This window comes from Setaria viridis, chromosome 2, assembly GCF_005286985.2.
Source record: "Setaria viridis chromosome 2, Setaria_viridis_v4.0, whole genome shotgun sequence".
In the NCBI taxonomy this organism is placed as follows: Eukaryota; Viridiplantae; Streptophyta; class Magnoliopsida; order Poales; family Poaceae; genus Setaria; species Setaria viridis.
This window is the reverse complement of record NC_048264.2, coordinates 39,031,363-39,102,311: the sequence shown is the minus strand read 5'-3', so window position 1 is coordinate 39,102,311 and position 70,949 is coordinate 39,031,363. Positions and strand designations below refer to the sequence as shown.

General features: G+C 43.8%; 5 protein-coding genes, 1 long non-coding RNA gene and 2 pseudogenes across 8 annotated transcripts; 6 read left to right on the top strand and 2 right to left on the bottom strand.

Annotated features, from left to right (window-relative positions):
- The first annotated feature begins 23,341 nt into the window (after positions 1-23,341).
- Positions 23,342-24,772, top strand: LOC117845111 (thioredoxin-like protein CDSP32, chloroplastic). Its single transcript, XM_034726026.2, has one exon. It carries the CDS (start codon positions 23,504-23,506, stop codon positions 24,407-24,409), a length of 906 nt encoding a protein of 301 aa, XP_034581917.1. The 5' UTR covers positions 23,342-23,503; the 3' UTR covers positions 24,410-24,772.
- A 972-nt stretch (positions 24,773-25,744) lies between these two features.
- LOC117845113 (DNA-directed RNA polymerase III subunit rpc8) lies at positions 25,745-30,178 on the bottom strand. 3 transcript variants are annotated; one of them, XM_034726027.2, is made up of 8 exons: positions 29,827-30,178; positions 29,579-29,674; positions 28,333-28,420; positions 27,852-27,915; positions 27,315-27,384; positions 27,125-27,214; positions 26,702-26,868; positions 25,745-26,225 (listed from the first exon to the last, which is right to left on the bottom strand). In XM_034726027.2, the coding sequence occupies exons 1-7, from the start codon at positions 29,935-29,937 to the stop codon at positions 26,722-26,724; spliced, it is 666 nt and encodes a 221-aa protein (XP_034581918.1). In that variant the 5' UTR covers positions 29,938-30,178; the 3' UTR covers positions 25,745-26,225; positions 26,702-26,721. The 3 variants fall into 3 exon arrangements, with proteins under 3 accessions (XP_034581918.1, XP_034581920.1, XP_034581919.1); XM_034726029.2 differs by having other exon boundaries at positions 26,702-26,741; positions 29,827-30,173; XM_034726028.2 differs by lacking the exon at positions 26,702-26,868 and having other exon boundaries at positions 29,827-30,168.
- Positions 30,179-39,415: 9,237 nt separating this feature from the next.
- Positions 39,416-39,985, top strand: LOC140221941 (uncharacterized; annotated as a pseudogene).
- A 103-nt stretch (positions 39,986-40,088) lies between these two features.
- Positions 40,089-40,692, top strand: LOC117842747 (uncharacterized; annotated as a pseudogene).
- Positions 40,693-50,564: 9,872 nt separating this feature from the next.
- Positions 50,565-59,754, top strand: LOC117843357 (serine/threonine-protein kinase STY17). The gene is made up of 15 exons (XM_034723935.2): positions 50,565-50,841; positions 52,011-52,125; positions 53,124-53,224; positions 53,475-53,529; positions 54,143-54,253; positions 55,741-55,788; positions 56,192-56,367; positions 56,436-56,543; positions 56,976-57,049; positions 57,155-57,327; positions 57,936-58,031; positions 58,793-58,873; positions 58,967-59,020; positions 59,270-59,401; positions 59,485-59,754. Exons 1-15 carry the CDS (start codon positions 50,633-50,635, stop codon positions 59,554-59,556), a joined length of 1,605 nt encoding a protein of 534 aa, XP_034579826.1. The 5' UTR covers positions 50,565-50,632; the 3' UTR covers positions 59,557-59,754.
- LOC117843359 (uncharacterized) lies at positions 50,848-51,677 on the top strand. Its single transcript, XR_004637717.1, has 2 exons — positions 50,848-51,255; positions 51,357-51,677. It is a non-coding gene; the product is annotated as an uncharacterized lncRNA (long non-coding RNA).
- Positions 59,755-60,626: 872 nt separating the features above from the next.
- Positions 60,627-62,877, top strand: LOC117843358 (probable rRNA-processing protein EBP2 homolog). Its single transcript, XM_034723936.2, has 2 exons — positions 60,627-60,785; positions 61,788-62,877. Exon 2 carries the CDS (start codon positions 61,793-61,795, stop codon positions 62,654-62,656), a length of 864 nt encoding a protein of 287 aa, XP_034579827.1. The 5' UTR covers positions 60,627-60,785; positions 61,788-61,792; the 3' UTR covers positions 62,657-62,877.
- Positions 62,878-66,918: 4,041 nt separating this feature from the next.
- LOC117843142 (auxin-induced protein 15A) lies at positions 66,919-67,741 on the bottom strand. The gene has a single exon (XM_034723703.2). It carries the CDS (start codon positions 67,603-67,605, stop codon positions 67,276-67,278), a length of 330 nt encoding a protein of 109 aa, XP_034579594.1. The 5' UTR covers positions 67,606-67,741; the 3' UTR covers positions 66,919-67,275.
- Positions 67,742-70,949: the final 3,208 nt, after the last annotated feature.

The window sequence follows — 70,949 nt, the reverse complement described above, 5'->3', positions numbered from 1 at the left end:
TATATGGCTGAACTCATATTTCAAGCAGCCCTCAATCACAGTTACTACACAAGTGACAGTAGATTTCTTTTGCCCTTCAATATCAAAAAATGTTACGTTCTTTGTGGCTTTGTGATGACATTTGCTAGCTGCTTGATGTTGTGATGATATTTTCCGGGCTCCCAAAAATATCTTTTTGCATGGTAGATACGCACATATATACTGCTGCAATGCGCACATACCCTTTGATCATACTTAAGGGGATAATTTGGACATTTAATTATGCATTTTGAAAGTATATTATGTTCTAGGATATTGAAGATACACAGTGTACCTGAAGGTTATGACATACATGTCTCGTCTTTTTCCCTTGCATTACAGGAATTTCACCCGTTCGTTCTTTTGTGATCAACATGCAATGGTAGGTGCATTAGCCAGAATATAATTCCCTTGATAGTATGTTGCCAATTTCTTGATATATTACGTTCCCCCTTTGCTCTCACGTTTTTTATTCATAAAATTATAAAACGTATTTTATCTGTATATCTATGTTATCTCACGTATACTCGTATTCAAAAATCCAAAAGTTATAATGTTATCTCTATATCAATGCTCAAGAACTCGTCAGCATCTACGTCATTGTCCGATCGTGCTCACACCTTCCCAGACGCCATTGTCTATCTGCTTGCATATCAATTATTTATGCTAAAAATCTAACCAATCTCTCTTCACGAGTATCAATATCTCTAGAACAAGCAGCATCAATGAGATAATTTGACCGTGGCAAGAAAACGCGTAGACTGCTACACGCGCCGTCAGGCAGCCGACAGAGAAGCACCTGTGGGCCCACGCTGACAGAAAAGAGGCAGTACACCGCGTCGATCTTTCCACTCCTGCTCACTCACTCGCTGCACAGCCGCCGCCATTCCCGCTCGCCCTGCGCAAATCCCCAGGCCAGCAAGCAAACCCTAGCAACAAGCCCGGTGCTCCAGTACGTCTGAGATGGCCGCCACCTCCGGATCCGATGGCCGTGCCAGCGCCGCCGCCCCCGCCGCCGGGTCCCTGGAGAGCCTGTCCAATCCCAGGTTCGCCAGCATGACGGCGGCGGACCTCGTCGTCCACCTCTTCGGCGTCCGTCGCGCGTCCGAATTTGCAGACGCAGCGCTCGTGCTCTCCGCGCGGGAGCGCAGCGCCGCCGCCGCGGAAGCCCGGATCCGCGCGGCCGAGGAGGTCGCGGGCCGCCTGCGGGAGGAGCTGGCCGCGCGCGCCCTCGAGACGGAGGCGCAGATGCGCCGGGCCACCGAGACGGAGGAGCGGCTGCGGGCCGAGATCCGCGCGCTGGAGTGCAGGGCCGACGAGGCTGAGGCGCGCGCGGGGCTCCGGCCGTCCGACGCCAGCGGGCGCGACCGCGCTCGTGGGGAGGTCGGGCCAAAGCTCGGCGCACGAGGCCCCGCGGCTGCATCCGAGGAGGGCGGCGGCGCTGGCGTGGATCCTGATGACGACATCAGCTGGCGCGACGACGTCGACCGCACAGTTGCTGCGGGTGACGACGACCGGGCAGGCGTCGAGCGCGAGGACGGGGAGATCGAGGCAGACGGCGCTGACGTGGATCCTGACGACACGCTCACGCTAAAGCAGTACTTGCAAAAGCTGAAGCTGCTGCGGGGAGGTGAGTGCTTCGCTGCAGAATCGGAATCAGTATCCAATGCCAGAGATAGCGACGCACGGGAAAATCTACTACATGCGCTTGCAGTTGTGTGCCAGGACCAGGAGAACCTACTACCACCAGCTCCACTGCTTCAAGCTATACGTCCAACTCCAGGCACTGACCTTTCGCCAATTCATGTCCTGAAAGCAAAGAACAGCGGGAAGACTGGTCATGAAGGAGGCCCGGGAGAAGATGACAAACCGCAGAGCAGTGCAATGCATTCCAAAGGAGGCGGTATAACCCTTCAACCGAGAACAAGCGTGGTGCCTACAAGAGCTACCAGCAACAAGCCACGTGAGAAAGGGATATTTTACAAGATGGTTTTCGAAGCTCTCAAGGAGAAAGAGAGGATAACCCTAGCCAAGGCAGCTGCCTCGCAGCAGCCGAACCTTAGGTGCTGGTTGTATGCTCCTCTGCCCTACGAGTCAGCGGACGCGGAGGAGGATCCTCATGGACAAGCACCACAAAAGTGATTTTTATAGGTATGCCGTATCATTTATCTTAATTCTGGGTAGAGGTGTACTGAAACTCATTATTTGCATTAGCAATATTTTTTCCTCTCCGCCTATATATATTAGAATTCAAACCATCAGCGGCGAAGCCAGAAATCTCTGTCATTGGGGCCTAAATCTTGCAATCTTATATACATATAAGAGAGATTTGCTACTTTCATCATGGGATTATAGTAGTAAAATCCATCGGGGTTGGCTGACCCAATGACTGCACGTAGCTCCGCCCCTGCAAACCATGTGGGTTTAAATTTTTATGTAATATTATATATTATTTACTGCACATATGTCATGTATGCTTGAATACATTGAACCACATATGGTATGTTTGTTTAGATAACTTAAGTTTTAAAATTCCCATTTGTCATATTGAATATATTGCATGTGCCAGGGAAGAAAATTTTGGTGAAATTTCACAGTTAAACCTCAAAATTAGATGCTGCGCTTGCTCATGCATTTTGACGGGGATTGTTTACATTTACGAGCTATTAAGTTTCTGTTTAGAATTTCTGTTTTAAACAATCCTATATTTAATTTTGATGTACTTCTACATGCAAAATATGTTCAGGAGCACTTGCTCAGATTAATTACATTGCTCCTAGCTGCTGTATAGTTGCTCAGATTTTAGCTGTTGCCCATGCAAAATAGGCCTTGATTTCACAAGGAATGTGCCAGTTTAACACAAATTTTGATAGCCATTGCATTCTTTTTCAGTTATTCTAATTCTTGAATTAATTGTGAACTGCAGCCTATGGATGCTTTGCTGGAATGTGGAAGTGGCACCCTACTGCTATTTATGCAAGCCTCCAAGGTGAAGATGTGGAGTGGCACTCTATTGGTGCATGTGCTTGTTACTCTATTTTGTTGATTTTTAGTGCACTCCTATGCTTTGAAACGTATTTGATGTTCATTTGGCACCTATGTTTTCCCCAATTTTGTAAGTACTCCTATGTGCTTTAAATATGTAATGTTTATGACTGTTTATTATTTTTCTAAACTATGGACTTGCAATATTTGGGGCTCTAGCTGCATTTAGGATGATGTTATTAGGACGCTCATTGTATTGTCTATATAATGGGTCTATAACTTGTGATATGCAGACTTCTTTCTTTGTTATACTCCATTGTGATGTATGATGGCTTAGAGATAATTTCTAGTGAAATTATGCCATTTTTTCTAAAAAAACAAATTGTTTTAAGTTGATCCGATATTTCTGAAATTTTTGATATTTCATGTTTGCCGGTGAGGTTCAATAAATTTTATTTTACCAGAACTGTAAACCCTGGATTGTAAATATTCTCCCACTACTGCAACTTGTAGGAAATCAGCAGTGCATCTGGAAATTGGCAAATTTCCTTCCAGATTCAATGTCACGTGGATCAAATGATACATAGTTTGTTGCAACTCTCCTCTTGCCTCCTTCCAACTCAGCTCTTCTCTCCACCTCACACTGCCATCACCTCCAACTCCTGGCGCCTCTGCTGCATATTTGTAGCCTTTCCTTTGGACTAGCCAGATCTGGAGCTAATTATTTGATCCTATGTTGCATATTTGTAGCGCTGCGATGGAACATGTTCATATGAATTAAAACTCGAACAAAATATTGTTCTGAAATAGGTGATCTTAACTGGTAGAAATTAATATGCAATTGTTTCCTTGCAAATTTGGTTTCTTCTTTTATAGCAAAATACCGCTTGATTCTACATGCATATGGATGACTAAACCAACTTAATATTGGAAATTTGCTTGGTTTGCTCTCTTTACCTAACTCACTAATTAATGCGTTGCTCATGTCCTTATTCAAAATTATAAATTGCAGGATTAGTAACAGACAAGGTAGATGGGTATGTGTATATGTCACCATGATACCGCTTGCTTTGTCAATCCCATTTTCCAACATCTAGCTGTTCTGTTAACTTATTAGATCTTACAACTTCGTTCTTTTCCTTTCTTTTTTATTACTATTATACTTGATTTCCAAGTGCTGAATGAAATTTGCAACTGCACTTGTAATTTTTTTTTGTTTTTCATTTGATAACGAGAAAAAGAAATTTTGACAATAATGAGAACCATATGGATGTCGACCACTCTCACTACACACAAAATAGTTATCATGATATTGGCTGACTAAATTCACTTCACTACACTATATACGGCCAATGCACTACCTTCAGCTATACATATAGGTATAGGTCACCTGTATACAGGCAGGTGGCGCAAACCCCTAGTGTGTTAGTGTTTAGTCTGGAGCTAGTGGTGCACTTTCCTGTGTTCATAGAGTAATTTCCGAATACAAACGCTTCAGCCTATTTGTGCAAACACATTAATATACATGTGCATGCACTAGTCCTTTAGGGACTAATCCAGAAAATGTGAGATAAAAGTTCTAATCCCAAGTATTGAATCAAAGTGGACAGTGATGATATGTTCATGCAATATAAAAGTGACTATTTTCATCTCCAAATTGGCACCAAGTTACAGACATCCCTTTTTTCCATATTCGTTCTGGTGTTCTTTTTTAATGTGAGCAGGAGGGGAAAGGCCTATGTTAAAAAGAAAGAAAGTTTGCAGAGAATGAGGGACTGAAAAGGGAAAAAAGGGGGAGAATTACTGTTATAAAGAGTATAGCCAATCAAAAATACGGGGGACTTCGCACAATGGATGACCAAGATGAATTCATGCTTGAACCTTGGTTTGCCCCTTGAGACTGTTGGGTCCTCATTATTAAGAATTCAGTCGGTCCTGTAGTAGTCCAGATGCTCCATTACATTAGAATAAAAACTTTCATAAAGAAAGGCAGTACGCGAAAGTTATCTCCTGAAGAAGAGCTAAGTGCACGTGAGGGTTGATGGTATATATAAGGTAGATTAACCCCAGTTGGGTCCCGGCAAGCCTTCGCAAAGTTCAAACGTAGCACAATTATATGGATCCAGAATCATACTCTTTCTTAGCAGTATAGTCCCCTTGTGTTAAGCCTATTTTTTTAAAAAATAAGCCAGAAGAAGACGTACTTTAGGCTTCTTTTGACTGGAGGATTTCCAAAGCCATTTGAAAACTGGTGAGTTCACGCCCTATCAGTCTATCAGATGTTTTATATGCCTTTGCAGAAGAGAAAAGACATGTTTCCCCTGAGTATTTCCATACATCATCCGGTGAGTCAGTGATGTGTATGCTATGAAGCAGTTGTTCCAGTGCTTGAAATGGGTGGTAAGCTTGTATTGATAGTGTTCTACTGAAACGGTCTTTCAGGTGATGTAGCTGAGATGTTTCTTTGAAGTACTGTAATATCAGCAATCTCAGAGAAGGAAAAAAAAAGTTGAGGATATGCTACTTGAAGTGTTTGTCCAGACCAAACATCTATCCAGAGATAAACAGCTGGGCCACTGCCCACCACAAGTGCCGCAAAACCTTTGTAAGTACTCAAAAGTTTCATAATACATTTCTCCAAATGAACCTTTCTTTCTTTGACCAGGCAGTTGACCATTTAATAATAATTATCCCATAGTAATTTTGCCCGAGGCAAATCAGACTTGCTGAAGAACCTGTGCAGATTCTTTAGGAGCAGAGCCTCATTATGTGTTTTGGTGTTCTTTATTTCATCCCTTTCTTGTCTGTTTTACTTGCTTAGTTTCTGCTCTTCATCAGTTACCTATGGAACAATAAGGGGGAATCTTCTCTATCTTCTGCTTAAAAAGAACAGTGATCATCAGTATGTATATAATATATCAGGGTAAATTTTCTATGAGCAGGTGGTAAAAGAAATCATGATTTCATTAAGAGTTTGGCCTGCAGTTGTTCTATTTTCAATTTTTTAATTTTAAATAAAATACTGAATTTCATCTCCATTGAATTTTTTCTGGCTCTCAGTAATTCCATAATCTAATTATTCTCAGATGTGAATCTTTTTTATGTAAATTCTCAATTGTGGGTGACTTTCTGTGAATTGTTATGGGTCTGAAATGTTCTCTTGGAATGAAATATTTCTTTTTGTGCATAGAATGTAAGACATTTAGTTTTGTCCAGATTCAAACTTTTCTATCTTTGACCAAAAAAATAGTTTATTAAATCTACCATGAAATATGTTAATGTATTTTTAAATCAACTTGGAAGTAGAGACCTTTATAGTAAAATATTCTTGATTTTGCAGATTCATATAATTTTAGTGCCCTTCTACAGCTTATGCATCACTGCATAGGAATTACATCGTAGGGTAATAATACATCAGAAGTTTTAATATTGAATGCATCTATGTTGACCTAGTGGAAATTTAGTACAAAACATTCAGCATTACTTATTGAAATTTCAAGAAATGGTAATGGACTCTTTTTTTCCAAATTGGACTATTATTTGAGTTATATATCATTAGAGTGAATTATACAATAGAAACATTCTGGAGTCAATTTTAAGGACTTTGTTCATGGCCTAAAGGGATACTAAAATTTGAGTCATGAAATGTTTATCGCCTGTAAACTTAGGTACGGTATTTTATTATCTGTCCTTGATAATTAAGTTCTTAGGTACCATATGGAGTATTGCATATATTATATGTGTGCATGCATGTGTTTCAGTAATGAAAAGTTCAGCATGTAACAGTTTAAGTAGAGACCTCTTGTGCGTCTTTCAATTCCTTGGAAATTCTTTGTACTGTTATAAAAGCTGTGCAATGTCATTTCTAATGCACGATTACATGTGCACAATACTAATGACACTTGTTTGATGTTGCTCACCATATTTTATGGCAATGAATAGGGGTTTTCTTCTGGTAGCAAATATGCAGTGACAGATCAGAAGCAGTTGTATAATATTTACACACGAATAGTGAATCCATACTTCTGTGACAAAACAAAGCAAAATGTGGGAAAGATAAACATCATCTCATCATAAGCTGTTAGCACCTGCTGAAAGTAAGCAGCTATATTTATTAGAACAAATGAACAATTAGTAGTCTCCTCTGGAATCTATCAATTTAGTTATATTGGTGATTGATGAAGCATTCACATGGATGGTGCATGACTCTCCTCTGTTTGCCATATGCATTTCAAAAGGACAAGGACATGTACTATTTCTACTATTCGAATAGCTTACTACAAATGTCGGATCCATTTTTAATTCTATATGTGTTGATGATTTCAACAGTTCATGTTTTGTTATCAGCATGATATAGGCACAGTGTGGCCTGTTACCAATTTCTTGATAACCTTTCTGCTGCTCCAATACGTTGTAAGAGAAAGAAAATCCTATTGCTATATGAGTTTACCCTCTTTGCTCTCACTTTTTAATTCATGAAAAAATATTTACATCATTATTCCCCAAAATTGAAAGTTTTGATAATCCAAAAGTTCAAATCCTGCATGAATTTTTTTGAACAGTTACCAGTCTGAGATTTCATCCAACATTTTTGTTTTTTATGTAAGAATATGTTTTTTAGTTCATCACCTTGGTATGCATTTAGAAGGTCCTCCATTGTGCCTTGTGATTAGTAGTGTACCAATTATCTGGATGACAGGTACCTGTTGAGAAATAAGATTGATTATTTTCATCTCCAAATTGGCACCAAGTTACAGTGAGACATCTCTTTTTCCCATATTTGTTTTGGTGTTATTTTTATGTGGACAGGAGGGGAAGGCCCCATATTAAAAAGGGAAAAAAAAGTTTACAAGAATGAGGCTCTGAAAAAGGAGAAAAAAAAAGAGAGCAGTTACAAAGCATATAGCCAATCAGAAAGATGAAGTGTTTAGACAGCTTCACATATTGGATAACCAAGATAATTTCATGCTTGAACCTCTCTGTGCACCTTGAGATTGTTGGGTCCTCCTTACTAAAAAAAATCCAGCCATTCCAGATGATGCATGACGTTAGAATAATAATTTTGGTAAAGAAAGGTGGTGGTAGTTGTCGCCTCAATAATATCCAAGCACGTGAGGGCTGATAGTATCAGGTAAATCTAGATGCATGTTCCTTCTTCGCAATAGACCCCTTGTGTTAAGCCTATCTTATTAGAATCCAGAATAAGCCATTTGAAAACTGATGGAGTTGGGTGGCACAGCTATAGCAGAGGAGCAAGACCTCTTTTCCCATGAGCATTTTCGAACATCCAGTGAGTCAGAAATGTGGATGCTATTAAGGAGTTGTTCCAGTGATTGATATTATGGTGGTATACTGTAATGATATCTCAGGTGCTGTAGCTGGGAGGTTTCTTTCACTGTAATGTGAACATTCTCGGGGAAATCAAACAGTTCATGATATGCTACTTGAAGTGTTTGTCCAGACCAGCTGACATCTATCCAGAGATAAACAATTTGGCCACCACTGCCCACCACAACTGGCGCAAAACCTTTGGAAGTGCTCAAAAGTTTCACAATTCATGTTTCTCAACCTGGAAGAACCTTTCTTTCTTTGGTCAGGCAGTTGACCATGGAATCGTAATTATCCCATATAGCAAAGTCCAAGCTAAGGCAAATCAGCCTCGCTGAAGAACTTGTGCAGATCCTTTAGGAGTAAAAGCCTCATAATGTGTTTTGGTGTTCTCTATTTCTTCCCCTTTTTTGTTTGTTTTACTTGCCTGATTTCTACCACTTTATCGACGATCAGTTATCAGTGGAACAATAAGACTCTTCTCTAGCTTCTGCCTAAACAGAACAGTGATCATCAAGATGTATAACATATCATATCAAGGAAATATATTTAGTTTTGCAGTTGTGCTCTTCTACAGCTTATGCATTACCGCACAGGAATTACATCACAGGGCAATATACATCAGAAGTGTTTTGTTTAGTAGAAAAAAATTACATCATAAGGAAATGTATATATTTTGACTTACTGAAAATTTATTAGAAAAAATCAACATTATCAACGAATTGATACTCAAGAAATGGTAGTGGATCTCTATTTTTGTTTTCCAAACTGAAGCATTGTTTGAGTAATTATATTATTAGGAGTGAATTGTACAATAAAACTTACTTTGCAGTCCGAATTTTATGGACTGGTGTTCATGACCTAAAGGGATACTAAATTCTGAATCATGTTTACCCCCCTATACTAAGTTGGTATTCTATTATCTTTCTTGATAATTAAGTTCTTAGGTACCCTGTACAATATTGAATATGCTATATGTGTGCGTGTGCTTTAACGATGAAGCTCAGCATGTAACAGTTTAAGTAGAGACCTCTTGCCTTTACTTGGGAATTCTTTTGTGTGTTATAAAATATGCACATGGAGCCATGGAAGGTGCATGACTCTCCTCAGTTTAGTTTAGGGATTTCAAAAGGACAAGGACATGCACTATTTCTACTATTCGAATACCTTACTGCAAGGCTGGTTTTTAATTTTTAAAGGAAATAGGAGGGGTATTCCCCTACTAGTTATATATTAACAAAACAGACAGAAAAACCAAGAGTTCAGTCATGCAAAAGAAGGAAAAGAAAGAAAGGAAAAAGGAGACACAGCAGACTATTATAGGTGTTCTAGACATTCTTCTATCAAGGGAAAATAGCTTTTCTTTGCTCTATGCATAAACAAGGCAAACTCTCATTTGACCCTTGTTTTTACTGCTTGTAGAGAGGGCTGTGTTGATATCTGAAAATGCAGTCATTTCTCACTATCCATATACTCCATGACCACAGAATCAGGATCTCCATGTAGAAAGGGACTTGTAACTGAATCAGGACTTTATTTGGAGTAAATAGAGAATTTGGAAGGGATCATATATCACCATCTAGCATCTGCAATCCCACAACACTCCAGCTGGATCTGGCAAAGTCACAGGACAGGAAAAAATAAAAAGTTATTTCTGTTGTCTGCTATTGTCAAAGCTCACAGTTATAACTAGGCAGCTCCATATATGTTCTTCCTTTGTAAGAGGTCCCTATAGTGCTTAATCTGTCTTTCATCCCAGGAGCCAGAAAAAAAAACCGAAACGGCATGTTCGGTAGTGCTGGCTGCACAACGCTGCAGCAGCCAGCGTTCAACACAGCGAGCGGCTAGCTTGCTGGGCTGCTACAGCTGTAGCCACAGTCGGCCGAAAGTAGTGCAGCCGAGCAGAGCCACCTAATTAAATGGCACTAGCACGCACTTCAGTGTGACCTGCTATCACACTTGAGTGCTTTTACAATGAGAAGTGAGTAGTGCTGCCCCAAATATAGGACTAGGAATCATCATCTTCCTCTATTAGGTAAACCATCTAGAATCCTCTGAATGAGAAGATACTGCTCAAAAGCTGTATCAGAAAGGGGTGCATGGAATATGGACTGCTAAGTGATTTATTAGCTGCTTGACTTGCTTCACCGAGATTATTATCTTCTTTGTGGTGAAGGACAACAGTTCTGGGTATTGACGCTCGTTATTAACACGCTTTTAGTGCTATTTAACTAGTGTTTCCATGCATATTCTTATACTAACCCGCCACTTGGCACCTGAAATAACCTCGTTTTTACATATGCAAGACATTTTGGAGGATATTCTGTTTTCGCAAGAAATTAGGCTAAATATGCATTTTTTGGATAAAGTCTTGAACAAGCAGTGGACCAAAGAAAGATGAAGACTAGGAGGCACAAAAAGGGCCCAGGCCGATCTGCCTGGTGCCCCTCAAGCCGATCAGCCTGAGGTCCTCTAGCCTCCACCGACGCTCATTTTTTGACAAGCAATCCTCCAAGATGACTTAAGGGCTAAGTTTGTGAACATATGGCAAGGATCGCTTCGGGATCAAGGAGGAATCAAATAAGATCAAGTGGAGATTTGAAAAGTTATTGAAGATCAATCTCATCCCGAAGCTACCGACGTGTCAGGCCCATATGCATACAAAAATAAGGTTCCAGAACATTGAAGAAAACTTGGCGACAAAGCTGAACGCGAGGGGGTAAAAGGAAGGGCTAAGCCGATCGGCCTACCCCTTTCCTTTGCCCGTTCGCCTTCCAATTTAACCCATGGGCTCTCCGGATATATAAATACCCCAAAAATTCACCGAGTCCGAGGGGGGAATCAACCAGAAGTCGATGAATAAAGGGACACACACCAAAGGGAGCTGAGGGCCGCTGCAAGTCTTTGAGATTGTCTAGGAGATGGCTTAGGCTAGACCCTAGCCGCCATGGTCGTCCCTGCGCGGCGAAGCCATGGTGGAGTTCCGGAGCTGAGCCTTGTGATCATCAAGGCCTATGTACACACGATGGTGATATCAATCTAATCTTATCTTTACTTTGATTTACTATGATGCATGCTTATTCTCATTTGACTAGCTAGCATATGTTCTTAGTAGGAATAGATGTAATCGTGGTGATTAGTCTATGTCTTGCGGATACATCTTAGTAGTGTGTAGAAAGTCGGTGTGATTACTCTTGTGTGGTGACAGCATGTGGGAGGAAAAGACCGAACGATTGCATAATGTTGAGTAGGGTCATTGAGGTAAAGCTTTGGAAAACTAGAGGCGTCAACACGCACCTCGCAAAGGCGACCATAAGAAAGTAGGCCACTTGCGAGCCGCCTTTCTGAGAGATGACTCTTTATCAAGGTGTTACATAGATTGGTTACCATTTTGGCTAGAGCTACAACAAGAAGATGATAGGCTTATGCTACTCTTGGTTGTGTTACCTCATATATACATGGATGTGATCTATTTACCCTGTCTATAATGCTTATCTCATGATTGGGTTACCTTTATATGCAATTCATGCTTCATGATAGGATTAGATCCGTTTAGCTAGATAGAGAACCCTAGTCAGTTCGATGCTGAACCACAAATTAATGAACCTTGGATGGAATACTCTAAGGGAAAAGTTACGATGATCTGTGCGCTTACGATTCATGACTTGACGTGTTAACTACCGCCAACAGGTGCTATATGTATTGATGATTTCAACATATTAGTGTTTCGGATCAACATGATATAGGCACATTGCAGCCTGTTACCAATTTGTTGACAACCTTTCTGCTGCTCCACTACGATTGTAAGAGAAAACAAAAATCCCTGTTGCTATATGAGTTTACCCCTTTGCTGTCATGTTTTTTATTCCTAAAAATGTTCTATATCATTTCCCCAAATTCAAAGTTTTGATAATCCAAAAGTTGAAATCTTGTATGAATGTTTTTTAACAGTTACCAGTCTGAGATTTCCTTCATCATTTTCCTTTTTATGTAAGGATATGTTTTTATTAGTTCTTCATCACCTTGCTGATGCTATACATTAGAAGGTCCTCCCATGTTCCTTGTGATCAGTAGTGTGCTGGTTATCCGGATGACTTGCATATATAGACAGGCAGACAGGTAGCTGCTGACAAATAAGATGATTTCTCTGCAACACAAGTCATAAGGAGTGATGTTGAATTTCAAATATGTATCATCCAGGGATAACTTCTTTGTTCTTTCTTTCAACCACATGGCAACCAATGCAAGCACGTACTCATGCCCTGATGGTTTCTAGCTAGTCTTGCAATGCAAGGACAGAATATTTCTTCTGCATTCATTAATTTCTAGCAAGGATTAATTCTTCATTTCCACAACGTTAAGTGTAGCTTGATTAATTCTTTGCTACAAGGCCAGCACTGCTGTTGTACCTGAAGGGTCAAGGATACCAAGTAACTAGAAGTTAGAGGTCGTTGTAAGTGCACAGCTTAATTTGAAAATTCTTGGCACACATCTGAAAGAAAGGTTCGGTTCACCCTGTCAGATGCAACCATGGAGACTGTTCATAATATATGATCCAAGATATTCACACACTGTTGGTGATCGAATCCAGACCCTTTTTGTTTAGCCATGTGCTAACAAATTTAAAGTGTTGATCTTTTGAAGTAGCTTTCAGTTTCTCTCTACTTGAAGTGTGAAAAATTGGAAGCGGTGTCTTTTAATCAGGACAAGAAGTAGGCACCTCTGCCACTATCTTCTTGAGCACATGCATCCAGTCACTATTTCATGCATATATCAACTCAAGTAGTTGAACCCAAAAGGATTTCTCCAGTCCAAGCAGTAAGCTATGTCATAGCTGATATATAAACAGTGGATTATATATCTGGCTTATCACCGAGATTTTTTTAGATGTTTACAAGGTACAGGGAGGTACCTGATAACAATAGAGAGACAGAAATTGTGTTGGGGCACAACAAGAGTTTGATTATCACTTGGGAAATTGTGTTTGATTATCACAACAAGTGTACACAATAATATTATCCTACCTCACTAGTACAATGTTTCTGACTTGCTAAAGATACTACAACGACACTGACAAAATGTTTCAAAAGCATCTCCCTCAGATCAATCACACCTTGATTTTATTTTCTTTTACTTATTCGGCGCTGAAAATTTGCATATCACTAATTGTTTGCATATCACAAGACATTGTCGATAAAAGAACTGCCAGAACACTGTTGCAACAATTTTTAATCAACTCCCCATCAGCGCGTTAGTGTACTGTGTACAAGATATACGGCGCCGTCCAGGGCTCCAGGCAGCAGAGAAAACCAACAACCGTGGGCCCACGCGGTCAGAAAGAAGACGACTGCGCTTTCCACTCCGTGTGTCACTGCAGCCGCCGCCGCCTTTATATCCGCTCCCCCCCTGCCCAAATCCCCAGTCCACCACCTCACTAAACCCTAGCCTACCTCCACTCCCTCCCCGCCGCCGGGCATCCCCATCCATCCAGCCGACCTCCGCAGCTCAGCTCCCATCCCCACCGCCGGTCGAGAAAGCAAGCCGCTATCCCGGAGACCAGCGCGCTAGCCGACGCCGCCGTTGTCCATTTCCGCAACATAGGGTTCCGGCCCCTCGCCGCGCGCGTCGTTCCCAGCCACTGCGTGAGAGATGGCGTCTTCCGGCTCCGATGTCTCTGACCGCGCCGCCGCCGCCACCACCGGTTCTCTGGGGTCCCTCTCCAACCCCCAGCTCGCTAACCTGCCGGCGGCGGAACTCGTGGTCCGCCTGTACAACAATCGCCGCGGGTCTGACTTCGCGGACGTGGCGGTCGTGCTCGCCGAGCGCGAGCGCAAGCTCGCCGAGGCCGAGGCCCAGATCCGCCGTGCCGGCGAGAGGGAGGCGCGGCTTCAGGCCGAGGTCCGCGCGTGGGAACGCAGGGCCACCGAGCCCGAGGCGCTCCTCCCCGCCGACGTCCGCGGGCCCGACCGCACGGCGGCCAGCGTGGGCGACCAGGAAGGAGTCGAGGCCCAGCAGGTCGGAGCGCACGTCATCAGCAGGGCCAGCGAGATGGAGGTCGCCCCACTGGACTGCACGCCCAGTGCAGTTGAGGCCGCCGCCGACTTGCCCAGGCTGAGCCCGCTGAGGACGACTGCCGCCGACGCACTCCTAGCTCCATCGCTGCAACGTGGTGAGCTTTTGCCAATACGTACTGTTGAGTTTGTGTTTCTCCTAACATATGTTTTGTGCACTTGTGTATTACATACACGTACTGTTGAGTTTGAGTCTCTCCTTACATATATGCTTTGTGCACGAATATTCTGGATTACATATGTTCTCTTTTTATTATTATGTGTATGTTTTTTTTAGTTTTTGGTTTTTTCGGGATATAATATGCTAGTGGTTATGATTGTACTATTTTGCAACCAGGTACTGTAAGTTGAGATTTTATTTTTAGTGCATGTGATTTATCATTTGTCCTTTTTGCATTTGCTTCTCTCTAATGTTGTCTCTATTGCATTTATTATGGTACTTTGTCTCTCTAATATTCTATCTAATAGCCAACGCTAGTTGTAGTTAACTAGATCGAAATTTATAGTATCTTTGCCTATGTAAATTTGTTGCACTGAAGTCTGAACTGCAAGTAGAATATGTTCAATGTTAATTGCAACTTCTGCTTCCTATGTTATTTCATGTCACATATTGGTCTTGTCTAGGAACTACTACAATAGACATGGTCCTTTTTGGTACTAGTGTATGATCCACATGTTTTATAGTTGACACCTTTCTTGTGATAGTGTACCCTTGTCACTCACCACACCACCACTAGTAGCAAAACCGAGCCGATACCTCACCTCCCCTAGCTCCCTGCCTCCGGCGGGCATCCAGCCAGTTAACCCTACCGGTCGAGAGAGCTAACTCTGTCCTGGCCACCTGTGTGCTCGCCGACGTTGCTGTCCCTTTCCACGACCTAGGGTTCAAGCCTCTCGCCATGTTGATCCCTGGCATTGCGAGAGAATGGTGTCTTCTTGTGATAGTGTACCCTAGTTTATCATCTACAATTTTAGTTGACATCTTTCTTGTGATAGTGTACCCTAGTGTATGATCTAAATTTTTTAGGTGACATCTTTCTTGTGATAGTATACCCTATTATGTGATCTACATTTTTTTAATTGACATCTTTCTTGTGATAGTGTGGCCGAGTGTATAATCTACATTTTTTAGTTGATAATGTAATAGTGCACCCTAGTGCAAAAGAAAATTTTGTCATTGTGATTTGGGCCGCTCCTTTTTTGCCGTTGTTGAAATTCAATTGCATCAGGTCCTTTTTTTGGCATTTCAGTTCTTCTAATGGGTAGTAAAACATTTATTTTGATGTCTTACTAATTCAGTGTGTACTTGGCTGCAGAATCAGAGTGCAATAAAGAAAACGAAGTTTCAGGGAACAGTGGTCATGGATATGCAACTGTGTCTCAGGGGAATGTCTGCGTCGACAAGGGGAAGGGACAGGCTAAAGAGGGCTATTTTGCTGATGCTACAAGTGTGGCGTCTGAGCACAGTGATGATGATGACTGGATAGAACACTTAACAGAGAGCCAACACTGGGAGGTGTTAAACACGTTTAAAGCTCAAGTTTCTGCTTGGGAGTCCGAATTAAATACTTCTACAGATGGTTGCATGCCCACAAGAACTGCGCATGAAGGAAAGATTGTCGATGAGTCCGAGGCTCATGTGAGAAGTGAAGCCACCGAGGCACGGCTCCAGGATGAGATAGTTGTGTGTGAGCGCAAGCTACTCGAGGCCTCCAAGACCGAAGAACGTCTTCGTGCTGAGATCATGGTGTGCAAGGAAAGGGCTAATGAGACTGAGGTACGTCTCTGGGCAGAGATCCAGACACGCGGCAGTGCCATCACAGACCTCGAGGCCTGGAAGAGCTGCGCTGAAGAGGCCCAAAGACAGACCCTCGCGGCCTCCAAGATCGTGGAACGTCTCCGTGCTGAGATGATGGAGTGCAAGGAAAGGGCCAATGAGACTGAGGTACGTCTGTGGGCAGAGATCCAGGCACGCGGCAGTGCGGTCACAGATCTCGAGGTCTGGAAGAACTGCGCTGAAGAGGCCCAAAGACAGGTCCATGCAGCCTCCATGATAGAGGCACGGCTCCGAGAGGAGATCGCCGCATGCAAGCGCAAGGCCACTGAAGCTGAAGCTAGCCACCGGGCAGAGATCAAGGCTTGCGAGGACAAAGCAGCTGCTGCCATCACGGGCCTTCAGGACAAGATCGTTGCGCTGGACGGTTATCACACCGCAATTCAGAATGGCCTCCGTATTACCATCCAAGCGATGGAAGTCGCGATCCAATACTTGAGCGGGTCCGGGCCTAGCTTGAGTGACGAGGTCGAGGCCATGAGAGCCCAGGACGACAGCAACATGCAGCGACATGGGGACGAGCAGAGAGTGAGTGGGCGTGAGCACACTGATCCTGCTGCTGCCTCGTCTTCCCATGCACAAGCGAGTGGACAACAGTGAGTAAGGTAACATACTAGTACAAACTTATGACATGTTCTATTAAAAGTTAGTATTCGATTTTCAAGATAGAAACGTGGTGGATCGTCCATTTTCGGAAATTTGAACTGTGTTTTCCACAGGCCAATACCATACACACAAGTTCATGTGTCACACACAACAATTTTGGGAGGGCACAAGCAAAGCAACGAACTTCACCTGGAGGCGTTACCCTTTCTCTTTGCTATGTACACTGCTCCTACTGAAACCAAGCATATGTGCTAATGTGAATCTCTTTCGTATGGCTTAATGTTGTAAAGTTTCCTTACTATTTTATCTTCAAACTGTTTTAGAGAAATCATTTACTGATCAGTAGCTGCTTGAACGTGCAATAAAATGGAGTACGACGATTCCAAGAAATGTTGGTTCCTGCACATTTCTATACGGCCTATGCAGCTATGCTGAGGGGGGAAAATACGTGAAGGTAGAGTACTGTTTACTGAAATAATTTGAAAGGAAAATAGGGTGGAAACAGAAAATGCGGTCGCCGCCGCCGCCCAAGCTCCGCCCAGCGTCGCCGCCGGCCCCACCCTACCGCCGAAGAAGGAGCACCACACCACCGTCATACTCCGGACGCCCTTAGAGACGGCGCCGCCGTACGTCGAGAGGAACACCATCTCCCTGGTAGTAGTCGCCACTCGCCACGTACGCACGCCGTCTAGATCCCGCCTGCACGACGACCAATTCGCCGCCGTACGGTGCAGCAGGCTTACAAGCCGCGTGATGCCGCGGCGGTTCTCTGCCAGGGCATGCTCCTGGGTTGTGGCTCGTGTGCCGTATACCCCACACGCGCGTTGTCCCGAGGAGTTTTGGGAGTTGGGAGCGCCATGGTGATCATCAGTTCATCATGCATAGGTAATAACTCGCACCTCAATGTTGTTGTTACCTTTAGCAGTGTACGTAGATCCGTTGTGAAGCTTGGTGAGTTGGTGACATAGCTAGGGAAGTTCTACAGATGTTAGCTGTGGTTTGAAGTCCAGGTTTGATGCTTGTAAGTGAGAATTGGGTGACTGATGCTGCTAGAAATTTATAATTAACAAGTTTGACCCCACCAAAACACTCCCCGCCAGCAGCTCCCGCCGGCCGACGCCGCCGCCGCCGAACGGCGCGCGGCGGCGGCGGCCGCGGTGGCCCCGAAGCCGGTGACCATCCGCCGCCCTGTTTTTTCCACTTCCCCTCCACTTTTTCTCTCCAACTTCAAACGTGAGCAGCCATATTTTTTCCGGCGAGATGCCATCCGTTCGCCGGCTCTTGAGGCCCCCGCTTGATTTCCCTTCGCCGGATCCGGCCATCTCCGGTCCTGATCTGGTCTCTTCCGCCGTCTTCCGGCCGTCCCCAGTGGGGGAGCTCGGGGACCCCTGCCCAGCTCCGGCTCCTCCAGGATGGCGGCGGACGGGGCTGCTCCATCCAGGCCCTGCTGTGCTCGACTGGGGGCCTGGTGGCTTCGGCGACGGCGTGGGGTCGCGGGCACACTGCCCGGCGGCGATGGCAGACGTGGGCAAACCTCGGCGACGTCGGGGCTCGCCACACTTGCCTCTTCAGGTCGGCGCGGGCCGGATCTGGCACCTCCACGACCGGATCTGCTGGCGCCCAACAGCCATGATGCTCTTCTTGCATATCGATGCGGGGGCTGCCTATTCCGCTCACCGGTGGCCGGCAAGCACCGTCCTCCATGCAACGGCGGGGGCCGACGCGATGGAGGCCTCCATTGGCTCGCTCCTCGGGTCCGGTGGCAAGCACCTTACTCCCGTCCAGGTCAGGAGGTGATGCTGCAGGTACGTGGCTTGCGGGTGGCTGTGCGTCATGGAGTTGCAATGTCCCTTGGCCGGGTGCTATGTTCCTGTGACGCAGTCTTCGTGCAGGCTGGCCATGTGTGTAGGTTGGGTGATGGAATCGCCAGCGAAAGCTATGCTGGAACTAGCCGGCCTCGACGACGATGACGCCCTCGGGTGTCGTATCCTTCCTTGAAAGCGTTGTCACCGCGATTTCCTCTCCTCCTACACTAATTTGTTAGGGCACCTGGAAGTAGTAGCGATGGTTCACATTTGCTGGTGCTTGTTGGCAATGGCAGATGCGCAGCGAAAGCATTACGACCGGTGCGTAGGAAGGTGCCCACCTTCGCGCATCAAGTGTACTGTTGCGGCTTCCAAACTCCAAGGTGATGCCTCTGTGACGTATGATGCTGTGTGGCGTGGTGTTGTTATTCATGGTTAGGGTGTTAGTGTTGTGATATGTGGTTATGCCACAAATTCGTCCATGTGTTCGGCGTAGTGTTGGTAGAGGCCTAGTTTAGCAAACTAGGTAGCTTGTGGTTTTAGCCTGGTTTTCCCGAATTAACCGAGCATTGTTGGTTTTTGTCTTGTTTCTAAAAAAAATAAGGCTGTTGATCTGTGGTATGCTGCACATTTGAATACAATTCAGGTGGGGATGCTCTCCACGACCATTCAAAAAAAATAATTAACAAGTTTAGGAGCTGTTTTTAAATAAGGTCTTCTGAATGGCAGGGTGTATATATACGAGTTGTACAAGATTTCTGAAATCCTGTGAGCCACTTTTAGCTGTAGGAAAATTTGCATCAAAATGTGAGGCGCATCCAGACTTTTGCCGCTGCCATCGACCGTACGTGCCGAGCAGACCTGCGAGTGGTGGCCTGGTGTGTTCCTGGCGAGGCGCGCGGGTTCGTCGGTCAGCCGTCCACCTCGGCGATGTGGGCTGTAATTTCCAGGCCGGCAACGGCGTCGCGTCGCCTGCGTAACCGAGGGGAGGGCCAATTTGCCGTCCAGGCATGCATGGCGAGAAGATCCATCAGCACGCCGTGAGACCTCGCGGTCGGCGTCGAACCGCGCCATCCCGACGGTGTCCACACCTCGCAGACGCAGGTGAAGACCATTGACCGCGCCGTCGTCTCCCAGGAGTTCCGGAACACGCCGTGCACCAGACTGGGCCTCTCGCTGATCGTGGCTGAGATCAACCGTGCGGACACCCCTGCTGCAGGAAAACAGACGCGCATGGTTGCATACCGCTGCCCGGTGCGCGCGGCGGTGCCCCGCGGAAGCGCCTCGATCGTGTTCCAGGCGCGCGCGGCGCGGAAACGATGGACGCGCCGGAACACGTACCTGGCGGCGCGGCAAGACGGGACCAGCGCCGCCTAGTCCCCGAGGTCGCCGCGGTGCGTTTCGAGGGGTCGGCACGAGGCTGTGCGCGGCGACAGGCGACCCGGCCGCGCGGGCTTCGCGACGGGCGAGCAGGTTGGGAACGGGGCTCTTTTCTTTGCGATAGACGATCTCGCCCGCACTTGTCCGATCGGACGGTCAAGGGGGACCCAGGGGTGGACGGTATTTCATTTACCGTCCACCCCCGGGGCCTCGCCATCTCGGGCGCTCTCCTCACCGGCGACCTCACCGAGCTCGTCGGCGACAACCACACCTTCGTGGCCTTCGTCGCTACCATCTCGACGCATTCTGCTGCACAGGATCTCCGATGTGCTCGCCGGCGTGCTGTCCCGTGGACTTCGGTTTTCGACTGTGCGTGTCCCGCCTTGTCATCGCGCTCCTGAACACTGGAAAGCGCCGCCGATCATCTCCATCATCAATGAGCCTTACGCGAAGGCGTCGTCGGCCACGATCACGATGTGCGGCGGGTGCTGGCGTGGAGCTAGTGGGCCTAGATGGACTTGTTCGAAGGCGGCGCGGCGGAGGACTCGAGTGCGCGCGCTCGCCGCCGAGGCCGGATGCCGTGTCTCTTGTCCTTGGAATGCCGAGGCCGGCCACCTACGCCGCCATTCGCGGCGCAGAAGCAGAGGCCTAGGCGCCTTGCTTCAATCAAGGTGACTGACAGTCCGACGCTTTGAGCAGGCTACGGTGTGCTGAGATCACCATGTTGGAGCGCAAGGCGACCACCGGATGACTCGTTCGTATCGGGTGTCGCCTGCTGAATCTCGACCGTTTGCGGTAAGGAACGAACGGCTCTCTGGCACCCAGGGGGTCGACGGTAGATCAAATACCGTCCACCCCGGACGGTGAACGAAATAATATGGCAGCGAGCAGCGGCGACGGCGACTCGGGGTACGGCGGCCCGAGCTACATGCCGGTGAACTGGGAGGAGGCGGCGACGGAAGCCAGGAAGAGGAGCCGATCGAGGTACGTGGCTGGGACCCTTTCGGCGGCAGCGCCGACACCAACCGCCCTGCACCATTCGAGCAGTGCCTACCAGCGCTGCGTTAGGCCAGGCGCGGCGACCGCGGGTGGAGCAGCGATCATGGTTGCTCTTACCTCCCAATCGGAAAACCGGAGGATGCCGGGGGGGGGGGGGGGGGGGGGGGGGGGGGGGGGGGGGTAGGTGACTCGGTGTGGAGGGAGGCGGCAGGCGGCGAGGGTCCAGCGACGGCGCGCTCGCTCGCATCCTAACCTCCGCGCCACGGCAGGGGTCACCGGGCGTCGCGACCGTCGTCCGTCTGCTCGCCCAGGCGGCCTGCACCAAGCTCGCCAATCACCACGCCGCCGGACGATCGACTCAGCCACTCAGGTGTCTCTCCGCTCTGGCCACGGCCCACGGCGCCGCACACCAGAAGCCGGAGACCGTGCGCCCGTTTCTGATTGCCTGACCGACAAAAGTGATAATGGCAACCGTGGTTTATTTCCAATACCTTTCGTGGCTGATCTTCACTGAGAAAAGGCTCCTTTTTGTAAGTTGTTTTTAATACTCAGGCAAACAACTGAAAAAAGCTTCCAGAGAGAATTTCAGACAAGCTCCCTTGATCACTCGCCCAATTACCACAATCTTGTCGGTCAGATCAGGAATTGGGACAGTCATGGTAAACAAAAGGATTCGATTATCATCACAACCTTTGATAAACATCAAAACTAGATGTTGGCAGGTTTACCGGTCTTGACCTCAACCGGGGACGATGAGATGGAGGACGCATGCACCATTAAAGCCAGTGGAAGGCCCGGTGAAATCAAAGGGGCAAGATCGAGCTTCTCTTTGAAGTTTTGTTTGGGAAAGACGTGAGGCAACACTGCAGGCCCTGTCACGTTGGATGGCGAGTTGCAACACATGGAAGAAATGGTGACACCAGGCAGCAAGGCCCGGGCCATGGACCAACTGAAAGTTCCTCTCACGCTTTCTCCATCATGCTGTTTGTAAAGAAAGGAACTTGTCTTCTTACAGAAGGATGGAAGATGCAACTTCTCACAGAAGGATGGAAGATGCAACCTGAGCCTGACTGATGGATACGAGACAGCTACATTGCTACCACCATTAACTTTTAATAAGTACTTTAATGGGTGTTTGGGAGGAGGGGGCTAAATTTTAGCCCCCGTCACATCGAATGTTTAGATACTAATTAGGATTATTAAACCTAGACTAATTACACGACCCCTAGGCTAAATTGCAAGACGAATCTATTAAGCCTAATTAGTCCATGATTTGACAATGTGGTGCTACAGTAACCATTCACTAATGATGGATTAATTAGGCTTAATAGATTCGTCTCGCGATTTAGCCTAGGGGTTCTGCAATTAGTTTTGTAATTAGCTTATGTTTAGTCCTCCTAATTAGTATCCGAACATCCAATGTGACAGGGCTAAAGTTTAGCCCCCTCCTTCCAAACACCCCCTAATTAGAGAAGGATGAAAGATGCAACTTCTTCTCACAGAAGGATGGAAGATGCAACTTCTTACAGAAGGATGGAAGATGCAACCTGAGCCTGACACTGATGGATACGAGACAGCTACATTGCTACTACCATTAACTTTTAATAAGTACTTAATGGGTGTCCTCAGGGGTTATAAATAGGAGCTCTTTTACGGTACACAATACTACTACTTAGTGGTATATGGTATGTATATTATTTGTTATTATGGATAATTTAGTAATTATTACATTGTAAAAAGTGATATTTTCAAACGGAATGGTTTTTTAAATTTATGCTAGTGTCAAAAATAAAATTTTAGTGATATCATTTGTGATATTTTACCGTGAAACCCTTATACTACATATACTACTCATGTATACTACCCATACCACACGTGAAGGTTTCAGTATATACAATTAATTTTGACCGTAGTCATTTTCGAATGCTACTATAGTCTGTATTATGTACTGAGCTATAGACACGTCCTGACAAGGCCCTGTTTTGCGATGGCAGATCAGTTATTTTAAAAAAGTGTACCATTATAACAAAAGAAAAAATCTAACATTGTGTTGAGCGTTCAACAATTGACAAGTTTGCTGTGCTGAGTATACTTGAGGTTTTATTTACCAGCACCTCGTATCGTAGCCTCTTTGTCCTCCACCGCTCGCTGTTGCCATCCCTACTCACCCATCATGTTGCAGAATAACAGCCTACACAAGCAGAAACTGACAAAAGTTCAAGAGCAAATAATCAGCACCCAGATGGAAAAAAATCTGCGCTGGACGGAACGCCAGCCACAAACCACTTCGAGTGGATGGATTTCGATAGGAACTTAGGAAGCAAGAGTTTCCTACTGGATATCCACCTCTGCCTCTCTCTCTATCCTATTGTTGCTCCCCATTCTCCTCTGCTCCCTCCCCTGCTCTCTTCCTCACTCCTCAGCAGCACCAAGATCACCTCAGTACCTCACTGCCTGCTTAGCTGAGCACAGCAGCGATGGCCTCCACCGCCGCCGCCGCCACGTTCCTCTCCACCCTCGCCAGGGCCACCGCCAGCCTAAGCAGCAGCGCCAAGGTCGTCCGGTTCTTGCCCGCCGCGCAGGCCGGCCAGGGGCGGCGGCGCGCCGTGCTGTCCGCGCCGAGGGCGGCGGTCTCGGGCACCGAGAAGGCGCCGCCGCCGTCGTCCGACAAGGGCCGGAGCAAGGACGAGCGCGTGGTGAAGGTGAACAACGCCGAGGAGTTCGACGGCGCGCTCAAGGCGGCCAAGAACCGGCTGGTGGTGGTGGAGTTCGCGGCGAGTGACAACGAGAGCAGCAGCCAGATCTACCCGACGATGGTGCAGCTGAGCCGGACCTGCGGCGACGTGGACTTCCTGCTGGTGATGGAGGACGAGTCGGAGGCGACAAAGGAGCTGTGCCGCCGGGAGGGGATCACGCAGGTGCCCCACTTCAGCTTCTACAAGGGCGCCGAGAAGGTGCACGAGGAGGAGGCCATCGGCCCCGAGCGGCTCGCCGGCGACGTGCTCTACTACGGCGACAGCCACTCGGCGGTGGTGCAGCTGCACTCGCGGGAGGACGTCGAGGCGCTCATCGACGAGCACCGCGGCGACAAGGGCAAGCTCGTCGTGCTCGACGTCGGGCTCAAGCACTGCGGGCCATGCGTCAAGGTGTACCCCACCGTGGTGAAGCTGTCGCGCTCCATGGCCGAGACCACCGTGTTCGCGCGCATGAACGGCGACGAGAACGACAGCTGCATGCAGTTCCTCAGCGACATGGACATCGTCGAGGTGCCCACCTTCGTCTTCATCAGGGACGGCAAGATCGTCGGCCGCTACGTCGGCTCCGGCAAGGGCGAGCTCGTCGGCGAGATCCTCAGATACAACGGCGTCAGGGTTACCTACTGAAGCTAGCGTCCTAGCTCATTCAGCACCAGCAATGAAACAAAGGAAAGGAAAATTCAAGCGATACACACATGAACGGAGAAGATACAAGATGTAAAATTACTGCGACATCCATCGATGATTGGTCGAGGTTTAGACTGTTTGTTGGGCACCATTACCGTAAGTGTATGTTAGGGTCTGTTTGGGAGCACTCCACTCCAGAAAAACCAGCTCCACTCCACCAGCTCCACACTTTCCTAGCTCCACTCCACCAACTTCAAAAAAACATGGAGCTGCTGCACGTGTTTTGCTAATGGAAGTACTCCAGCTCCAAAAACATTAGCACTTATTGTGAATGGTCTATTATACCCATGTGAATGGGTCCCACTTGTCAGTCTCCTTTTATTCTCCTTTCTTCTCCTTCTCCTTTCTTCTCCCGAGGCGCAGGGGCGGTGGGCGGGTGGCGTGGGACGCGGGGCGCGGCGAGCGGCGGGCGGGCGGCGCGGGGCGCAGGGCGGGCGGGCGCGAGCGCGGCAGGCCGGGGCGGCGCGGCGGGTGGCTGGCGCGGGACGCGGCGAGCAGCGGGCGCAGGGGCGGCGCGGCGAGCGGCGGGCGCAGGGGTGACGCGGCGAGCCGGGGCAGCGGGCGGCAGGCAGGCAGGGGCAGCACGACGAGCCGAGGCGAGGGGCGGCGACGGGGTGTTTTCTTTTCCTTGAATCGAACCGGTATGTGTGTAACGAGTGGCAATGGTGGGTAAATACCCACCAACTCCACGAGGAGGCCTGTAAAGAGGGTTTTTGGAACACCCCTTGAGGTACTCCACAAAAAACGTGGATCTACCCTCCGCTCCACCTTTTTCCTGGAGCCGGAGTTGCTGGAGCTAGACGCGTTTGGCTGCGAAATTTTCGAAGTTGGTGGAGTGGAGCAATTTTTCGTGGAGTGGAGTGCTCCCAAACACCCCCTTAATCAGAGTATTATCCTATAGTAATAGTACAATTTTGGAGTGCTAACAGCTTTGCTTCTCCAGTTTTTCTTGCAACTAGTTTACATGCTCTTACAGCGACGCAATGACTTTTGTATCTCTTCGTACAGACGATTCTAACGACCGAATGACTTTTGTATGTCTTCATACGGACGATTCTAACGACTTGGCTCTTGCGATGTTATCCAGCAATGGTACAGCCAGAGACACCACAAAAATTTGTTTCAAGCATGCCACACCACGAGATACCTACGGTAGAATCCACAAACAACAAATGTCTGTTCAACAAGAGGCCCAAACATCCATTTTTCAGAGGCCAAACCGCAGGCAAGAAAGCATGCCGGCTACGACTCGGAAAATATCAACTGCAGCGGGGGGAAATTGCAACTTGTCCACCAGTTTACACTTCACAGAAAATTATACATCAAGTGTTGTTTTCACCACTCCCATATCTTTTACCCAGCTGCTTGCTGGAGGTAACACCAAGCACACTGGTTAAAAGTGAACTTCCATGTTGCGGGTCTGCTCTTGGGAGAGATCCCCGCATTATCAGATTACACATCTGACACAGAATTGGGTAGTACATGCATGCTTTGCCCTAAGAATCTGACCTACTTTTCATATGCAGTTTTTACATGAAATGGCTCAAAACAATAAAACATATAAGTCAGGTTAGATTCTAAAATGCCGTATCTGCTACTAGATGCAATTACCTAACATGCTAGTAGGCTGAGTTTGTAAACTACACAGAGATATCCCTGAAGCAACACGATGCTATTGCTCTGCCACCTCCTCCCCCTCCTCTTCATCAGCTGCCCACCAAGCAAGAAGACCAAGACCATCTCCTTTAATACTTCCCTGCAAAAGCATTACTACCGCAGTTACTCACCAAAGCATGAAAGGACAAAACTCGGCATGATACAAGAATAACTCTCTCAAAAGGCATACAAAGATGCTATGTTTGACAGATCAAAGGAATCAAAATTCAAAGCACAACACGATTCAGATTATGGGATTTTGTCACCAGTAGAAAACTTGTGCATTATGCTATTTATCTAGCTTATTCAAGCAAGTAATTGTGTCCTAGGCATGCTAGATTTGACACCGTGCATGGTGACATGGAATGCATAGCAAATAACAGTGACTTCTGTGTATAGAATATGCAAGTAATCATGTGTTAAGCGTGTTAGATTTGACACCATGCATGATGACATGGCATGATGAGATGTTCCACATGGCAGTGACAAGAAGTGATGCAGATACGGACACATGTTAAGAAATATGCACCCAAAAATACAAAAGCATGCCAGCATGCTTGTATGAATAGCCTTTACCTTGCCATCAATCACAAGCTTTATGTGACCTCTCCACTTCCTATATGTAAACACAGAGTGCTATGCGTTGGCAACTTGGGAATTGAGATTAATGTTTCTCTTGAAAACTGAAAGAACTTAGTGGGCCAAGGGCTAAGGCCCACATGGGCTTCACTCCAATATATGTTCTATATCATATCAGGCCACCAAATTGGATGCAACATATCAGAAGCAACAGCTTATAAGATATAGCAACAAACAAATGTTATGTAAATACAACTTGAAGCGGTGCTTAATAATTTATCGTGCAGAATGAGCATGAATGTAGATGCAACATGGACGTCATTATCCAAAGCATGATATTAGACAGAAATGACTATTCATGAATATAAATAGAGCTAAGCTGGGCATATGTACTATATGAACACAGGAAACAGTTCTTACAACAATCTGCATTGGGGAAAATGGTGGGTCATCCGCTTTTTGCTCAATTGGGATAGGCGGGTACTTTGTGCCAGATACCAAGAACCTTATCTGCACAGTGATTGCATTGATCATGAGTTTGGTGTGTGCAGTGATCTGAGGAAGTAGTCTTTGCTTTGCAATAAACAAAAACAATAGAGCTAAAAAATACCTCATCATCTAGATCTAGATATAGCTCATCATTATCTTCAGTCCGCAGCATCCATCTACCATCTGGTCCCCTGGAAATCCAATGGGCATTGAACAAAAGATGAGAAGTAAAGAAAATATACTGAACTTTACACTGGAAATACTTTCTTCAGAAGCAGAGGAAAATATCAGTGTTTCATCAATGCATAGTTAAACTAAGGTTCTTTTAGCTGCTATAAAAGTGCTATCTACTTCCTGGAAAGAGCAAACATAGTTCTCCTTTTCCAGTAATTTTCATTTTAGTTTCTCAGGGATTCTTTACAATGTTATGGCATTACAGTCCACACAATCATGGTCGAATGCAGTACACTGACATGGTAACTAACATGATTTAGGTCACACTTGAGATGTAAATGATGAATAAATGAAATGTTAATACAAGAGAACTAAAACTAAAATGTACGATATAACTCTCGAAGCACATAATAACCTCAGTTTTAAATAACACTAGTTATTTATGTATTGCAACAAAAAATTAACAAATAGGGTTGTGCCCAACCTCACTGTGCCAAACTGCATCAAATGTCCAGGGATGCATATGTCATTGAAGAATTCAAGTGAAACTGCAAAAGGAGGTCTATTAGCTATAGCCAATGTAGTTATACGATGATAATATATGTATTTGATGTTTCATTTAATTGTCAGAACAGAAATGGAGCATTCCGATTTCATAGCGACCAGCAAATGTATAATGCTCGTAAAAAAGATATTTATATCTCCAAGCAGAAATACTACAGTGGAAGTTAATAGGCCAAAGTTTATTCATGCATGGCAAGGATTAGACATGAACCAGGACGTTTGGTCTTTTGCTTAAAGATTAGATTGGACATACAATGATATGAAAAAATGAAGGGAAAAATACCCTGCAGAGCAAAATGTTACAGAAAACTAAAATACAGGACCAGAAAGGATGCTAGACAAGTTCAATCAATTACGAATTAAGAGATTGCTAGCCAAGCAGTTCTCCAAAGTAAACTCACCCTGCAACCCCTTATCATCATATCCACTAATTCTCCCAACAAGAACCTCCCCATTAAATGGCCTGAACATCAGCAGACGAAATGAAACCTATCCGAAACAGGAACAAGGAAACGTAAGAGTTAAGCATGATTTGCAAAGTGCAGGAAACCTTGGGATTGAAGTAAATGACTTCACAGAGATCAGATATCTTATAATTATACAATACTGGAAGAAAGTGCCGCGCTGTTAAAAAGGTGCGAAATTCTAGTTATAAAGGATCATTCATGTATCATAACTTGTGCTGAAATCAAGCCATTAGCAAGTTGACACTCAAACAAATAGAGTACAGATTCAGATCAAAGAAACAATCAACATCGTTTTTCAACAAAGGGAAGAAATGGATCTTAGCATTTTTTTTCCCTTCAAAGACATTGGAGAGCTGCGTGTCATTGTATTAACAACGAAAGAAAACAAGGAGAGGCCAGCGGCCAACTCCCAGAGATGTCCAATCACAGACGCACCACGTACACTAGAACCTGGACCTCAACCATACACACCCTGACCAGTGTCAAGGATAAGTGACCTGATGACTAGCTCACGGGCAGCTGAAGCACCAGCGAAACACCACAAGCTACTCTCATTTGCCACAGATTGTAACAGTATTGAAATACAAGGCCTAGCACCCTCAAACAGAACTGGGTCTTAGCACGAAAACTAAAAGGATCAATTAGAAAATACAGATTGGGAATCATCACGGTTTGAAATAAAATTGAAAGTGCCTGTGTGGCAAGGCCATCGGAAAGAGAGAAATGCCAGGAAACTGTGCATGTTTTGCCTTTCAAGTTTCAAGTGATGGGCAAGTAGCTATATACTCATACGTGAACAGAAGAAAAGCTATTGACAGGATAAGTAACCACCATAACAACACAGCTTTTAGGATCAACCACAAAAGCTACTGTTCTCATTCAAGCACAGCAACCAAACAGTAAGCAAACTAAGAAATGGTCATTCAATCACAGCAACCAAACGGTAAGCACTACTACCAAATGGTTTTAAGTAATTTAGTGAGCACCAACAAGAAGGAAACAGGATAAAAGCTAAATATAACTTGGATTTCACATCTTGACATCAATCACACAAATTAAAAAGAGTGTGTCTGGGAATCGCAGTATTTCCCGAATTTTCCTTCCACAAAACATTATAAGGCAAGCACAATATATCAAGAACTTGAACTTAAGAGATAAACAAAAGGAAGGCACGCATTACTTTATAGATCGAGCAGCCCTCTCCTGGATGGATGGACCCTCCTTCAAGGGATCGGATATCATAGACAGACACGCACAGCCCAAGGTTCGCGATAACCTGCCTCATACACCAAACGCAAACAGATAAACACACTTAGGAACCACCAACATTGGAGCAAAAGGGCTCAATCGATTATTTCTGACACTCCGAGCAAATTTTGCTCAACAATGCTGATTCTACGGCTAAAGAAAAAACAAAATTCGCTTAACCTTGTCCAAGAAGAGCCTCTCGAGCTCAGCCTTGATGGCGTCGGGGAGGGGGCGGCTCAGCAGGTGCGGCGGCATCGGCAGGTCGTGCTCAATTAGGCTCAGCGAGAACATCCTGCCCGCCAAGAACCACCGACCACCGGAGCCAATCGAGGAGGAAGGCGCCGGAGTTGGGTGCGCCGAATGGAGGATTGGAGGCGGCGCCGGCGCGCCCCTGGCCCTGCGGGCTGCTCCCAGCGAGGAACAACGGGGAGCAAGCGCAAGTCGGCCCCCCGCGTCGTGGAGGCGGCGAGCCGGCGACGGCGGCGCGGAAGAGACGGCGACGGAGACGGCGCGAGGTATAGGGTTTTACGGGGGACGCTGACGGGCTCATTGGGCTGCAAATGGGCTCCATAGTTTGTACCGGCCTTCGTCAAGCAAGCTCTCTCTCCTCCTCGCTTAGTTAGGCGGTGAGCCCAATTCGCCCGCGAGTTGATTTGGGTCAGGCCTTTAGGACTGAGGGGTATGCAAGGAGAGTGAACTTAGGACCAGTTTGGTAGGGCTTCGGCTCCTTTAAAACGGCTCCGGCTCTGGCTTCTCAGGTGGAGTGACTTCTCTGGTGGAGCTGAAACACTTTTAGAAAATCGTTTGGTAAAACGACTCTTCCGTGTAGTTTAAAATGATTAGATAAGATGAAATACCCATAATACCCTTTCCTTTTCCTTTTCTTTTTTTCTTTTCTTCCTTCTGTGGCGGAACCGCCCAAATTAACTTGACAAAAATGCACTTACGTCGCCTGACAAGCAATTGTGCATTTTAACCAAGTCAACTTGGTCGTCCGTCGGATTTCATCACTTACTCAGGATCGAGAAGCATTTCTCACACGAAGGTGAGTGGCACAGAGATTACAGCATTCCCATCACATGAACATAGTTCAACAATTTATTACATCAGAGTTTATGAAATTCAAGCAGAGTTTACAAGGTTGTAAACAATGGAGAAGTAAAACAAGCGGAAGGTACACGACGATACACAATACCATGGCGAAGCCGATCATGATATCCATTTCAACGATCCACGTTGTCTGAGGCTGGTTTCCACTCGACCGACCAACCTGGAGGGAGTTGGGTCGGCCAAGTCAAACTGGCAACCATTTCCTCGAACTCAGCACTACCTGAAAATATAGCCACAAGTAAGGTTGAGCAACTAGTACTCAGCAAAATTGACCCGACAGGTGATAACTACTTCACCGACTCCTAGACATGCAAGGCTTTTTGGTTGTGGATTTGTTTTTGCTAAAAGCGCCTAAAGTTGGTCCTTACTTTCAATATTTTAGCTCAAGTTCTAAGTTTATTAACCAGTCTAGATTAGCAACTTATACTAAGCAAGCATAGTTTCCAAACAATTAAAGGACAAGCATTAAGATGATTCAGTGCGGAATAGCGATCAAGCAGTCCCAAACTGTAAGAGGCAGACGTATCGATTCGAATTTATTAACCATGCATGGCGAACCTAATCCCATGACATCCGCGCACCACGAAGGGTCGCTTCACTTGTTAGCCGTCCCCATCGATCCCAAGGCACGTGTCAGGGCTAAACTTCTCTTGGCATGCAATGCTCCACAGTCCCGGCCTCTTGTCGTACTGTGAACGCACTTGCACCCACATGATGCACCATGGGAACCTTGTTCCAGGGACAACAGGAGTATAAGCCACGCCCCAGTTCAATCAGGTACTAGGCTTCCCTATCCCATACTAGGTATGAGATTAGTACTTCCAAACACCTGATCATGAACGTCGACACGTTTTGACTTTAGCAAGTTCATTACTAGACAGATGGGGAAAACCACCGTATTGGAACCATTCCCGGTCCCGTCCGTCATCCTTAAAGTGGTAGTGTGAGTAAACATCAACTCCTATAACTCGCGAGCGACAGGCAATCACTCGACTTTTACCGAGTCCTATTTAGCACAACAACTACTCGACTTTAGCAACTAGTGTTCAGATCAAAGGTACTAAGTTCATGCATCAAAGGTTTCAATCAACTCCTACAAATGTAAATGCACAATCATAAGCATCAACATATTGCATAATTTAAAATAGGGAAGCATGCACCGGGGCTTGCCTTCAGGTTTAGAAAAAGTTAGCGGGTCTTCGGGGTCTTGATCTAGCTCGGGCTCAACTTCCGCGTGATGTAGCTCTGCGGCGGGTTCCTCTTCCGGCGTAGGGTGGAGCTTGTAGGTTCCGTCAGCGATATTAGCTTCTACACGACATGCACATGAAGAAAGTTCAAATTTTCCATGCTTTCGTATGAAGGATGTAAGACATGACTTATTACTGAAATGAAAGTTGCATTTCGACCACATTCACCTAAAGAAGGTTCTAAACTTTCATTATCTTCATGAAGTAAAGTGTGTTGTGGTTTAAAACTTGAGGTTGACTTTGATGGTGATTATGTACATATATAAGATTTCACAACTTAGACTTCACAAGGAAGGTGGGGGTCGCTTTTGGGACTGTTAAGGGTCCATTTGGAAAGTCATTTATTTCTGAATATTTTTATGTACCTCTTCCAAAAGTTACCAATTAAATTTACTAGGACTTGACATTTCTTTATTCATTAAAATGATTCCTCATCCAAAATTTATTTCCACAACCAAATAGTAATATATGATACTGAGAAATTAGCAGCACCTTACTTATGTCATCAATGAGTTACTGTAAAATTTTGGGATCCATTGGATTAGTACAGAAAGAATTAAAATTACTTTATTACCCAAGGGTAGCATGTACTTAACCATTTTTATCTCAAAACCTACATCGATTTTTAGGGTGAAACTTTATCAGTGGATTGAAGGTGTGTTGCACAGACTTTGGTGAATTTTTTCATAATTTTTAGTGAAGGACAACTATTTCCCATATATTAAACCTATTTCTCTTTCTCTAAAAAGAAAAGTGGGTTTCTTACTGGTCAAAGACCAGGTTTCACATTTTTCTCTGACAGCTTCCATTACTTATGCAAAAAGAAAGATGTAGCCTTATATTTCAAACATAGGGTTAAAACAGTGATTTAAAGTTCTACTCCAGGGTCTTAACTATTTTTCCAAGCTTTCGTACTCAGAAACATACACCACAGAGTTAGATTTATCTTTTTAGCATTTTTCTTCGATTTACTATGATTTAAAAGTCCTAAGCAAGAAATAAAATTATAGGGTACTATTTCCAACAGTAACATGGGCAAGATCATTTTTATATAAAACTAGACAGTTCACTGAGTTCAACAAAAGTGGTTTGGTATTTTTCTGAGTTTTCTATGATTTATGGTGCATTTACAAAGTTTTATCTATTTTCTGCTGATTTAAATCAATTAACCAAAACAAACTTACAATCTAACCATCCTATCTAAGGTTTAATCACGTAGGGTCCCTAGTTCTTGCACTAAGGCGAGCTCGACTCGATTCTGGCGAGTCCCGAGGTTAATCTAGGGCAAGAACAGGCGGGGGAGGCGTGGGAGCTCACCGGGGAGCGATTGGCGGCAGTTGGGGTGTTGGAGCAGGCTCAACGGAGGCAGAACAGCTTGTGGATGGGGAACGGCTTCAGCAGCGGAGTCCCGGCGATGGCGGGGCTCCGGGAGGGAAACAAGCTGCTCGGGGTAGAAGCGCGTGGTGGTGGCGGAGCTGGTGGTGGAGGTGGCGAGGCACGAGGAGCGGCGGAAATGGGGGCTCCATAGGAGGGTGGCTCGACGGCGCGAAGCAGAAAGCAGAGCAGAGGCGAGCTCAGGTGCGGGGAGCTTCGGGCGGTGCATTGGTGCTATTTATAGCTGCGAGGAGGGAGTGGGGGAGTGAGGTGAGGCTCCGGCGTGGGTGGATAAGACCGGAGGGCGCTGGTAGTGCGGCTAGCAAGCCATTGGCGGAGGGCGCCATTGGCGACGGGACGCGAGCTCTGAGCGCGATCTCGTGGCCATTGGCCCGGGGCAATTTGGGGCGCGAAGAAGCGGCTTTGCTGGATGGAGGGATTGGCGAGGCTGGGCATTGAGAAGTCGTGGTCGGGCGGTGTATTGGGCGGAGGCGCGGAGCCAGCGGGCGGCGGCGGTGTGGCGCAAGCGGAGGGGCAGAGCTCGGCGCGCGGTTGGGTGGAGGAGATCGAGCGCATGTGGGGGGAGATAGGCTTTGGGATGGATTGGGCAGCCGGGGCACGCCATCCTGTCCAGTCTGGCCGGGGGTTGGCCGGCGGTGAGCCGCCGGTGAACAGAGGCCACGCCACGGGTGGCGCACGGGTGAACGTGCGGGCGCATTTTGGGTGAGCGCTGGGCGGTGTGCACCTCGGGGCAGGCCAAAAGGGTCTGGTTTGGGGGCCTTTTGCTCAAAATTTTTCAAAAAAAACTCGTGAAACTCCAAAAGGAAAACATGTAGACCTAATGTCCAGCTCAAAGTCTTGCAGAAGGATTTCATCCAAAAACTAAGCGAATTTCAAGTTAAGAAGCTCCAAACATCGGTAGAACGCGTTCGTCCCGGACTTGGGCAAAATCAGGAACTGGACCATTTTCAGGGATTTTAGCCGGTTTCGATGTAACTTTTGAGGGGTTTGGGATTTGAATTAGGCAAGGGTGTTATTGAAGGAATTGTTCCTTGATCTTAGGACTTCAACTTCTATTAACGAATTTTCTCAAGTTCAGTTCAACTTTTAGGAGGAACGGGCTCGCCAAGATGCGCGCTTTGGACATTCTTCCAGACTTAGCGCAGAAAAGCATTTGTGCTGGTTTGACTGTTTTGAGTGACTTTGATCAAGATTTTGAACATGTTTGGTTGTGAATTAGACTTGGGTCAGTATAACAAAGTTGTAACACACTCGCAGCATTACAACTTCTATTAGGGGTCTGGCTCAGGTTTAGATATAGAATTGTGACATAACAGGTTGCAAAGTTGAGGAAAAACATGAATTCCAAGACTTAGGTCATTTGTAGGATTTTGATGTAATCCTGATTTGATTCTTGTTTTTGACCTTCTCCTACTTCAAATTAGCCAAAGTGCTATTAATAAAAGTTGTTTGAAATTAAAAGTTTTACAACTCCTATTTGGACAAAATTTCAAGTTTGTATATAAAATTTCAAGTTTCCTATTTAACTCCAAAAAGAGCTTTTTAGGGGCAATTTGGACCTTCCACTACCTCTACTCAGTGACTAATGACTTTCTTAAGTTTAACTACACCTAATTAAGGTAGAGTTGTTCCACCTTTCTTCTTTCTTTTCTCTTCCTTCATTATCCTTTTCTCTCCCTTCATTATCCTTTTCCTACCGTCGGCTCACCCCCGGCCCCCACCATCCGCCTCCCGGTGTCCCGCCGCCTCCCGCGACTGCCCCCCACCTCTCACTGCCACCTCCCGGCTGTCTCCGCCTCCCGCCCGTCTCCACTCCCATCGGCCCGCCCCCACCTCCCGCCATCCCCGTCGGCCGCCTCATCCTTCATCCAATCCGTCAGTCCACCCCAACCCCATCTGCTCCGGCCCGCTGCCGTATGAGAAGCGGGCATCGTGCGGCTCCGGTCCTTGACGCGCCGCGCCCTCGCCGCCACATTGTGGCCCCGACGCACCGCCCTGCTTCGGCCTCGTGGTGCAGCCCTCGTCGCCATGTTGTTGCTCCGCCGCCGCTGGCGCCCACCACGCGCTCCGCCGCCGTCACTGCTCCTCGCCATCGTGCGTCATCGCTGGTGCCTAGCTGCTGCATCTGCTCCTACTAGTGCCCGGTCCCTTGGCCACCGCGCATGCCATTAGGGCTTGGTGGGTCGGGACGCTAGTAGCATGTGGGGGTGAAAAATAGCTAAACTCTATGAGCATTTTGGTACAATCAATGTGGGGGGCGGAAGGAGCCGCTAGAGCCAGTATTTTTGGCTCTGTGGTCCCAGTTCATTTTCGGGAACGGCTCCACAAGTGCTTCAACATCGAAGCCATTTTCTTTTTTGGTGTTTGGCATGGCTCCTCCAGAAGCCGGAGCTGGATCCATTAGGAGAGCTCTACCAAAGGAGTCCTTGTGCCCCTATATTTGCTAATAAAAAACGTACCATCAATAGAGAAGACGGGACGACAGTGCCTAAAGACCTCGACACACTGAGGGAAGCACCAGAACGCACGTCCGAATATCTGTCTCCCATCCTTCCAAGTATTTGGTTTTGGGATGTACTCATAATGCATGCCTGGATTCACTATTTTGATTGCATTGAAAAGCACTGGCAGCTGCTCATACCAAGATTCCCAGTCCCCATATATCATCTGCCATGCTCGCTGCTTAGCCCTCCAAGCTTTACCATAAGTTATCATATAACCTCCATAAATCTCCACAACAGTTCTGATAATTGTCCTAACTTTCATGTTGGGTTGTTCCTGCAATATTTCCATCATCCGTTTGGCAATTAGGGTAGATGTCAACTGCCGATGTCTCACTATAAGCTCATGGTCAACACAATTATGTGGACCGATAACTTTTGTGATCTTCCACTTTCCAGTGATATTTTGCTTCCTTGCACAAACCCTCTATGGGCACCGTTCCATGTCACACACAACTGTGTAATGGAGCTGCGCATATGAATGCAAGACCTTGTAAGGTCTCTTCCGTATCACCGCAAACGCCTGCAACCACCTCTTCAATACGAGAAGGTTCTTGAATACCCTACCCTCCTCAATCACCATACTAAGGCCAGCCTCGGGAGCTTCTAGGACTCATCATCACGTCCTTCTGCAAACACCTAATCAGAATGGGTAAGATTGCTGAACTCGTGAACTCTCGGATCACGGCCGAGGAAGATACGCCTGAACATCTCAATATCACTCTCTGTCATCTCCCAACATGGTGATCATCATCAGAATCAAGATCCACTCCCATCTTATATGCATCTTTATCATTCATAATTTCAACACTATTGGAGCCACACAATCCATCTTCACATTGCACTTGCGCAGCAACTGGAGGCATATCCACATTTTCAGGAATGTCTCCTGCAACATAAGTAGAAACATGAGTAAAGAACAAATTGATGGAAAGAAGGGGGTTAGCTCCCAATAAGCATGCTGATAAGACACTTACTCGGATGATTTTGTGTCAAAAGGATCTCATGAGGAGAATCTGCCACATCATCAACAGTCCAAAAAACATCTCCAACTACCTCATTGGGGGCAGATTCAGCATCGGGAACCGTAGGTGCAACCTCCACGTCCATAACAGGTTCCGGGATGGGAAAGTCGAAGTGTGCCCGTTGACCCATTGGTCGGGAAAATCGACGAGGAATTAGATCAACTAACACCCGACGAACAACCACTTCCATACTTGGGGAGTGGCCATTCATAACTGTTCTCACATATTTCTCCCACTGGTCTGCACACCGAATTGGGACCATCTTCCTTTGAATGTTGAGAGGGCAACCTAGGTGAAGTACGCCCTCAACTACAATGTCATCATCTCCATGACAATGTAGCTCCTCCTGAGCCCTTGCAACCAACTTACTAAACAAGGGCTTCTCATCGAATATCACAACCTCGCATTGCATGGCAACAAAGTTAACACATCCATAGTCATCCCTTTACACGGTGCCTCCATGATATATGCTCACTACGTTGTCCATCTAGTACATAAACATAACAACGCACAATTCATTTAGTCCATAATAAATGAAGCATACTAAGTACAAGGTCTCTAGTATGAAATGAGATACTATCAATTCACTACTAACTACTAAATACTACTAACTAACTATGTCACCTAATATGTACCTAAGTATATAACTACCTAATTAAATATCGCAATAACTATATTACTATCTAACTACGTAAACAAAATTACATACGAAGAAAATTCTATCTAACTATCTATTTCTCTATCTAACAATTCTATCTTCTTATCTATTTGTCTATCTATAAGCACATCCACCTAGTTAAATAGTGTCATGACTATTCTGTATTCCTTCTATCGTTGCAATTCATACACAAAACCTACCAAATTAAATTAGTTTTCATATCTAACAATTCTATCTAACTATCAATTTATCTATCTAACTAATCAATCTATCTAACTATTCTACTAACTACCTAACTATTCTACTAACTAACTATTCTTACCTAACTCACTGTAGGGGACAGCGCACACGGCATCCACCAGCGGCCAAGGGCGGGGGCGGGTGCCCAGGGGCGGGGGCGGGCGGCCAGGGGCAGGGGCGGGCGCCTAGGGGTGCGGTGGCCTGCCCCCAACCAACGGCGTGGCGAGGGACGATGCGCGTGGAGGGCGGCGGCGGTGGCGACGGGCGGCGACGCTGGAGACGGTAGCCAGAATAGTTGGAATGAAGAAGCAAGAAAAGAAAGGGGCGGCATTCCTATGGTAGCAGGCTTGGTGCCAGGCTGGCTGGCGTCAAGATCTATGGCGCCAAGGCTTCACCACGTAAGCTGTCAGCAGCTCACCACGTAAGATCTAGGGGCTGGACCTTGGCACCATGGAGGCTAGCACCAAAACGTGTTAGCTTGGCGCCAGCCACCCTAGCGCCAAGCTATGGGTCCATTTTTTGAATTAGTTCGGTCAGGGGTGTATTTGTGAAAAATTTTCACGAAAAGGGCTAAAATAAAAAAGTCGGTGGCGGAGGCTGGCGCTGGGTGGATTGGTTTGGGCCCCACCGCTGGCACTCTCCAGGAGTTGTTTACATCCTCGAGGCTCGAGCGAGCGTACTAGCGCAACTTTTTCCTATGGTATACTAGGCGATCGAAACAGAGAGGCAGCGATAGTGTGGCGTGTCGGCCGGGCAGTTGCAACTCTGATCACACTCCAGTGCATGGTGTGCATCGAGTTGCCGGAGTCGATGGCCAGGGCTCGGCGGTGAAGTAAAAAACAATTTGATTTCACCTAGCTTCTAGTTTATTTTAATTCCGATTTACAAAATGATTTCATTGCTTAAATTTGTGCGAAACAGGTGGAGCTAAAGCTAAAATAAGATCTGCCAAATAGGATCTTAAATCAAGCTATGATATTGCATTGCCCGATCTTATGCGTGTGCCAGCCGAGCCATTCTCTTTTACCGGTTTGCCCAAATTAAATAGGGAAAACTATATTGTGCATGAGTTTTTTTTCTTCTCTCCATACTTAATTTTAGTTCTACTGACACAAGCCAATCCAAGACTACGGGAGCTTCTCCTTTGCATCCAATGAGGTTAGTGTCAAGATTGGGATGATTGAGGTTCGGGTTGGAATTGCCGGAATGTGCAGAGCCTAATGGGAAGGCTAGGGGTGGCTGAGGCCTCGTTCGTTTCCTTTGGAATGGATCCAGTCTAGGAACTGTTACAACCCAGGATCGAGTGGATCCCCTTGCTTCACTCAATCCTGGCCAGGAACCATTCCAAGCCCACGAATAATATGTTCGGCTGTACAGGAATTATTTCAGGGCTAGAGCTATTTCAACAGAGCTATTTGACCAAAAAAATTATTCTTGAAACAACGAATTCAACCAAAACGAATTTAGCAACAAAACGCTTCTAGCAACAAATTTGTTCTTGAAGTAACATTTGTATTCGACAGAGCCATTTATAAGTAGCATTCTCCTTTTAGGAATAGGAAGGCACACTAAGCATTAATGTGATGGGTGGCATGTGATTTCGATCTCACCATCACTTTTATTTCTAGTGGATGGGAGGGATCAGCTACAGATTTCAGAGTGCTAAGATCGGCTATGAGCAAGGGCTTCTAGGTACCTCCAGGCAAATTCAATGCGGTTGATGGAGGGTATGCAAATACTCCATCTTTCCTCGCTCCATATCGAGGGGTTCGATACCATTTGAAAGATTTTGGAGCTGGACATCAAAGACCACAAAACTCAAAGGAGCTCTTCAACCACCGCCACGCACTACTGAGGAACTGTGTCGAAAGAACTTTAGGAGTGCTTAAGAAGCGCTTCCCCATTCTCAAAGTTTCCACCTTCCATATGTTGGAAAATCAAGTGAAAATACCAGTAGCTGCAACCATCTTCCACAATATAATCCGATTACTTCATGGAGATGAGGAATGGTTGGATCATCAGCCGGATAATATTGATCCAACACACTTTGTTTCTCTACCCAATGGCGATCAAATCAATGACTCAGGCACTGCATAAGGCAATGCTTTGAAAGATGCCATCGCCTAAGAAATGTGGGTTCAGTACCAGCAACATGTAAATTAGTCTTCATGAATTAATAAGCTTATATCATGAATAAGTTGGTGAATAAGTTAATGAGCTTGTATCATGAATAAGTTGATGAATAAGTTTTTTTCTTTGAAAAGCGATGGTTGGAAAAGGCTCCCCAAAGCTCAATGTGATTGAAGGGGGTCACCAAAGTTGAGTAGGTTCCTACCTACAAAAAGTGCTACCAAAAAGAAGCCTTCTCCTAAATGCAGTGGGGCAAAGAGGAGTGGAGGTTCACCACGAGGTACGGTGTTTAATGTTTCTTCATGCTTTGTGGAGGTTCACCACGAGGTACGGTGTTTAATGTTTCTTCATGCTTTCTTGTCAATTTTGTATTATTAATTCTATGAAATTTTTATTACTAATGCTTGACTATTGTTTATGTAGGAAAACAAAGAGCGGACTGAAACCCAACTCTTGAGAAATCACTTGTTGAAATTCTGCATGAGTATAAAGATAGTGGCTATAGAAGTGACAACGGTTGGAACACTAAAGGGTGGAACAAGATGGTGAAGGAGTTCCATCTGAGAAACAAGTCTGTCTCGTACACAAAGGCACAAATTCCAGATAAAGAATGTCAGCTTAAGAGAGACTACAAGATTCTCAAAGCGGCAAAAATGCAAAGTGGATCAAAATGGAATGAACAAAGAAATATGGTCAAAGGATCAACAGCAATGTGGAAGAACCTCATTGTGGTAAGTTAATTTTTCGAAGTAATTCTATGGATAACCTCATAGTGATAACTTTGTATTTGATCAATGTTTTTTCAAATATGCAGACTTTCCCAAAAATCAAGAAGTTTCAAAACAACAAGGCAAGCTTTCCGCTCTTTGATGCTTTGGGAGAACTCTATGATGGTAAGTTATGTATAGTAAGCTCTTTCCCAGTCAGATCTCTATGATGTAAAATAGGTGCTTGTCCTATTTCTTTGAATGCATTGTGCTAAATGTAGGTCATCCGGCTAAAATGACATACAATTTCACTTCTATTGAGTCACAATGTGTGGAAGAGCCCCTTCACCAAATTGATGATGTAGAGGAAGAAGCTGAGGAAGAAGCCCTACAGGAAATCGAGATACGTGATGAAGAGGATGAAGAAAAGGATGCAAGAGATGAAAAGGAGGCAAGAAGTGGAGAACGAAGAATGGCAGCATTAAGAAAGAAACCAGAAAAGGAGGACAAAGGCCTAGAAAGAGTGCAAAAATTGAAGCCATGATGGAGAGATTCCTGGAAATGAGAACAAAGCAAGCAGAAGATGAAGCTAAACAGCTACCAAGAGAAAATGAGGCAAGAGATAAGGAGGCTGCCAAAGGTGATGAATACTCCATCAAAAGGTGCATATCGATCATTAACACAATGGAAGTGACCAAACAGGAAAAGGCGAAATCTTATGCAATCTTCACCAAGAGCAAAGAAAATAGAGAGACTTTCATTTGTGCTAATGAAGAAGATGAAGAACCCGCTTTGATTTGGCTTAGGAATGAGATGGCCTAGCAGGTGAGATGAGATAAGCACATGCCTTCAGTTTGTTTATATTTTCTCACATGCCATTATTTGTTCAAAATTAATTTGCTCAAGACTGATATCAGTAACCTGCTCTGGTCTGCATAAAGAATCTTAGCTCTGGTCTGCTCTTATCAAATTCATGTTTGTGTGTATAAATTGTGTATATATTGTTGCTTTCACAAGTAGTGTTGTCCACAACCAACCAGTGAATAGTTTTAATTCTACTGCTTGAAAATTGTGAGTATTTTAGAAGGTTACTACATCTTAATTTATACTCTTATCTGAATTTCTCTTGCTTTCATTGTGTTTGTGCCATTTGCATATTCTTAGATTGTGTGTATAAATATTATACTATCATTTACAGATTATTTGTGTGTATAAATTGTACATGCTTCTGAAAAGCTCTATCTTGTTTATGATAAGTTCTATGAATGTCTGCAGCATTGGGAGCAGCCTCTACAGTTGAGGAACCAAGTACAAGAACTTCAAATACCTGATAAACAGAAGATCCTCAGTGTGAATTTCTACTTTTCTTGGCTTTAAATTGACACCGGCAATGAAGTAAGTTAAAGAGCTCAAGTGCTAACGAGAGGAGGGCGTGACTTGTTTTGTTCTTCTTTCTTTTCCAAGAGAGTGCTGTGATTCGGACTTTGCCGTGCTAGTAGAGGACACCTACAGTGTCTTGCTAGTTGCTACTTATAAATGGCTCTGTTGAATACAAATATTACTTCAAGAACAAATTTCTGTTGAATACAAATATTACTTCAAGAATAAATTTGTTGCTACAAGCGTTTTGTTGCTACATTCGTTTTGGTTGAATTCGTTGCTTCAAGAATAATTTTTTTTGGTCAAATAGCTCTGTTGAAATGGTTCTAGCCTTGAAATAATTCCTATACAGCTGAACATGTTATTTGTAAGCTTGGAATGGTTCCTAAATTTGGAATGGTTCCTGACCGAAATTGAGTGAAGTAAGGGGATCCACTCGATTCTAGGCTGGAATGGTTCCTGGACTGAATCCATTCCAAAGGAACGAACAAGGCCTGAGGCGGCAGGATGGACCAGGCCCGGCTCTGACCCTAGGGCAATAGGGGCGACGGCCAAGGGCCCATGACAGAAAGGAGCCTAGGATTCTATACGTATAAATACATGTATATCTTCATTTGAGGCACATCTAGCCTGCTAAGTTGCAGACAGAGGCACTTGTATGCGTTGGAAGCCTGGAAACAAATTGTCGTTTGATCCCTGGCGGCAGCGCCCGTCCATCCCTGACACCGCGAAACTGAAGTGACGCGCTCGGTGCTCACACCTGTCGTCCTATCCGCACCGCACCTGATACTTGTCCGCGGTTCCGCGTAATCGAAATGAGATTAGCAAATCAGATCGATAAGTTCCTCCAATCGGTGAGTGCGTCTTTACTTACTTACTTATCAGTTAGCACCTAGCATGCATGTTATTAACCTAATATCTTAAATTTCTAGGATTTTAAACTTCTAAATTCCAATGTTACCAACGAAGTATTTGCCGAGTTCTCAAAAAAGAAAAAAAAAAGGAAGACAAGATCGTAGTATTGACATTATTTTTCACCAGAATACATATTATTAGTACTACTTTTTTTCTTTTTTATGTTACAAATAAAAAGAAACATTTATGTTAAAGGGTTCATAATTTTGGTTTGCTCAAGGGCCCTCAAAAGAGCCCTCAAAACTGTACAGCTGGCCCCGACGGACTTGGATTTTGTCGGAGCTCCGCTGAGGCGGTGGGGCAGGGTAGATTATAGAGAGAGAGAGGACGAAGAACTCAGACGTTAGATGTTTTAGACGTCGTTGGAAGTTGAAGATGATTGTAGGCTGTCCAATCTCCATCTAATGCATGGAAAAATCGAGTGTGCATGCATGCATGCATATATGAATGCTACCTACGTGCGCATGAATGCATGCCCAGCAAGAACGTACTATGCGTGCGCTAGCTTCAAAAAATTTAAAACCGCCTAGTCCGCAATGCGCACCAAAGTCCAAACCGAGCCTCCGAATCCTCGTCGCGCCTCCCAGTTGGATGCCGGCGCTGGGCCCACGAGCCATCGGTGGCGCAGCCCGCGCCCGCCTACACCCGATCCACGTGGAAGGCATGGTACGATGACGGGTGGGTCCACGCGCGTACACGGCACGATCGATATGACACGCGATGCCTGTTGCAATTGCAACGATCGATCGACCGGTCCAGTTCGGACACACACGGCCGCCGGCCGCGCGCACGACGAGATCGGTGTAGCATGAGACCGCGCGGCGTCCGGTATCTATCCGCGTTCGTACAGTGCGTGGCGCGCGGCGTGTCGTGCCCATGGATGCTGCGTGCATCCACGTGTCTGTATAGCAGCGTGCAGTGGCGGAGCTGGCCGATTTCCACGCCTAGGGCCACTTATCCAACTATCCAAGCGCTTAAACCACCCAAACTAACCCATCTAGCGATAGTCACAGTAACAAAAACTCGATAAAATTTCCTGCGGCTGCTGCTGCTGCTGCCAAACCACACGGGGGTACCGGCGGTTGCTGCTTGGGTTTCCTAAGAAGTAGCGATCCTGGAGATTGGAGAGAAACAGAGAGAGAATGCGTCACTCCGTCTGGACTTCGCAGACCAAGGCACGAGGCCGTCCGACGATGGTCAGGCAAGCCATGGGCTGCACGTTCAATGGCTGGGCCTGGGCCTTTGCCCCCTGCTCTGCTGCTGCGTAGGCCTGCTAGGCAGGGCCAGTCCATATAAATGCCAGCTAGACCATGAAAGGCCAGTGGCCCAAAGGCCCAAATCAGCCCCTGGCAGCGTGCGGAGCGTTGAGTCGTTGTCCCGATCTTTTTAAATGCATGCACTCTTTTAAATGCGTGCAGCTAGCGTATGATGTGATGATGATCAAGTTTCTCCCAGTCCATCTTGTATTCTCGAAATGTCCATTCCCATGCCTATGGAATCAACGATTCGGCAACAGACCACTCCATTCGTCCTAGCCTCCTACAGCAGCGAGGAGACCCCCACGTCTACCCTAAGCTAGATTTCACACCACATCAGGGCACATGCGCACCCATCTCGGCATATTCTTCCTCGTATGCCGCCGTACAAATTGAATAAGCTCGTGGCCGAGCGCTGGCGAGGCGACAGCGAACGGTCAGGGCGCCTAAACAAGATTATCCTCTCAACGATGGTCATCACTGCTTGGTTAATCTAATCACCCTCCTCATATCATCTTCCCGCGAACCATTGTTTATGACCTCTACAACTATCAATGCTAATCCTTGCAGGCCTGCATACCTAAGTCACAGTTGACAATACACATCTCCTGCCTCAGTAGCTTGGGTTTTTCGAATTTAAAATTGCAGAAAATGAGCTGGGTTCCAGCTTTCATCTCTGTTGGATTCGGCATATGTATACCCTCCGATCGAAGGATTGACTAGGATTGTCGTCTAGTGCACATGCATCAGAAATTTACAATTCTGTATCTGTCAAACCAAATCACATTTGAAAACTATGTGTGATTCTATAGATTGTAGCACAATTGGAAAGCAACCTGTTCCAGGGAGCGTCTGCCACTTATCTTAGGAAAAAGCCATGGTAAAACAATCTACATAAAATGAGAATTAAGTTTGCTATAGTTTAGCATTAACAAAGTAGGTAGACAGGTAAAATTCAAGTGTAGAACTACTCTTGGTTTCACGGGCCAAGTAAATTTTCTTTGTAGTCTATGCATGTATTAACCTCCAACTATTATTTCTAATAAGATTCTCTTTTTGTATAAAAACATCATCATCGATGATCGGGTTGTGGACTAATTACATATGTTATCCACACAGCTGCCACAAATCTTGAAGATTGCACTAATAATAGTATTATATTATAATCATAATAAAGGACGATTCGGGACCGAAGTTTGCAACCAGTAGTGAGTCAGGCACAGACACTCAAAGTTGTTTAAAATAACAATAGACGACAGAACATAGAACTATACGGTGCTCGTTATAGCTATACGAATCAATCCATTAGAGATGGAGCCTATTCAAATAATTACAAATATATAATATTATGCCACTTGTGTTGTTTCGATTTATAGACGACTTTTAACTCTTGTAGTATCTTACCGAATCGGCACATGATAAAAAATGCGTTGACTATTACTATAAAAATATTCCATCTAACTCTAATTGCTAGTTTCTGAAAAAATTTAATGAAGGTGCAATTTTTGCATCATGGTTTCTCTATAAATAAATAAGATGAATCTTCAATTTATAAATAAATAACTAGTTATAGTCAGAACTTTTAGAACAAATATATATTTTCTCCATTCTTTGAACAGTGTGGTTTTTTAGGTTGAACATATAATATGCTATTCCACTTATTCACAACTTTGATTTATTATTAACATATCTTTCACAAGGTGTTTTTGAAACGAATCGGCGAGGAGAGCTGTCGATTATATTAAAAAAGAAGTTCCAGACTGAAAGATACAAGAAAAGGAAAAGAAAAGAAAAACAAAACAGACTCATTGGGACATCAACGCGAGTAGCCACTCAACTCAAAAACTGCCACACCCGACCGGTTGGATTGGGAAATTTTCGAGCATGTCAGAGATGTGGATTGTTATCCTAATGTCTCAATTGTTGACCGATTCTTATTTACTGTGTCACAGGCTAAAAGAAGCTTTTTCAAAGTTGAAGTTATTGAGAAACTATTTGAGGTCAACAATGACTCAGGAGAGGTTAAATGGTTTGGCAATATTATGCATTGAGAAGAAATTGTTGAATGAGATTGACATCGACCTTATCATAAGTGATTTTACATCGAGGAATGCTAGAAGAAACTTTTAAGATAATATGTATAAATAATTTAATATGAATATTGATTTTAGATACATTTAAGTATTTATTGGTAACATTTCATATATATTTGTTATAATATTTATATTATTTCGCCCCTGAGCCTTCCAAATCTCAGACCCTGAGGGAGAGACAGGGAGGGAGGGAGGGAGAAAGAGGGGAGCATGGCTGCCCCCCGCCGCCGCCGTACTTGCGGCCGGCCGGGCTTCCGGCGGTGTGCTCGGGCGGCAGGGAGACCGAGCCGAGGAGTAGCGACAGTGGCGGCGCGAGTTTGTTTTTTTTCTTTCCGCCCCTGCCGCCCCGAGAGATGACACAGACGACGAGGCGCGCTAGTTGGAAGGAAATCTCTGTACTTTATCTCTCGTAAGGTTAACTGCCTGTCTCATTTTCTTTTGAATTGACTTGCCTCCGACTTTTATTCAAACATAAATAAATATAAGTGCTGGTCAATGTGATTGATTTAGTGAGAGATAGCAAAATATATTCACACATACATGGTATCTATGGTCATAAAGACATCCGCAATATATAGGTTGAGTTTCTACATGCGCCCATTTTAATTATACTATAGTTGAAATCTAAGAAAAATTATAAGTGCAACTGCTCATTAAAAAATTGTTGGGTGAGTATAATATCATTTTAGAGCTACCAGCTAGGTTAGTTGGTACAATGTCTTACACTACCATCCCATTATATTATTATTATGTACAGACACATCAGTACTAGGCAGTGAGCATACTCTGTGAAGATATGGTAGTGATATTTTTCCTTTTGACTTTGTAGACTCATACTAAACTTTTTTCTTTTTCGTAGAGGAATAACAGAGTTTTTCTAGGAGCGACTTTATAACAGAGTCTTTCACACTTGTAGAATCAGGATCTCCTACCTACAAAAGTATTATATCCTCTATAGCTTACTCCTACATTAGATACAAATTTACTTATCCCCCTTCATATTTACGTATTTCAAATTTTCATATCGTCCCTTCCTCCATCCCTGCTTAATTTTTTGTGGTCTATATCTTCCATGTAAGACTTTGCAAAGTCTCGTTGTAACATATATGGCCACATTTTCATAGGCGAGAAACATAATATATCTAGAAAAATATATATTTATGTTAAACATGGATTCCCATGAAGAAACATCTCATGAGAATATTTTAAGAATTCCTACGCAAGCCATGAATATCATGCCCCAGTATAATTGTTAGGTAACCAAGTTTTCTACGTAAATTAGGAATCATGGTAACTAGAGTATTTTTTTTCTTCGAAACACAGGAGTCATGTCCAACAAATTTTGTGTTGAGAAGAGAAGTAAAAGGGCAAATTGATACTTCCTCCGTTCCAAATTGCAGGTCATTTTGACTTTTTTAGGTTCATAGATATTATTATACATCTAGATAATAATATCTATGAATAAAAAAGCTAAAATGACTACAATTTAGGAGAAGTATTAACAAACTTTTCTATGGATAAGACCACGAGGCTGAAGTACATGCATAGCATTATTTATAGCTTAGCTTGGTGCGACGATGTCCTCATTCCTGTCCAGGTCCACGCTGAACCTGGCTGGAAAGGCATCCCGTATTAGAATTTGGGATAAGATATTGCCGCATTGGAACCTCACCTGCCGCGTCGGTCCAACGAAAAGACAAAGTAATAGATCTTGTCCAGTCACGTAATATATCTACACATTTTCCATGGGTGGCAAAAACAATGAGTTTTCACCAGTGGCATTGGCGATCATGGTTGAAATGATGTACTGTACAGTGGTATTTTGATATTTGTTTCTTTCATACAAAGTTTGTAAAAGCATACCAAACTAATTACATTGTTTTGCATCTTCTCCTAAGGTGCAAGTTGCTCTATAATTTTCCACATAGTAGGAACAGGAACACTTTTCCCTGTCCACTAGTAGTACTCTATAGGTTTAAAGTTTCCTCTTAAAAAGAAGACAGCAAAAACCATAAAATGGGAAATATTGTTTACTCCATCCGTCTCATTATTAGTTGTTTGGTTTTTCTACATTCATAGATTTTGTTATGCAACTAGATATTATGTCTAGATACATAGTAAAAATATACGAACCTAGAAAAACCAAAACGACTAATAATTTAGGATGGATGGAGTATTATATACTAATACTATTACGAAACACAAAATTGGCACATTTTAAACGATCAATTAACTAAAATAACGTCATTAAGATGTGTGATTATTGTGAGTGAATACTAATCCCATGTTAAACGGTGATTTGGCGCCTGACAAATTGGATAAACAGTTTTCTAGGAACGAAGCTGTTGAGCTATTCGCTTCAGCTTATAAGCCGACTGAAAAGCTGAAACGACTGATTTGTTGTGAGAGGAAAATACTGTTTGGTGGCTGATAAGCCGGCTCAATAAGCTGAAACGAATTTTAGCCAAGAAAATAGAATAAAGTCAGACAAGGACATGGCAGAGCACGTGAAGGCACTTTTACGGATCCAACCTTTACAGAGTCACTAATTCTTTATAATCCGTTGTTAAACTTATTCCTTAGCATGTGTTGTATAAATAGGAGTACTAATTCTGATATGCCTGCGTACTTTATGAGTATACACACGAGCGATGAGTGAAATGGGAGAACCAACTTTTAAAATGCATGCACTCTTTTACTGTACCCATCTGAGTTAGCTTTTGGTAATCATGTGCTTATATGTATAGTTATAGCCATAGAAAACACGTCGACACCTTAGAGGAACATGCTAGTCTAACACTAACAGCCCGTTGCTTCCCTTTTCTCACGATAAGCTCCATGGCCTACAAAATTGAAAATGCTACAAGCATTACGCACACTGTCATTTGCAAGTGCCAGGAAAACAATCATAGAGTATGTATGCTTCTACGAAGGAATATGCCCTGAGATGCCATGGAACCTCTGTCTAGAATGCCACGCGTCCGCCTAGAATGCCTCTGTCTGTATTCTGATAGTAGTACTAGCACTACTACCAGCTGCTAGTAGCATTTGGACTATTATTGGAGTTCTATACCTGTAGTATGACTTATTCGACTTCCGGTTTGTGACTCGCTAAGTGAGGTGATGCAAATGCAACTATGCAACAGAGAACGTTCAGAATTTTGGGATTCTAAAGTATCATTCGACTTATGTTGAAATATCTTTTTGTAGATAGTGATGTGTGGATAGTATATTCCTATAGCAACTTGCTACAAATTGATATGCTTTTGAAATTAAAAAGATGTCTTCAAAGACAAGCTCAAAGTTTCAGTAGGTATAAGAGAGAGGCACATTGGTCATTTTTTTTTGAAAGAAAGCATATATGATTTACATAGAGTTTGATATTACATAAATCAAATGACTCTCTCAACAATAACATAAAGATACAAAGATAACTCTAACCCAACTCCGGATTTCCACCAGCTGATGGTGCTGGTAGAAAATTTGCTCAGTTTGGCAAGTGGTTTTGCTAACTTGTACAAGTTTATCTTTCACTATTTTAGACTCGAGCATAGGTTTGGTCTGCTCATGGCTTGAAGTCCGTCCACAACCCAACCCAATTAAGTTACTGAATGGGTCTAGGTAAGGCTAACACACCCGAAGCAAACAAGGCCACGCATGTGTGTAGCCATTTATTTGTTGCGCGCTTCACTTCAAGAAGCAATGCTAACCATACCAAGTCAAAGGTAAAATAAACCTAGCATTTCTCTTTATTTTTTTTATAGCTTAGTGCTTTAAACACAAAAGAAGTGCTTGGAAGAGGCAAGAGGTGAGAAGAGAACTCCTTGAACTTTGGTTTTTCTTATGACCTGCCACACCCCAATTTCGATCATGACACACATTCCGTGGATAAAATGTGCGCTGTATTGAGTTACAAAGCAATGGTACATTATTCGAACACAAATATTGCCCTTTTAGCCAGAAAAAGAAGAGTTAGAATAACTTAGTTTACTTTTTAGCATGCTTGGGTCGAGAGTCGTAGACGTTCGTGAAAAAAGAAAAAAAATGAAGGAAATATTACACATCCGATCCCATATCCGTATGCGCCAAAATAGAATTCGGCGAAAGAGAGGGGCTGAAGTGTGAAGCCGGGCGCCTCGAATCCCTGGCCCAGCCGCCCAGGCGAGCAGCTTCCCGTCTCCCCGTCGCATGACTCAGCACCACCTTCCCTCATCCTCCTTCTCTCTCCTCGTATAAAGCGCCGCAACCCACGACGGCGACGCCGCCCATGGGAGCACCACCACGCCACGCCGCCCCGGCTCCACGCCGCGAACCCTAGCCGCCCGCCCCATGGCCGCCGAGTCCTGCGGCAGCCGCGGCGCCTCGCCTCCGCCGCCACCTTCCTCCGCTGGCGGCGGCGGCGGCGGCGCGGCTGGGAGGCGGCGGAAGGCTGAAGCCTACGCCGAGGTACTCCGCCGCATCCGCTCTGGCGGGTACGGCGGCGGGCGCCCGGGGTTGGAGGACGAGCTCTGGGCCCATTTCCAAGGCCTACCAGCCAGGTCCGCCCGTCTCTCTCTCTCTCTCTCTCTCTCTCTCTCTCCTGCATGTACTAGGCTGTGGTCGCTAGTTTGCTAGCACTTCTCTGCGAAATTTTGCTGCGTCGCTCTTGATGTGTAGGATGCTCTACTGTTGGATCGCATCAAGAGTTCATCTGTCTTGTCCTCGCTCGATTTTTCTTCGTTTCGGCTGTTGCGGCTTGGGCCCAGTGGATCGCACAGGGAGCTGATCCGCGCCGCAGCTGCTCGTCGCCGCTGTAGCTAAAGCTATGGCTATCGCCCTTTTGTCGCTGATAAGATTTATTCGCCGTGGAGCTTGTCGTATGGTCCACCATGGGCCATGTCAACTTTCGTGATGCTACGTAAATACACACGGATCAGGATGCAAAGATAAAGCTAGCCGATTTCTCTTTCTTGGTAATTAGTACATGCTAATTGGATTGATTAACGCGCAAGCTTACGAGCTTAATGCTTCCCGTTGCAGGATCTAGATTAACACAACCTAACTCGTCTTGCAGACAGTACATGCTTCCCGTTGCAGGATCTGGATTAACTCAACCTAACTCGTCTTGCAGACAGTACATGCAGTACAGCTCCTCGTAGTACAAGTTGCTGTTTCTTTTCCCTTTTCTCTTTAATCTAGTGAAGACTAGTTTTATAACCCGAGCCTGAACCAGTCTGGTTGGATGGTCGGCACACTGTTTAGAAATGGATGTTTTATCCCTCTTTAAAGTTTTTCAGAAGTTTATACCGTTTGTTGCATTAATTGACACTCGTAAATCTACTCATGTAGAGATTTCTCCTTCTCATCTAAATGAAAATTGTGAGCAATTGGTGTACTTTTTCTCAAGCTTGGGCTGTGTGTGTACACATCAAACGGTCATTGTTTGGGCATTCCTCGTGATCATCACCATTTCATATTGGTGACACTATGCATCTTGTTTTCTTCTTTACTTGTCACGATGCGGTTTGCTTCTTTAGAATGGCTCGGCCTGTTTATTAGAGTATTTCTCACAACATCGAAACAGCAAGGTTGTTCAGAAGGGTACTGCAACGTTGTTATATGTGCGTGGCTTATTGTAGCTCGCTGTAGAGAGAACTAGCACTTTTTTAAATAATTGCATGCCACTGAAATCGTATATTGGGCTTGCTTGACTATATGGATTGGACAGATATGCTTTGGATGTCAATGTAGAACGAGTTGAAGATGTCTTACTGCACAACAAATTGCTTGAGCAAGCCCGTGAACCCATGAATGGGCTGGTCTTTGATGTTCGTCCTTCACAGGTGATTATCTCATACAGCACATATCTACTTCATTTATTCATTCTGACTAGGCATCAATAATTAGCAGCCGTTATTGTCCCTATCTGTTTAATGAGATAACCATAAGCTCTTCCTTAAAAGAGTCTTAAACCAGCTCCTATCTAGTTTAAGCACAATTACAAGAATCAGCTTTCCTTCTATTTTTCTGAAAAACTCTGTTTATGTGACATCGTGCCATTGTTAAAACGAACTGCATAGAGACTGCTTTCTACTTTATTCCATTGCATGGGTACATTCTCAGGCTTTTGCTTTAATCTTGGTGACAGCTAGGTCTTTTCATTTTATGTGGAATAACTGCTTTTGCGTAAAAGTTTGCGCAGTTACTTTTAAGCTTATCTTGTCTTGTATGAATATGCATGAAGGGTTGGATGCCCCAATCAGTTTTAGAATAAAAGTTCAGTATGCGTTTATTCAAAGCATATCTCATATATTTCTTTTTGTATATTACCTTTTGGCATTTGTTTCTCTGATTTCAGCGCTCTTAAAGTACACCACAAATTCATGGTTTGCTACATTTTCTTGTGTGCTTTTATCACGAAACAGAGGGAGATAACATACAAAACTGTAGACTCTTCTTTTACATTATTCTTACTGTACCAGTCGCTGTGTCCGTGGAGTATATGTTGCCATAGTACTGTAGGACTATAGTTTGGAATTGTGCGTAGTGGGTATCGATAACGTTTTATATAAGAATTGATCAGGGATTTATTTAGCTTTTGCTGTGTTTAATGGAAATTGCATTTCTTACAGTGGGAAGTAACTTTAAATTTGAGTCAATGAATATTTAAGCTGGATGTTTGCAAACTTGCAATCCTTGATATCTGACAAACTAGACCCTTCATAGTATAGATACTGATACTGTGACTTTTTTAGCACATATATTATAGTATGTTTCATTAGCATGCTATTAACTCAACTAAGTGAAGTGCACCTTTATGTTGACAATGATTTAGTTTTAGGTTGTTACTCCGGAGGACAGCACCGGATTTGAGTCCTCAACTTCCTTTAAGCAAGAAGAACAAGATCCCCAATCCTCAGCATTTACATCAAGAGATCAAAGGTGATTTGGTCTAGTCTTGTTTCATATTATGCAGTCCACTTGTAACTTTGTTAGTCGTGTCCTTGGGATGGTTTTTTAATGCATCTTATAGTGTAGTTTAATTAGTTATTTTTTAACATTTCTACAATCTTTTTAGTTGTGTGTTTCACTTGCATTTCTCTCATTCTTTATGGGGCTTCTGTAGGTTTGAGTATGTTTTGGTAATGACAAGTTAAGGGCCAATATTTTCTGATACGTAATACCATTACAGGCCTTTATATGAAATTATATTTGCATGTGACGATAAGCCAAAGCTTCTTAGTCAGGTAAACCATCAACTTCTTGTCTGAACTGGGCACTATTACTTGCATGGTAGTAGCATTTTAATGTGACTGCATCCTCTTTGTGGCAACTTGATATAAGTTATATTATGGCCTCAGAATTGTGGAAACCTCAATCAGCATGGAGCCACACGAGTGATGTTTTAGTTATTGTGCTTAGTAGTGAGATATACTGCATATGTAAGCTACAGCCAGCCTGTGGGCTGTTGATATGATGGTTTTCTTGTGATTCCTGCTCTTTTCTGCATAATTATGCTTTGCATCTTCACCCAATTTCATTTCTTTTTTCCTTCAATTGTCCTTTGATGTAGCATAAAATTGTTTCAAATCTTGTTTTGTCTTGTATCTGTGCCTTATTCTTTGGATGCTGTGGATATTTTACTACTTCGTAGCTTGTACTTTATGTTATCACCAACAGTATAGTTCCAGCAGGATGCTACCCAACTCTTTCCATAAAAAACTGTTTATACACTAAAGTTATATACTTGATCAGTTGGTTCTGTTTTATAATTCTTCATGATTGCACTTTGCTGTACTCTTGGTTGCTTTTTTGGTTTTGGGATAGCTATTAAACATGTGCATCTTTTGTTTTATCCAGTTAACCTTGCTTCTTGGGGAGCTTGGTCTTAATATCCAAGAAGCGCATGCATATTCGACAAGTGATGGCTATTCCTTGGACATATTTGTTGTCGATGGTTGGGAGTACGAGGTAATTCTACTTTTCTGTGGAAAAACAACTGAACAATCATTGTTTGACAGAGCCATGTATACTTACTGTAAAGCTATCATTTAAGGCAAGGTCATACAAGCTGAAACTGCAATACATAGTACCAGTGTACTGATTTTGCATAGATGTATTGTCCAATGAAACCAGTGTACTGATTTTGCATAGATGTATTGTCCAATGAATTGTAGGGTCTGAATTTGTTCTTTATACAATGATAGAAACTTTTGGTATCGTATATTCCAGAGTACAATTGGGCTCAGAGTCAGATAGCATATTGTTGGTGAACCTACTATTTCACCAAATTTCCAAATTAAAAAAAAATACAATACTATAGTTTGACGAGGGCTTCTCAACACCTCATAAATGTGATGACAACACGATCGAGCAGTGACATAAAAAGTGTAAAAGTTCACCTTATCTGCTAATTGAGCTAAGATTCCAAGTTTGAAGTGATAATAGTTCAAACTCGTCTAAAGTATCTTTTCTTGCCTTGTTCTAATGTCCTCTGTTTTTTCTCTCAAAATGTGCCACCACCAGGTTCTTGTCATAGTTTATGTGTGACAGCATGCCTAGAGGCACAATGGAAGCTATTCGGTTAAATTTTATGCTTTTAGGCCCTTTAGTTTATTTTGACAAATCAACATTTCCATTTTCCTGTCATAATTTGTCATGGTTTTTAAATGCGATCTTGTCTCATGTTACGGGTGTCATCTTCATTGGCTTTCTTTTCTCTTTTTAACAACAACAATGCAGGAGTGCTGGCATGAAGGGGTAAATAAAACAGATTTTGTAGCTGAACCATGCATCTTGTTATTGTGTTGGGGGCAGTTATGGCCGTTTTCCTGCGCACTTGTGCATGGGCTCAGGATCTGCAAAGGGGCATATCTTGGGGTGCTGGCACTGATTTGTTATTTTGTTATTCCTCACACAATATAAAAGAAAATGGACGGTGGTAGGTTTCCTGGTTTAATGTCAAACCAAAACTAACTCTGGAAAACCATAATCATCTTTGCACCACCCTTCTGCCAAACACTCTTCTTGATGACATAATCTCCGAATTCCAGCCTGTAGTACAGAACCTATCATGTAGGTGTAACCTTTTGCTCAATACTCAAACCTACAATAGCATCTGAGGCCACGTCAATGGATTATACATTTAAGGCTGGTAACTATTTCCAGAAATGTGATTTGAAAACACACATGATTTTTGGACAGTTTGTTTTCATATCTGCCGGTAACTGCCAGAAATCACTGGATCTCAGGTCTCACACACCAATGGCTATGGCTACCAATATGGATGGTAGACCTATGGTGGAAAATAGTATGTTGGTTGTGACATGTTAGAAACTAAGGAATTTGCAGAGTTATAGCAAACTTATAGTGACCACTTGGCATTTGAAAATGCGTATATGTTTGACCTCTTAATGTTTGTTAGCCTTCTGTTTCATCCTCTTATCCAACAAATGCAGGTTGACATTCTCCGAAGTGCATTGAGGAAAGGCATTGATAAAATAAAGGTAAGATGACAGACCAATGCTCTAACTGGAATATGATTGACTTCAGATTTCTATCTATCTCATGTGACGAGTCTCATGTTAGTTGCTTCTTTATACTACAAAATGAGAGAATTGTTGATATAACTGTAGGTTTAGAATTTGTTAGTTTTCTCTTACTATTTAATACTATATTGTCTGAAAAGTAGTGGTTCCACTGGATTTTGTTGTTTCTGAACAGTAAGATTTGTTTGTCTATCAGATTTAAAAAGAAACTGGTAAACTTTAGTGCCATTTAACTGTGAGGAGCAGCTTGAATAAGACCACCAGCACTGCTGGACTTGGAGCTCATGCAATTTATCATCCATAGACTTCTTGTGCACTATGGTCACCTTCTTTGTGTTTCTTTTTAAATACTATAATGCAGTACAGAGCATGGCCATTGGTCCAGTCAATGGCTGCTAGGATGGATCACCGGCCAATGGAGGTTTCTCCTTCATCCGACTTTGTCCAGATACCAGCTGATGCAGCTGATGTTTGGGAAGTTGATCCCAGGCTTCTCAAATTCGAACGAAAATTAGCGTCTGGATCATTTGGTGATCTGTATGTTCAAGAAGTAAATTGTAGTAACTCTTATTTATATGTAACTGACTTACTTGGTGTGCCATCAGATACCATGGGACGTACTGTAGTCAAGATGTAGCTATCAAAGTACTCAAGCCTGAGAGGGTTAGCGTTGATATGCTGCGTGAGTTTGCACAGGAAGTATATATAATGAAGTGAGTGATGAGCTTTACATATTCTTGGACTGAGAAAGTGGTGCAACTCCAATCTCTAAAAATACAACATTTTAGAATGATGTTCCATTATTTTATTTATGACTGCTCAGGCGAACTGAATTCACCATAATGACTTTGCATGTAAGAAGTAATGCGATGCTAATTTAGAAAAAAAACATTTTCATATATCTGCAATTTGGGTTTACTGACCATGGGTTTAAGAAGTAACCTATACTTTGTTTCACATCATCTTCTCAAATAAAGCTTAATAATGTAGTGTATAAAAACATAGAAGATCATTAGCCTGTTTTTTTTTCAGTCTTGATGATCTCTTGACATAATCACGCTCCATCTCCCTTGTTTTTTTTTCTGTTATTTCAAAATTAATTTGGCATGCAGTTATTCTCATCGATATGTCATTCTCATCCACAGAAAGGTTCGTCACAAGAATGTTGTACAATTTATTGGTGCATGCACGAGACCTCCTATTTCGTGTATAGTTACAGGTATACAGACTTCACACGAAATAATACCTCCTATTTTACAGTGCAGCTGCTTAGATTCCCTTGCGTCTCTACTCTATTTATTTCTTTTCTTTTCGTTGTTGCCAGAATTCATGCATGGAGGGAGTATTTTCGACTTCCTTTACAATAGACGAGGAAAATTTCAGCTCCCAGATGTGATAAGAATTGCATCTGACATTTCCAAGGGAATGAATTACTTGCATCAGATTAATATTGTTCACAGGGACTTGAAGACTGCAAATCTTCTTATGGATGATCAGGTGCTTGACTGCTTCTCATATTATTGACCTTTGTTACAGCATCTATGTTAGGAAAATAGAAGTCTACTACAATTTTCACTTCTCAGCATAGTGGAATCTTAGCTTTGTGAGAAAAGGTTATTTTGATCCTGATATTCTGACAATATGAAGATACTTCTGCACTTCACTTCTGTGAAATTGAATAAAACGTGATCAAGCTCCATGGCTGTAATTACGTATGATAACACAAATCAAGAAACCATCTGCCTCAGCTATCCCATTTTCTGCACACCAGTCGGCCAACTTATACCACAAATGCTTCACTATATGATTAAATACAATAGTGTGATGCTTGGCCAAAGCTGACACCCATAACCCATAAGTAAAGATTGAACCAGGTTGCCTACCCTGAAACGGATCAATGGACCCATTCTATCTATGATTCATGGCATTTGCTTTTGAGAATGCATCATGATCATGTTGACCTGGTTATGTTTGCTCACCCTTGGCACTACATATGTTCCAAAATATATAAACATGTGTTACCTCGACTTACTGTGCCACTTCTATGATGTAATCGGTGTTTCCTTTTACTTGCATTTTTATTACATACAACATTTATCTCGCAGGTTGTCAAGGTTGCAGACTTTGGGGTTGCAAGGGTTAAAGACCAGTCAGGAGTTATGACTGCAGAAACAGGAACCTACAGATGGATGGCCCCTGAGGTTGATTTTGCCAAACTGCCTGTAACTAAACATTTACAAGCTCTTAGCATTAAACTAATCTTTTATGAAATTCGTTTTCAGTCTTAAATGTGGTTTTGTATCAAGTGTTTACATACTAGCTGTGCAGACTGCAGTGAGAATGCCAAAATGCAAGAACTTACACTCCCTTGACAGTTCTGCTTGAAGCAGCAAATTTGTGGGGCCTTTTAGTGTTGGACTTAAAACCTTAGATCCCAATGTCATTTATCAAGAAATCAAATTAAAGTTTCTTTGAGCAGCTTGCAATACCTGAGCTATTGTGACATAATTCATTCTTGTTATTCTGCTTGATCTACATGAATGCTGCTTCACCAAGCCACCAGTTGTAGCTTGTGAATATAATTCGCTTATTTTGTCTGCAGTAGGTATCACTCTCTGTATTATACCAATTAAGATATTATTAAAGCAAATCCTCATAATTATCAGAAAGTACCTATGAAAAAGGAAATCCAAAATCCTTTTGTGGGATTAAACCGCTGATCTCTGCTAGAGTAAAATAGTGGCATGCAAAACTGAATGTAATCCAGCAAATTCTTATCAACATTTCTATGTTTAGATTGCCTTCAGCAAGACATAACAGATAATTATTGGCGTATTGGGGTTAATGAGTTCCTTTGGAGGTGTCATATGAACGTGCCATCTTCACTATGTGCTTGAGCTGTGTGCCACTTAAAGAGTTAAGACTAGCTTGTAGCATCTTTTTTACTAGAAAATATTTGCAGGTCATTGAGCACTTGCCGTATGATCATAGTGCAGATGTTTTCAGTTTCGGGATAGTTCTTTGGGAGCTACTAACCGGAAAGGTTCTTTACTCTCGCCAGCCTTTTGTTTTCAGGCATAATGGTAGTGCAGAATTGTGATTTTGCTGATTGTGAAGTTGCCTTTTTCCTTTTCAGCTTCCATACGAAGACATGACACCTCTTCAGGCTGCAGTTGCCGTTGTTCAAAAGGTATCCTAACACATCAGTTACTGTAGTTTGTCAGAAAATAAGAACAACAGCACATCTTTGGCGTAATCATAATACACACGCAATTTGCTGAAAGGAGAAACTACAAAAAGGCAGATGTTGAATTGTTTGGTTCGTTTGGGGTGCTGGACTATTTTCCGGTGCTTCCTGGATTTGAACTGCTCCTTGTGAAATTTCTGCAGAATTCTGTTCCGAATACTACTATGTTAAGCCTAATATCTCTGCCTGCAGGATCTGAGGCCCACGATTGCTGCTGATACTCATCCCGTGCTTGCTGATCTGATTCAGCGTTGCTGGCAGAAAGATCCGGCTCTAAGGCCAACCTTTGCAGAGATTGTGGATATACTGAACTCCATAAAGGAGGTTTGTTCACACAAAGATCTAGTGATCTACATGCATTTCGCCTGTTTTCTTTTTTAATTTTGTGTTTTTTCTTTTATTGCCAGGTGGTTCGGAGTTCTGGGCATCACAAGAGACATCCAGGTCGATCCGACTCTGGGAGGAGACGAGGATGTTGATGCGGCAGTTTTGTTTAGTGTTCCACGCCTTTGTTTCGTCGCCCTTTCTCATTTTCATCTTTGACATTGGTGTTATTTTGGTTGTAGTTCAGTAATAGCTTCAGAATATGGTCAGATGAGTTTGTTGCACTCATTTCGAGAGGGTTACTTACAGTTTGTAGGCTTGACTAAATGTTAAGAGGAGTTCCACTTTTTAAAGCTTGATGAGGGGTGTAGCGTATCCACGTGTGGTGTACTTAGGGGTTAGGGGGGGTTAGGGATGGTAAAGGATCCTCTAATTTAGCCTAACAAATTTAAGTATCGGGTTTAATAAAGGCCGGACCATAATAATATATGATTTTGAGCTAAAAATAAATAAGGTAAAAATAAATAGGGTTAAGTTGGATCCCATTTTCGTTGCTTCATCCTTCGTGCAGTACAAAACTACAAATGGCGTTGCCATAGAGCATAAGCTAGCATCGGTCCCCTGATTTTCCTCTGTTCACCCACCACCTTTTTTTTCTTACGAATAACGTATCGTACTTTATCTAATTATTATTGTCCTCAGGCAAGCTACAAGTATGATCTTGATTCCACCTTACCAAAGTGCTGTCGTGGTATTTCTTCGATTTATCCAAGATATATGAACCGCTGTTAATGCCCTACAATCTCATCTTAATCGAAGTATCTCTATCGTAAAGCAATAAAAGAATGTTTTTAAGCCACGTTTGAAATCTATAAATCTTACTAGAACCTTGGTGGTGCGAAAAATCCTATCATGCTACAGCCTATACGCATACAATTTTCTCAATAAAATTCGTATTTGGAACTTATGAACACATCATTCTTTTCTTCTTTGTAATCGAAGTATCGAACAATATCGTTTCAAGTCTGAACTTTGTATGTGAGTTGTGAGAGAATTCTGACTATGGTGGTGTGTGTACAAATTCGAGTGACGACGACTGTTGGACCGACGAGCCCAACAATGTGCGGGCCAGTTCAAACTTGTCTCACATCACAAGGCCCGAGAGCTAACAAGGCCCAGCCCATCAACACCTAGCCGAAACGAGGACAAGAGGCGAGGGAAAACCTAGCTCCGTTGTCTCACGCGCAGACTACTGCGCAAGCGCCGCCCCGCCCTCCCCTCCTCTCCCGTCGCGCGCTCTACTCACCGGCCGCCACGCACGCCGGCGCCGTCCGCTCCGTCCCCACCCCTGCGCCGGCAGCCGCCGTCTCCCTCCCCGTCCCAGGTAACGTCGCACCAGTCATCCCCCACTTCCACCTCCCTTTCGCCTGCTTCGCTAGCCGCCCGCGAGGTACCCAAAGGGGTAGTAGCTCTTGTTGCCCGGTCCGTTGCCGTGGTTCCCTGGATTTAGTCTGGGTAAAAGGATGGTGCCGGGTTGGATGTGTCCGTGCATCGCAACGAGCGTTAGGATTTTTCCTGAACTGCCGTGGGTGTAATTTCATCTCATCTGCTGCTGATTGGTTTTCCGATGTATGGAGGTGAATGGATTGCGTCTGTAACTGACGATTGGATGGTTACGGATTTAGTCTAGTGGTTTCCTTCTTAGCTGCAGCAGATATTTGCTTCAGTACCTGCTTTGGTATCTAAAGACATGGAGTTTTTCTGACGCTTAATTAAACCTTTAGTTTGTGACGCTTAATTAAGCCCGCAGTTTGAGAACTTCAAGTTCATGTTTATTTTTTGGGCATGTGTGTGTTTGAGTTTTCTTATGTAGATTAGTGGCATCATCTCCATTAGATTTCCTTTTCCTTTGTGTTGTGCAGCAATGGTTGAACTTGCTGGAGATGAGCATGTTACTTTTTTAGTTAGTTTATTTCTTACCTTATCTAATCTGATACCTGAAGAATTTATATTGGGCTGCAAATTCTACACAAATGTTTGCTTCCCACAAGAACACGATAGGCGGGTGGACTGAATCTCATTAGTTATTTAGTCTCTTTTTATGTCTCACATTACACCTTTCACCCACAATGTTCGTCCACTTTTAGCTGTATTTCAAGTTTGTGGATCGTGTTCCTTATGAATTAGGCATTCATGCTGTACTTTTGTCATGTTTCGTCATGAGAAGCACCCAGCATTAGTCTCACTCAGTAGTACAAAGTAAGGTTGGGGCTTTGTGGAATCTGAATTCCACCAATCCCTTTATTATTGTTTTTTTATAACTTTCAGTCTAGTTTTGCCATGTGGTTTTGCTGATTAATATTATCTTCTTTTCTTTGGTATACAGTAAAAATGGTGGGACTTTCAAGTGAAGAAGCCCTGGCTCATGATGAAGTCGTCATGGATGATGTTGATTCTGATGTGGAAGAATCGGACTCGGAAGATGATTCAGGGGAAGAAGCCCAGGCTACCCCTTCAGACAAAGCTATATACAACAAGGAGGCTATTCTTGAGAAACTTGAAGACATAGCCTGGCCCAAGAATGTCGACTGGAGGCACAAGCTCACCATTGAGCATGATCAGGGGGAGAAAGTTGATGTGAATGATGATCTTGCCCGTGAACTTGCGTTTTACACCCAAGCTTTGGATGGCACAAGGCAGGCCTTTGAGAAGCTGCAGTCGATGAAGGTTCGGTTCCTCAGGCCAACAGATTACTATGCTGAGATGGTCAAGACTGATGTGCACATGCACAAGATCAAGGGGAGGTTGTTGTCAGAGAAGAGGAGGATTGAGGAGGCTGAGGAGAGGAAGAAGGCTAGAGAGGCCAAGAAGATAGCAAAGGAGGTGCAGGCAGAGAAGAACAAGCAGCGGGCTAAGGAGAAGAAGGAGCAGATTGAGTCAGTCAAGAAGTGGAGGAAGCAGAGGCAACAGGGGGGATTCGCCAAGGGAAATGATGACGTGCCAGATCTTAACTTTGAGGGAGAAGAAGGATTTAAACAATCAAAAAAAAAGAGGCCTGGTGTTTCTCCTGGTGATAGGTCTGGTGGTCTTGCTAAGAGAGGTAAAGAAGGGAAGAACAGGAGGTCAAGAGATGCCAAGTTTGGGCATGGTGGTCGTAAAGGGCTAAAGAAGCAAAACACTGCTGATACCACGAATGATTTCAGAAGCTTTAACAAGGGGGGTGAGTCTCAAAACAAGAAGAGAAAGAGATCTTGATCCAATAACTTAAGAATTTTTGCTCAGTTCTTTTTGCCGTTATTACTATTCTTGTTGCAACTTTGCTATGGTGTGTTGTTACCAGAAGCAAAAAAACTAGCTGAAAGATTAGTCTAGGGAAGCAGTCCAAACACAAGACTTAATGTTTAACTTTATCTGGTGATGGTCTTCCTTTATTGTGGAACGCAGATGAATCTTATCAATGCTGCAATTATCTTAAATAGTGTACAAGTTGCTGCTGTTGTTCCAGTTGCTTATTCCTTTTGTTCTGCACTTTTTTGGTACTATGCCTGTGCAACTAGAGTTAAAGGAGTGAAAATTGTCCTTATCAGCGAGTCAAATCTCCCTTTCTCAATTTTGAGGATATACAGTTTCCTCATTGCACCAATTGCGATGCAGCATAAGAGTGCTTTCTCCCTGCATTTGATTGTTATGGAATTTAAAAATGTTCATCCTGATTCCTGATTGTTATGGTCTTATGGATCCCCACATGCAGCTCAGATATATCATAGCAATATTGAGGTTGTGCATGTGGAATTACTTGTGCATTAGTTTTTTTTTGGAGAGCAATTACTTTTGCACTAGTTACGGCATACTCTGTACAGTTTTGATGAGCTATACTGTTTGCCATAAAAGCACATGCCTATATTTCGCAAATTGCTCCTTTTCTGGTGATAATTGCCCAGTACAGTGTCACACTGTTGTGAACCAGATGCTGCAATACATGATTGTTACTCCTATAGAATCACTTGTGATACTAAAATCCTCTCCAACCCACCCAAAGATTAGCTGCATTTATGAGCTCTTTCTTAGATTGCCTTCTGACCTTGTTCTACAAGTGAAAATACTAATGTTCTGCTCCTTTCAGCAGTGCTTTTAGATCTTACTGTCTAACCAGGGATCATAGTTGTGTGGTTCTGCAGAAATTTCTGTAAAGAAAAGATCTTGTGTGCTTAGATAGTACCAGATCTAAGCCATAGAAAAGATTGCTGTTTTTTTAATGCGTTTGTGAATTGACCATGCTTGTTCTGTGCTACCTATTAGTGTACCAGATCGAGAAATATGTGGAGTGTAGGCAAGTCATAGATTAGTCACTAAAAACAATGGTATTTAGTTGATGTGTAGATAAGATTTTCAAAATTTGTAGTTGAATGATTGTCAGGATTCGATAAGAGACAACAAGAATGCCTTCAGGCATGATCCTGCATCCTGTACAGATCTGGCTTGTCTGGCTGAACACTCTGAAATAGTGAAACGCAACTTGATCTGTATAACTTTTCTGAAACGTAGCTGTCAACTGCAACCAAGCAGATGGCGGTAGCTCTCTGTTCCTCGTCTTCATTCTCTCCATGATCCCAATAGTGCCTGATCCAACACAATGTCCTTAAAAATCTAGTATGCATGGAATCGCATTGCCATCTAGTATGTCCAGCATTCCAGTCAGTGTAGATAGGACATCAGTTCATATGCACCGCTGAGCTGATAAGACATGTTTGTTATATGTCATGAATTATGTTTATGTTTCTGTGAGGCTGACATGCGAAAATCATTTTTGCTTATTCGCTCCATATTTCTACATCAGCTTTTTGTTCTTGTTTCCTGGAGGTGGAATCGAAACTGTATCGTCTTGTGTGGACAGAAATTGCCTCTTTGTTTGTAGCAATGTGGTGCAATGATTGTTCATGGTTAAGAGGAATTGACGGAGTGAAAGCAACCTATTCCCCATGCTCTGGGAATATGTAGTGGCTGATATGTGTATTGGCTTTGATTTTGTTGATCTGTTCTGACCCTGCAAGAACTTCTTTCATGTTCGACCACACCTTTCCCAGTTGCTTACCCTACCAGACTTAAAACACCAACACATCTTGGATCTTGTTACTTATCCACCAGCAAGTTGCTGACTAAAAGTGCAAGGCCCAGAGGAAGATCAAGAACTGTCGAAAGATCTCCTTCAACAGAACCTTAGCCACACCAGAATCAAAAAATGATACGCAACTCATTCCTGTTGTGCACATTCACAAAGCATGCAGGACTGGTCCTCCACATGCATGCCTTGATCGTATCATCTATCTCCTGTCAACAACTTATCGTTAGCTTGCAAGTTGCAACCAAAGGAAAACAAAATTGATAAATTCTAGGATGTTCCACAGTCGAAGAATATAAACTAGAGTACTAGACAAATGAATTTAGGATTGAACTTCCCTCATAAAAAAATAAAAAATAAAACAAGGATTGAGCTGAAGAAACGGTTGACAAATTATGTATCCTCTCGGGCATATAGCTTGAATTGGACAATAACTGGCAATTTAATAATAAATAACTAACATATGTAGGAGTGGCACTAAGATTTGTATGGATGGTTATGAGTGGCACGTCGAGACAGAGGGCGAGCACATGCGGCGCCTTGCAACCATTGCCAGCTGCCTGCTGATGGAAACGCCACCTCCCCGCCTGAGCAGCCGTCACTTTCTCTTTTAAGTTTCCCGTCCAGAAACGACCAAGGACAATGTGGCACCTTTCATGACCCCGTAGGCTGTAGCACACATATGTATATATGCAAATCCCCTAATTCGCAAATTGTTGGGCGCCATTGATGATCTTGCACTATTTTTTTTTTATCCAATGGCTTGAACAACCGAAGTTTGCTTTATGCATTGCATTATTAAACAGCAACAGTTACTTATTAGAATCCCGTAATTAATAAGGTACACTTACAAGGAAAATTTTCTAAAGGGAATGCAAAGTTACACAAGAAGTGGGCCGGCACGGCACAGGGAATAAGGACGCGATGTTAACGATTTTACACTTACCATTTGGCAGCAGAGTCACACCAGCAGCAAGCCCTCATTTTGCCTTCCGTTGCGATGTATCTCTTGCTTGGTACCTCACTCTCAACACATTCCTGTCCAAGCAGCCAAGCCCCATGAGCATGAGCATCCTCAACCAACCATCCAATTGCAAGCCCCAAAACCTTGAACACCTCTACTACTTTGGACAGCGACACATCACAGAGAACACGACTTCATTGGATTTGTCCATATATAACTGCATATCGATCTATTTTATTTTAAAAAAAAACACCAGATACTTAATTTCTTTTCTATATCGCTGTCCATTATTATTGTATATGTATATGATCCATGCATATATATAGTCAAAAGGTTGATAACATTTTTTGTAACACTAACATAGTAACATTGCCCCTAAATCGCGTGCCGTCATCTCAAATCACTTAAAAAAAGCGTGCGGTCATGCATCAGTTTTGCCTTTTTGATCTTGATGAGCGCGTGGGTTAGTTGTTGAGCCATCTTCTTAGGCGTTGAGATTGAGAAGCACCTCCCATGTGCCTTGTTCCACGATGAATGCAATGTTTCACCTGAACCCAATTGACGTCTATCCACTTCAATTCCATCATTTTACATGTCATCTTGCATTGTATAAACGGCGTACACAAACATTTAATTAATTCTCAGTATTTTAATTGGTAGTTCAAACACCTACACGTGCAGATACAGCCGCATCGGCAACATTCTGTTCCATTAGATTCGACGATATATTCACACTGTATATAGATACATATACCAATGCAGCATGATATATTCATGCTACAGTTGACATATCATTAATGTAGAACATGTATGCAAGGGCTAATGCTGCATGACATCGAAGCATGGGTCTACAGATATATGGATCCCATTTTTTGTTTTCGTTTAAACGTTTTTAATAACTCTTTGAAACGTACGGGAAACCCCTTCAAAGTTTGTGTACTGTGGAATTATCCTGATTCTTGACTATGTTGATGATGTATTACCTCAATGGTATTAATGCCATTACAAGAGGCTATATAGTTCATATCCTGTATAATTCCTGCAAATTAAAAAGGAGGAATCTCCTTGGTGCGGTGGCCAAGTTGTGGGTGAATGACTCAAGACTCAAATTAATCTTGGCACACGCATTTTAAAGATAAAATGACTGTATATACTTATGGGTTAATGCAGAATTATTTCTCCATTATCTTAGAAAGTATCTTGCAGAGACCACACTATTATCTGGAGCTTTTTTCATCCTGTTAAGAGTTGCAATTAATGAAACTCTACATTTTAGTTGTGAGCTAGCATATATAGAAATTTACTGTCAATGTACCCAAGTGAATTTATTTTCCACTAAAAATGTTAACTCTTCTAAAAGATTGCACCCAATCTACACAATGATGTTACAATGCACGTACTTAACATCGACCACACAACAACACATACCAGTCATGACAACGAAAAAGGTGGAATATAATTCTCAAAGAAGAGAAAAAAAAGTAGGTAAAAAAACCAAGGAATGGTACAAGTACGGAGATGTTACATCATGGCAAGTTGGCCATAGTACTGCCAGCCACAGCTGGTCTCCTGAGAACATGCCATTGGCATGTAGACCAGGAAGAGCAGCAAAAAAGAACATCCACCAATTAAACAGATCGATCACAACGCCTAGATTGATCAGCAGTTCAGTGCCAATGAATCAATGGATCGAAGCTAATATATAATCTCACAGTCATCCCTGCATGGCAGAGCCAGCTCAGCAGCAGGGTGCAGTACAGCAACATGCGTTCTGCAATGGCAATGCCTCTGCTACCAGATCTTGCTGATCCTGCCGCCGGCGCACTTCTTCTTGGCGCCGCCGCCGCTGCGGAAGGCGTCGAGGATCTGCTCGAGGCGGTCGGCGGAGCAGGGCAGCACGATGGGGCGGCCGCCGGGCGCGCCGAACTCCTCCTCGGCCATGTTGAGGAGCTCCCGGAAGGTTTCGCTGCCGAGGTAGGCGATGGGGATGAAGAAGCGGCGCCCGTCCCGGGTGTAGGCGGCGAAGTGGCCCCGCGGGCACGGCGCCGCGCTCGGCGAGGTGACCTTGCCGCCGCCGAGCTTCTTGGAGACGATCTCCGTCAGCTTGAGCGAGCCCATCATGATCGGGATGCTGCAGAGACGTGCTCGTGTTGGTGGGTAGCTAGCTTGCGTGTGCACATATATGTTGGTAGCTGCACTTGTATTAGCCGAGACTTGTTGGAGACTATGCTTGTGTTTGTGGCTGGTGAGGTGGGTGTGTGAGGAGGGGGTATAAATAGGTGTGTTTGGGGGGCGGTTCTATTCTGTGGCAATCAGGACAGTACGTGTGGGGTTTTGCTTGTGCATGTGGGGCATGGTTGGTTGCTGCATTTGCATAGAGAGGATTGGGATTGACGAATAATGGGTGTGTGTTTTACTTGTTAATTATTAATTATATAAGAGACAAAGCATATTTTGCTAGGCCAGTGGTCCTGAATCCTGCTGATGATGTTAACCTTGCATGGAGAATGGTTGTACTTCCACCGTTCCTAGCTAGAATGAAAATGCATCATGCCAAGGACTCGCTCTGTTCTCAAATATATGATGAGTTTGCTGCTGTCAAATTTTATAAATTTGAGCACCATACACAAAAGTAACAGGGGTTTAGCACTCGAAGAACGTGTTAGTACGTAGATTTATCAAGACTAGTCCTTCCGAATGGTTTATTTTCAATTCATTTCAAATTGCTTAGAAAAAACAATTTATTGAAGACATGTATTGGAGATCGTCTATTTGTTCGAAACCTTGAGCAAACAGAAGTGGTAGTGCCGTTATAATCAACCACAGTTGTGTTTGGGAACATACAATGGACGAGTTGAAATAGTAACTCCACAAATATTACAGGCTGATGAGAAAATATTCTTCTCTCGCCGCACTGATTTCGTAGCAAAAGGAAGTACAAGACGAGGACGAGGGCACGTTAAAGTGCTCACACCACAACGTGTACGTAATGTGTATACGATGAGAAATGCTTCTTAAATACTCCCTCCGTTCCAAATAAAGAAACGCCAAAGCATCACACTGTAACACTTGTGCACAAATTTGCGAAGAATTGACAGTGTAGTGAGTGATCTCTATATGCATACAAGGATAGTTGACCATTATCTTGGAAAGATCTATTGGCCACGGCGACGAGGTAGCTGCCAAGATCCAATGGTTCGTTAGAAAGCAGCTGGTTCAAAACACGAACAAAATGTTAGAGCTGTCATGAGACATGACCTTTTTTTTTTTGCTTCACTAGATCTTTGCGACAACAAACAACTTATTATAAGCTGCACAGGCAGATTCTGGCTCAATGCATGCAGTCCATACAAATATAATATTACAGAAATATTTTTAAAACTTTTATTGTTCGAACCGAAAATATTATATCTATGTTTGTCGTACTTGTTTCAATATCTTTTCCTCTTTTTTCATTGGTCACAATATTCATGGGTAGCTACATACCATGACATCTTTTCCTCTTAGCAGGCGCATATGAGAATGTATGTGAAGGCGGCATAATGCATAGGAAGCATATTATTATATACCAATGCATAAGACCTGAAGTTATTAGACTATAATACATGTAAAAATGTATACGAAATTTGCTTCAGTGCATTATTAAGTGCCAGAAATAAAAACTACAGACTTCAGAAAAGCTTTTCGACTGCATTCTGATCGGTTGATAAAATTATTGTATGGTTATCTAAAAAACCGTTATGTAGTCTTTTCTATGATACGTTAAATTTGAGTCTTGACACTGCATGCATCTGCACGGATTTTCGTGCATCTGAGATATTTTCCGCCCGTTATCCATATGGGATAAGTTATCTCTGAAAAAACAACGCAAATGTGTGTGATGACATAGGTGGTCAGTGTGTCAGCACAGAGAAGAAGAGGCAGGCAGCGCGCGGCCATGCATGATTGAAACTGGACAGAGGCTGCCCGTGTGCTTCGCTTGCAAAATCTAGAGTATCTTGGACCACATTTTTATCCATATCTATGCATACAGTTTATGCATGACTAATCAGTATTTACCAAAAGGAGTATTTGCCAATAGTCGAGTTTGGTCACTAACACCTCAAATAAGTATTTGCAACTGATAATTCTTAAGAGCCATAGTTTGTAATTTAATTAATCTGGCCATAATCTTCTGTACATGGCCATTTGGAATTTCGGTAACCGCCTTGTCAAAATTGACAATCACCTGTAAACTGGGCATGGCCGGGTCAAGTTAGCACACATCTCCAACACCCATGCATCTGGGGTTAATGTGGCAAAGAAAGGGCATTCTCATAGGGGTACCTGGTTTTCCGGCACTTATGGGTTAGACAAGCTAGAGACAATAGTGTCCTTGTGTCTTTGTTTTTGGATTATCCAACCACCAACAAGTGGAGGTCCTTGCACGTACCCAAGTATATATAGGACCATACATCTGTGTGTACGTACATCAGCACGCTCGCTTGTTTTCTTATTGTAATAATGGTATATGGAGGTTTCCTTTTATTGGAAAGTCGTTTCATCAGTTGCATTAGAGGTTACTCCAAGTTTTTCACCTTTTTTGAACCAACAAAGCCCCCTGATGCCGCTTTTAAATTTGAAAGACTAACAACCTTTTCAAACTAGCTTATTAGCAAATCTTTTGAAATTAAAGACACGCACGGTTATTAATCCCAAAGAAGAGATTTTTTTTTTGTACATAATGGATATCCCGAAGAAGAAATAAATAGAATCAAATATTAGAAGTAGCAAGGTGCACCATGCAATTAAGCAAGGACTAGTGCCAGCCTCATGCATCATCCAGTGGACAGCGATGCATGACAGCGAGAGGGCAATGGTACAAACCTAAATCTGTGCATGCATGGAGCAGTACCAGGAACTGTACGTACGAAAAAAGGCAGGGCCGCTAGCCAGGTCCGGGTCCGCCCGGACGGCGACCGGCGGCAACCACAGGCCACACAGGTACACAGATATATCCACCAGCAGGAGAATCATATCCTCACTTATTTTGGCACACATTATTAGCTAGGCAGGTTTAATCAACTTTAGTGATACCAACCGCTCCAGATTTATAGATGTTTTGATGTTTTTTTGTAATAGCATCAAAGTGGACTATAATTAATTTGAAATGGAGGGACGAGGGAAAGAAAAGGCTACGTTCCTGGTGTGACAAGAAAACTACAAAAGCACGTTTGCAATGCAATGCACACTGTAAAATTGTAAAAAAAAACCCTTGTACATATATATTCACACGCACAGATCGATGGGCTAGCTGCAATACATTCATCATGCCAAAATATAATGTTTGGAGAGTAAGCAACAGTAAACGCCGGCAGAGGTAGGTCATGGGTGCACCGTGCATGGCGTACGTCCCCTGTGGGTTCAGAGGGAGGGACCTGCATGCAAGCAATGCAAATGCCTCTCCTGGATCACATGCAGGCCGG

Excerpts from the sequence above, each read along its gene's own strand:
- LOC117845113 (XM_034726027.2), bottom strand. The coding sequence starts at position 29,937 with ATGTTCTCGCTGAGCCTAATTGAGCACGACCTGCCGATGCCGCCGCAC. Across the intron at positions 27,215-27,314 it reads ATCTAGATCTAGATGATGAG|ATAAGGTTCTTGGTATCTGG; the intron begins GTATTTTTTAGC and ends ATCACTGTGCAG. Across the intron at positions 26,869-27,124 it reads TTTCCCCAATGCAGATTGTT|AACATATATTGGAGTGAAGC; the intron begins GTAAGAACTGTT and ends GATATGATATAG.
- LOC117845111 (XM_034726026.2), top strand. The coding sequence starts at position 23,504 with ATGGCCTCCACCGCCGCCGCCGCCACGTTCCTCTCCACCCTCGCCAGG.
- LOC117843142 (XM_034723703.2), bottom strand. The coding sequence starts at position 67,605 with ATGATGGGCTCGCTCAAGCTGACGGAGATCGTCTCCAAGAAGCTCGGC.
- LOC117843357 (XM_034723935.2), top strand. The coding sequence starts at position 50,633 with ATGGCCGCCGAGTCCTGCGGCAGCCGCGGCGCCTCGCCTCCGCCGCCA. Across the intron at positions 52,126-53,123 it reads TTGATGTTCGTCCTTCACAG|GTTGTTACTCCGGAGGACAG; the intron begins GTGATTATCTCA and ends ATTTAGTTTTAG. Across the intron at positions 53,530-54,142 it reads AGCCAAAGCTTCTTAGTCAG|TTAACCTTGCTTCTTGGGGA; the intron begins GTAAACCATCAA and ends TGTTTTATCCAG.
- LOC117843358 (XM_034723936.2), top strand. The coding sequence starts at position 61,793 with ATGGTGGGACTTTCAAGTGAAGAAGCCCTGGCTCATGATGAAGTCGTC.